General features: G+C 42.1%; 2 protein-coding genes and 1 long non-coding RNA gene across 13 annotated transcripts; 1 reads left to right on the forward strand and 2 right to left on the reverse strand.

Annotated features, from left to right (window-relative positions):
* Positions 1-39,446: 39,446 nt before the first annotated feature.
* On the reverse strand, positions 39,447-55,499 carry LOC125052356 (ubiquinone biosynthesis O-methyltransferase, mitochondrial-like). Of its 8 annotated transcripts, XM_047653150.1 has the most exons (6): positions 51,943-52,020; positions 51,844-51,894; positions 50,989-51,170; positions 50,753-50,867; positions 49,935-50,340; positions 49,686-49,863 (listed from the first exon to the last, which is right to left on the reverse strand). In XM_047653150.1, the coding sequence occupies exons 1-6, from the start codon at positions 51,991-51,993 to the stop codon at positions 49,736-49,738; spliced, it is 933 nt and encodes a 310-aa protein (XP_047509106.1). In that variant the 5' UTR covers positions 51,994-52,020; the 3' UTR covers positions 49,686-49,735. The 8 variants fall into 8 exon arrangements, with proteins under 8 accessions (XP_047509110.1, XP_047509111.1, XP_047509109.1 ...); XM_047653154.1 differs by lacking the exons at positions 49,686-49,863; positions 49,935-50,340; positions 50,753-50,867; ... (1 more) ...; positions 51,844-51,894; positions 51,943-52,020 and adding exons at positions 39,447-39,624; positions 39,691-40,096; positions 40,341-40,455; positions 40,597-40,758; positions 51,505-51,811; XM_047653155.1 differs by lacking the exons at positions 49,686-49,863; positions 49,935-50,340; positions 50,753-50,867; ... (1 more) ...; positions 51,844-51,894; positions 51,943-52,020 and adding exons at positions 39,447-39,624; positions 39,691-40,096; positions 40,341-40,455; positions 40,597-40,734; positions 41,081-41,523.
* Positions 44,098-45,189, reverse strand: LOC125052358. Its single transcript, XR_007117440.1, has 2 exons — positions 45,141-45,189; positions 44,098-44,839 (listed from the first exon to the last, which is right to left on the reverse strand). It is a non-coding gene; the product is annotated as an uncharacterized LOC125052358 (long non-coding RNA).
* LOC125052355 lies at positions 52,670-58,327 on the forward strand. Of its 4 annotated transcripts, XM_047653147.1 has the most exons (10): positions 52,670-53,171; positions 53,872-54,035; positions 54,169-54,362; positions 55,133-55,339; positions 56,055-56,226; positions 56,491-56,665; positions 56,810-57,440; positions 57,531-57,646; positions 57,958-58,108; positions 58,202-58,325. In XM_047653147.1, exons 1-10 carry the CDS (start codon positions 52,941-52,943, stop codon positions 58,261-58,263), a joined length of 2,103 nt encoding a protein of 700 aa, XP_047509103.1. In that variant the 5' UTR covers positions 52,670-52,940; the 3' UTR covers positions 58,264-58,325. The 4 variants fall into 4 exon arrangements, with proteins under 4 accessions (XP_047509103.1, XP_047509102.1, XP_047509105.1 ...); XM_047653146.1 differs by having other exon boundaries at positions 57,958-58,327; XM_047653149.1 differs by lacking the exon at positions 58,202-58,325 and having other exon boundaries at positions 57,388-57,440; positions 57,958-58,085.
* Positions 58,328-66,652: the final 8,325 nt, after the last annotated feature.

Consider the following 66,652-nt stretch of genomic DNA (forward strand, 5'->3'; position numbering starts at 1 on the left):
TTTGGCAGTTAATAACTCGAAAACGGTGCGTTTTTCGGCAATTTTGGCAGCGGACTTGTATACGTAGTATACGTATACTTAGCAAGTTTGGACGAATTAGGGGAATATAAATATATAAAAAACGCACCTAACCCACGGACACGTCCGCCTGACCACCCATCAAAATCACAACATACAGGTGCGACGGCTCAAACGACTCCACTCAAAGAGGGGAGTCATTTTATAGCTTCCGCACCTAACTACACACACACACAAGTGACTTACACACACACACACACACACAAAACACAATAAACACTAAGTGTGACGGCTCATTTGACTCCACTCAAAGAGGGGAGTCACCTGACAACCACCACACTTATACACACACACACACATCCTCTCGACTAGGGCGGACGGTCCAGCGCGCGTAGTTATTTATTTCTAAATTATACCAGCCCTTCCCGAGGACTTGAAACAATTAGCTTAAGTTTAGAAATTTGACATTTTGACGGCTGCCACCCTATTGGGGACAGACCTTAGGATAAGTTTTAAACAATTTTTGACAAATTGACGGCTGCCACCCTTTTGGGGACAGACCCTAATATTAAGTTAATATTTTAATATAATTGTAAATAATAATTTATTACTGTGAACTGACACGGCTACTGCCCTATTGGGAGTAGACCTTAGGATAAGTAATAATATTAAGAAATTAATAATTGTATATAGAAATTATTTGCTATTGACACGGCTACTGCCCTATTGGGAGTAGACCCTAGATTAAGTTATTCATTTTAAAAATTTGAAAATAGCGTAGTACTTTTATTGAACTACTTTCATTTTAATAACTGACAAAACCTAATAGGCAAAATGTTGGGACTACGAACTCCACCCAAAAGCCAAACATCGGCGCCTGGCATAAGGCGAAGTATAGATAAATGGGAAGAGGCCTCCAGCCAGGGCCCGAAGGTGGCAAAAGAGGCTCCCCTGGCGGGGGCGGGTGGAGGAGGAAAGTCTCCTGCTCCCGCTCAAACCAGGGAAAAAGAAGCCAAAAATTGCTACCTTAAGGCAATGGCACATCTGGCGGAGTCAAGAAATATTAAAACGGACATAAAAACCGGGGTACAGACAGCCGTAAAACGGCTGTACCAACTAGTAAAGGAGGCCGAAGAGGAGTCACCGAAAAACCAAGAAAAGCCAACACCAAAAGGGAAAAAAGAAATACTAAGCGAGAAACTAGACAAACAGATTGAAAAATTGGAAACGGAAAACAGAAAACTGGAGAAATGTAGGAAAGAAATAGAGGATCTGGCAATAAAGAAAAATGAAAGCATCCTGGCCGAGATTAGGAAAGAGTTTGACGAGAAGGAAAAGAGAGAAAAAGAAAGATATAACATCCTGGAAGCGAAAATGAAGTCGTACGCAGAAGCGACAAGGGAATATCTCGGCCAGGACCAAAATAGGAAAGCAGGCCCGGGACATAAACCTACGCTGCACTCTGTCGTGGTGGAGCCGAAGAGTTCGACCGACACGGCAGAGGATACAATACAAAACATCCGTCATCTACTAAACGCGAAGGAGGAAGGATGGCAAGTTCAAAAAATAAGGAGAGCCAGAGACGGAAAAGTTGTAGTGGGCTGCAGGACGGAGGAAGAGAGGAGTAAACTTAAGGAAAAATTAGGAAGAGAAATGGAAGTAAAAGATGCGTCAAATAAAAACCCTCTTATAAAAATTAAAAATCTATTGTCCTGCAACACCACGGAAGATATCACCCGGGCCATCAGGAACCAAAACAAAAATGCGACTGCACACCTGGAGGAACGGGACCTGACCATAGTGGAGAAGTATAGAAGGAAAGCAAGAAACCCTCTGGAGAGCCACGTGGTCCTACAGGTCGCGCCAAAACTTTGGCAATCATTAACATCGGCTGGTAGGATACACGTGGACCTGCAGCGGGTTTGGGTAGAGGACCAATCCCCTCTGGTCCAGTGCACTATGTGTCTGGGGTATGGACATACCCGCAGACATTGTAAAAAGGAGACCGAGGTGTGCAGTCATTGCGGAGGAGCCCATTTGAGGGCAGATTGCCAGATCCAAAAGGAAGGTAAACCTCCCAGCTGCGTTAACTGTATAGGAATAAAAGGAAGAGACGCGGAGCACGGAGCCTTCAGCCAGAGCTGTCCAACCCGGCAGGGGTGGGACAAGGCGGCGAGGCTAAGCTACGCGTATTGTTAAAAAAGCCGAGGGCACCAACAATATTACCGGCTTTCTCCTGGCACAAGCGAACCTTAGAAAAAAGAGAATCGCGATCCAGGAGTTTATAAAAGAAGCGGGCGGTAGAAACGTGAAAATAGCACTACTCCAGGAACCGTACATAGGGGCCAGTAAACAGATGGCAGAAAGCCCTATGTACAGAGTAGTGCAGTGCGTACCCACTGGGGAGAAACCGGTGAAGGCGGCGATACTTGTTTTCGACGAACATATAGAAGTCTTTCAAGACAAGTCACTTATCACGGAAAACATAGTGGCTGCCGTCCTGAGAACGGACCAGTGGGAAATAGGGGTAATTTCAGTGTACTTCGAAGGCGATGAACCCATCGGACCATACCTCGAACAACTAGGAAGCGTCACGAAAAAACTTAAAACCAAGATGGTACTGATTGGAGGGGACGTGAACGCATGGAGTGAATGGTGGGGGAGCCGAAACGAAGACACACGAGGAAGGGAATTACGAGGGTTCCTTGACGAAGAGGGGCTGAGCATCTTAAATTGTGGCAACACACCCACCTTCGACACCGTGAGAGGAGGCCGTAGATACACGAGTGCAGTGGACATCACAGTATGCACAACGGCCCTCCTCAGTAAGGTAACGAGATGGTGGGTTGATACTTCCATCACTAGCTCTGACCACAACACAATTTTTATGACTACAGCCCTTCAAAAACCCCAAACGCACAACCTACCGAAGACAACCCGCAAATTCAATACGAAAAACGCAGACTGGGAGGAATTTAGAGACAAGATAAACATGGAATTGACACATCTAGGACTGGACATAGAAACAATAAAAGGACAGGACACAAAGGCCGGGGTCAATAACATAGTAAAGGATTACACGAAATTAATAATAAAAGCCGCTGAAAAACATATCCCCAAAGTAAAACAAAGGAAGAAAAGCTTCGATCCACCCTGGTGGAACAAGGAAATAGAGGCCCTAAAAAAGGATATGACAAGAAAAAAGAAAAGGATCTCATACGCAGCTCCCAGGAGGAGAGAGTGCGTAGTAAACGCCTACCTGGAGGCAAAAAAGACCTATGAAGAAGAGATCGAAAGGGCTCAAAAGGAAGGGTGGAAAAAACTCTGTACGAAGCAAGAAGGGGAAAGCTTATGGGACAGGATATATAAAATAATAAGAAAGGCGGAAGGGATCAGGGAAGACACCACGCTAATAGAGAAGGGCATTTCGTTGAACTCCGAAGAATCGGTGCAGCTGCTGGCACGGAAATTCTTCCCGCCTGATAATTGCGAGATGGATGATGACATCCATCGAAAAATGAGGAAAACGGTAGAGGAAATGACCAGCAGCTTGCAGGGAAGTAGCGGTGATGAAGTGCCAATCACAATGGCGGAGCTCATCAGCACTGCTAGAAGCTTCAACCCGAGGAAGGCCCCGGGGGCCGACGGACTCACTGCGGATATCTGCTGCGCAGCTATCACGGCGAACCCGGAGGTTCCCTTGGCCATCTTCAATAAATGCCTCGAAGTGGGATGCTTCCCTGATCTATGGAAGGAATGCACGATAGTGGTACTGAGGAAGCCAGGAAAGGAGGATTACGCGGCCGCCAAATCCTACCGCCCAATAGGTCTCCTGCCAGTCATGGGGAAGATCCTAGAAAAGGTGATCATCAACAGGATCAGACACAGCCTACTCCCCAGGATGAGCAGGAGGCAGTATGGATTCATGCCAGGGAAAAGCACGGAGGATGCCCTCTACGATATCTTGACAAAAGCGAGGAGCCACATAAATAACAAGGAAATAGTGCTGATGGTGTCGCTAGATATCGAGGGGGCTTTCGACAACGCATGGTGGCCGGCGATCAAGTACCAACTAGCAAAGAAAGACTGTCCCAAGCAACTAAGGCTGGTAGTGGAAGACTACTTCAAAGGCAGGAAGGTGGTGGTCCGCTACGCAAACAGAGAGAATGTGAGGCAACCTGAAAAGGGATGCATTCAGGGCTCGATTAGCGGGCCCACCTTCTGGAACATCTTGCTCGACCCACTACTGGTCGAACTAGAAGAGGATGGGACATACGCACAAGCTTTCGCAGACGATGTTGTGCTGATGTTCAGCGGAACGGACACGCACTCCATCGAAAACCGAGCGAACGTTGCCCTCGAGTATGTGAGGAAGTGGGGTATCGAGAACAAGCTCAACTTCGCGCCACAAAAAACCAAAGCAATGGTCCTGACGCGAAGATTGAAGTTCGATACCCCAAGAATAAGAATGAATGGACAGGACATAGCATTAGAGAAGGAAATTAAATTACTGGGGCTGACTATAGACGAAGGGCTAACGTTTAACAAGCATGTGCAAAATGTCACAAGAAAAGCGGCGGATATTCATAAAAAAGTAGCTAGAATGGCGAAGCTGGAATGGGGAATGACGGGAGACATGGTACACCAGGTATACCAAGCCGTCATAGAGCCGATAATTACGTACGCGTCGGCAGCCTGGGCACCGACAGTTAAGAAACTGTGCACGAAGAAAAAACTGGAGACGGTGCAGAGGGCTTTTGCACAGAAAATAGCAAAGACCTACAGGACGGCATCGCTAAATTCCGCGACGCTATTGGCGGGGATACTGCCCCTCGACCTCAGAGTGGAAGAAGCCGCCGCGATGTTTGAGGCCAGAAGGGGGTCGTCTCCGTTCATACGCGAAGGAGACCGGATTGAGCTAGCCGTACCTGCTTTAGAACAACCCCATCCCGCGGAAAAACCGGAGATAAGCTTCGCCATCACAACTGACCCTGGCCTAATACAAAATGACGACACAACAGCTATCTACACAGACGGTAGTAAGACGGAGAAAGGAGTAGGGGCAGCATGGACGAAATGGGAAGGAGGAAGAGAGCGAAAATGGAAAAAGATAAAGATGGCCCCTTACTGCACCGTATATCAAGCAGAGCTGGCGGCTCTCGTCGGTGCAGTGAGGGAGGCGATGATAGCGGGTACTGACGTGAACATCTGCAGCGACTCGCGGTCTTCGCTCGAGGCGATTGCGGGCGGACGCTCTCGAAACCCCCGAGTAGTCGAGATCCGCAGACACCTGGTGGAGAGCCTTAAAAAGGGCCAGAATATTAAACTCCACTGGGTGAAAGCGCACGTCGGCACGGAGGGGAATGAGAGGGCGGACGAACTCGCGAGAGCCGCTGCGGAGACCTCGAAAGTCAAAGCAGCTCACGTAGAGTACCCGCTCTCATACATCAGGAAAGAAGTGAGAAGAAAAACTATAGAAGAATGGGATCGAAGATATAAGGAAGGGATAACAGGGGGAATAACCAAATTGTTCCTGCCAAATATTACAAGGGCACATAAACAAATCCGAGAGAAAAGATTCAGTCCCGGGATGGCACAGGTCCTCACAGGCCATGGGCCCTTTGCCGAGTACCTGTGCCGTTTCAGGCTGAAAGAAAAACCTGACTGCAAATGTGAGAGTGGGGTGGAACAATCCATCCCACACCTACTTCTGGAGTGCCCCATTTTTGCCTCCTCCAGATGCGACCTGGAACAGATGACGGGCATGTCGCTTAGTCTTCAGGGACTGCCCGACATGCTAGTCTGTAACAGATCGCACCTGGAGGATTTTTGCCAAAAAATTACCAAAAGAACAGCTAAGTTCAATGAGAGTAAGGCCGGGGCGGGGACCGCGAGGCGGCCGGCGCCCACTTGCCAATGAGTATTATAAGAATACTCACGGAAAAGTAAAAGACGCCCGCGTCGCGGGCCCCGTCTCTGGATAGGAATGTGTTGAAAATAATTAATGTAAGGATATAGATAAAAGTAGGAAAATAAGAGACTGACTGTGATAGAAATGTAAAGATAAATAGATAGAGTAAAGAAAAAGATAAAAATAGGATAATAAAAAATGTAATTGAAACTGTGATACTATGTGTAAAACCCTAATAAAAAATAAAGCTGTGTGTCAATTATTTTGAGGAAGGATGATAGAAATGATGGAAGTTTAGCTTAGACAACGACCCTGTGCGATAAAGTAGCCGGGGAAGGTAGGCCTATTAGGTGCTTTAAAAAAAAAAAAAAAAAAAAAAAAAAAAAAAAAACTAACCTAACCTAACCTAACCTAACCTAACCTAACCTAACCTAACCTAACCTAACCTAACCTAACCTAACCTAACCTAACCTAACCTAACCTAACCTAACCTAACCTAACCTAACCTAACCTAACCTTTTTTTTTTTTTTTTTTTTTTTTTTTTATGAAGGAGGTTAAAATGCACAATTGCAGGCCCGCGGGCGTATGCAGTCGCTACCGCGGGGACTGTGGGGATGGTTATCTCTTATCCCTCTGCTAACCAGAGGGGAGAAACCCGACCCACTAAAAATTCCTCCTAGGCCCTCCATATCACCTGCAGTGCCAGACACATCCATTCTGAATGAATGACATCTGGCACCGCATTGAATTCCCCGGGGGTCGCACAAGGCATTCAACCCAGGGAATTCAGGCGAATATGTCCGCATAAGGGCTCAACGACGGCGCAGCTGAACGCTGTTGGGCGTACGCTCTTCGCGTCCAGCCCCCGCGCCCACGCCACGCCTTCGCCGAGCACAACCCCTCCGGCCATCGCCACACACCTCCCGCTGACGCTCAGCAGCCTCCTTCTGCAGCAAAACGCGCTCACAGAAGAAAGCTACCGCTCGCCATGCCTCTTGGCTACCAAGCATTGCTGCAACAACGCTCGGTAGCGAGAGGTCCGTCCCGATGACCGACACTAGGTCGTGGCGTTGCCTCGACCAAGTGGCACATTCAGCCAGGGTGTGCTCCGCCGTGTCCTCCGGGGCGCCACAATGGTGGCAGATGGGATGGATTTCCCGTCCCGCCACCTTGTGCAGAAACCGTCCGAAGCACCCATGCCCGGACAGCATCTGCGCCATCCGAAAGGACACAGCCCCACCCGGACGATTCACCCATTCCCGTAAAAATGGGCGAATCGCCTCCACTGTTCTTAAACCCGCCCTTGGCATAGCCAGATCATGGGCCCACCTATTAAAGGTGTCCTCCCTGGCTTGCCTCCTCGCTGGTCCGACCAATTCGGCCCATCGGCCATCTGCTCTCGTCTCACACTTGAGACGATACAGGCCACTTAGGGCCACCGCCTCGAACTCCCAGGGCGGAGTCCCCGCCAACAGGCACGCCGCCTCGAATGAGACAGTCCGATAGCAGCGAGCTGCCCGAACCGCCATCACTCGCTGCGGCCTCCTGAGCAGGGCGCGGTTCTTCGCCCCCAGCCTATCATCCCATATTGGGGCCCCATACAAGGCCATACTGCGTATGACACCGCAGTACAGCCTCCGTACACTCTGCTGAGGGCCCCCAATATTAGGCAGAAGCCCTGCTAGCGCCCCCGCTGCCCCCACTAACTTCCCCCCGAGAGCCTTAAAGTGGGCCTCAAAGTTCCAGCGACCGTCCAAGACGAGACCAAGGTATTTCATCTTGGACGACACCGGAACCCTTACTCCTTCCACCATCAGGACCGCCCCAGGAGGTGGACCATTCCTAGGGCCATGGAACAATAGGGCGTCCGTCTTATCGAGAGACACCCTAAGTCCCAGGGCCCCTATCCGTCTAACAGTAAGGGAGGTGCCAACCGTTGCAAGTCGAGCCACCTCCCCATAGCTTGCCCCACTGGCCACTACGAGGGTATCGTCTGCATAGCAGAAGACGCGCAATCCTGGCAGAAGCGCGCCCCGCAATACCCAATCGTAGGCCATGTCCCACAGGAGTGGCCCTAGGACCGAGCCTTGAGGTACCCCACACCGCACAGGGTGGTAACAGACCGTGCCCTCTCTATTGGAGTACACGATCCGTCTCTCCGCAAAATAGTCCCCCACTATCCGGCGCAGATACAGAGGGACCTCAAAAAATTCAAGGGCCTCTCCAACCACGCCAAAAGGGAGACTATTGAAGGCATTGGCAATATCTAATGATACTGCCAATGCCCTTCCACCCTCGCTAACCACCCCACCGGTGTGAGACCTCAGGTCCCGAAGAGCATCTAGCGTCGACCGACCCGCCCGAAAGCCGTACTGTGCCTCGCTCAGATCCGGCCCCTCAACAGAGAGGTGCCGGCACAACCGAGACGCCACGACCCACTCCAGCGCCTTGCCCGCCTCGTCCAAAAGGACAATAGGGCGGTAAGCCGCCGAACTGTCCGCCGGGCGGTCCTCCTTCCGCACGAGACACAGTCGTCCCGTCTTCCAAGCCACCGGGAACCGTCCACCGCGCAAACACGCAGTGTACAACTCCCGGACGGAGACCTCCATATGAGGGAGGACTACTGCCAGGACACGCGCATGCACACCATCCGGGCCAGGTGCTTTCTTGCGGGCTTTGAGACGGGTAAGGATAGCCTCCATCTCTATATCAGAGACTTCCGGAGCTATCCCTTCCTCTCCGCCCGCCACATCCCCCACAGACGCCGCCATATTCAGAGGGATAGTGTCAGAAGGCAAAGGAAACAGATCCGCCACCACCCGCTTCAGGAAGGTCGGTTCCAGACTCTCCACGAGAGGCATCCCCGTACCTTTCAGCCTCTTACGAGCCGATCGGTAGGGGCGCCCCCATGGATCATCATTCAACCCCCGAAGCATCTCCTGATGAGTCCTTTCCTTTGCCTCACAGATAGCCCCCTGGAGAGCCTTCTTGCGATCATTATAGATCAACCGAAGGCCCTCCGTGACATTGGGGCTATCTCCCCTCCTCCGGCGGCTCCTGTAGTAGGCCCTTCTGGCCTCACCACATGCGCCTCGGAGATTGCCAATCTCCGATGTCCACCAGTAGACCGCTCTCCTCCCCTTCGGCGGCCTCCATTTGGGCATTGCCGCATCCGACACCCTTCGGAGACTTAGGCTCAGTCTGCCAGCTCCTTCATCTACATCCAGAAAACCAGTGGGCGCACACCACCCCTCGACAATTGCCACCTCCTGCGCAATCTGACGGTCCAGTCGGCCTATGGACCAGCGAGGAAATCTCATCCGAGTCTGCCCCCGCACATCCCACCTCATCGAAGTGGAGACCCACATCTGGATATAACGATGATCCGATAGGGTCTCCACTCCGTCCAGCACAGTCCATGCCGTCGTTACCCGGGCCGCCGCCGCAGAAGCAAGGGTCACATCCACCCTTGAACTGCCCTGTGGGCGGACACAGGTGGGCTCCGTTCCCTCGTTTAAGAATACGAGGCCCAACTCCGCCGCCCACTCCTCCAGAACCGGGCCCCTCCGACACGACACCCTGTCACCCCAGGTGGGAGACCTCGCATTAAGGTCTCCCATGAGGATAAGGGGCCGCGGAAGAGCCCCCCGTATGGCCAGGCCCATGGCATCAAGGAAACCCTCGAAATGGCTCAGACGCTCATTGGGGGAAAAATACGCTCCGACGAACGTCCATTCCCCCCAATCAGCCAGAACAAACCCAGAACCTCTCTCTCTTAGAGAGAGAGGAGGTCCATGCGGCCGAGCAATCACAGCCGCATCACCTCGAAGGTCCCCCACCCATGAGCTCTGTCGCGACACATAGTAGGGCTCAGTAACAACGGCCGCCATCACCCCCCACTCCGCCATCGACTGCAGGAACAAGTCCTGAGCCGCAGCGGAGCGCCTTAAATTCCCCTGAAGGAGGCTAGTAAGGCTGTCAGACATTTTATTTGTTTGACAGCTCTACACCAACCTCCATGGGAGCATTCCCCACCACCGTGCTGGACGCTACAGGGGCATACGGGGCCCCCCTCCGCCTTGGAGGGTTGCAGGCCCTACCCCCCATTTTGTGGTCTGCCGGCTTCCCAGCCGCTGAGCAGACCACACAATGCAGCTCTTTCGAGCTGCACTCATGGGCCTTGTGACCTACAACCCCACATCTAAAGCACGCCTCCGCCATGTCCACCGCCGAGGTACAGGTGACCCGCACGTGACCAAACTCCTGGCACTTAAAGCACCTCAAAGGGCGATCCTCTCGGATTTCAACCCGACAGGAGCTCCACCCAATGAGGAGCTTTCCTTGGCACACTTTCTCGGCGGCGGCGACCGGACACAGGAGGAACATCTCCCCCAAGCCCCGTATCCCACGCCTCCAAATCTTACCTGGCTTGATCGCTTCAGCCAGGCACCCACCCATGGCAGCCACCGCCTCCGTCACATCCCTCTCAGTGATGCTGTCGTCGAGGTCCCGAATAAGGAGGTCCGCACATTTGACGGGCCTCCCCACCAAGGCCTCCTCCGACAGCACCACACGAAGCCTAGCCGCCAGGGCATCAGCCTTCTCCTCCCTGTCAACCCCCGGCACCTCCAGCATCCGAGCTCCCGTTGCTGTTAGCCGGATGCTGATACTTGCGATACCAATCTCAGCCAGGCTAATACCATTTCTGGCCTTGGTTAACACGTCGGCATACGTCACCCCCCGCTCCACCGCCTCCCTCCGCAATGTGATGACCACTGCGGAAGTTTTCGGCGGAGTGAGCGAAGGCTGCACCCTGACAGACCGCCCAGCCGAGGGCCCTGCGCCGTGACCCACTCCATGGTCCTGTGCCTGGCCCACACGGCCACTTCCCCCACTCACAGGGGGAAGGACCGGCGCAGCGGGAGAACCACTCTTCTTCCCCTTTCCTTTTCCCTTCTTCTTTTTTTTGGTGACGGTCGCCCAGCTTCCGTCACCAGGACCCCCAGAGCCCTGGGGCCCCAAAAGACCTGGGGCCTCCGGGACTCTGCTCCCCTCAAAAACTTCGGGGCCCTGGGTCCCCACCACATTCGGAGCCACCGTGCCCCGACCCCCCAATGAACCCTCACGGGTCCTTGAGCCCTGGGGCCCCGTTAAATTCGGGGCCCCCGGGCCCCCCCTCTCTACAAAACGCTCGGGGTTCTGACTACGGGCCGATGCCGCCAGCGGAGGACGCAGCACAGGCTCAGGGAGGAGCCTGTCCCCAATCCCCGCAAGCTTGGCATCCAACATGCCCCCAACAGCCCGCATCACATCCCCCATAAGATTCTCCCTCACCCCGTCCAAAAGCCCCTCCATCATTTGACGGAGGGCATCTGGAGTGGAGGGACCCTCCACCGACACGGAGTGTCCCTTTGCCTGCGCAAAGTGCGCAGTGCGTTCATTAAAATCCCTCCTAAGGGCCGCAAGCTCCAGACCCAGGTCTTTTACCTGGGCCCTCAGGCGAACATTGTCTCTTTGGAGACGCCTATCCTCATCCCCCCTGAGGCATCTGTCGGCGAGATCCTCCACCATCTCGCCCATATCTTTCGCCGCAACCTTTAGGTCGCGCACAAACTTACCTTTAAGGTTGCCCGACTTCACCGCAATCTCTATGATTTGGTGAACCCGGGCAGCCGACTTCTCCTTGATCTCAGGAACCCCCAAGAGAACCACTGCGTCCTCGTAATCCTCCCATGATGAGAGGGGCCCGTCCGGAGCCTTCACTGAGCTTGCTGAGGCCCCATCCTGTAAATGGCCCCCAGCACCACGCTTTTCCTCTCCAGGGAGAGGCCAGGCCTCAAGATCCCGCAACTCACTCTGCGCCACCTCCAAACCCACCACATGAGAAGCCGCCTTTTTTGGTGGCTTACCCTTGGCAGGTGGAGAAGATGGAGAAGAACTTCCCTTCCCATCCCGCCCTGGGCTCTTAGCATGACCCCGCTTTCTAAAACAAGTGCCAATAGGCACATCGTCGTCACTATCGGACGACGACGGAAACCTCCCCATAATCCTCCTCATCAATGAAGATGCATGTATGAAATGGATGAATACAATGAAATAATATAAATAATATAATACACCACACAAAACTAAATTAAATAAAGATTAACTCTAACTTAAAATCAAAATCAAAATTAAAATTAAAATTAAAATTAAAATTAAAATTAAAATTAAAATTAAAATTAAAATTAGACTTAAAATTAAATATAATGTCTTAATCCACTTCGGTGTAAATCTTCCACGTTCACTCACTGCGGTGTGAGAGACGTCCGCCAACACCGACGCGTCACAGCGCCTCACTTGACACCAAATTTACGACAAGATGGCGTCGTATATTGTAACATAAATGATGAATGATGCTAACATCAATATCTCAGCCCTCCCTGCTCCAAACCAGACTATGTTGATACCAATCAAACCGCCTTATTGAGACGAAGGCGATGGTTATCTCTTCTAGGTCATCAGACCACCCTCCGAAATAATATGGTTTAAAAACCACCTCAAAACTAAAAGTAATTTTTTAGCCAACTCTGTGAGCCGATTTTAAAAATAAAAGTACTCACATAGTCACTGCAATCCAACACATAGAATAAGTTCTAAAAACTTATACGTCGTCACGACAAAAACAACACAAACACACCGGGTCAATTTCCCACTCACTTATGCCTTGTAGTTATTAATGTTTATAACTTACAAGGTTCACACACACATCAAAATGATCAGTATTAATTCCTGAATCTTATGAAACCATTCACAAAATTATCAGACACAAAAATCCCACATAGGATTTTTATAGCCGCGGAGCGAACGAAAACGCAGTTGCCGCTACGACAGCTCGACGCGTACTAAAAAAGGAATGTTGAATTACTTAACCACTTGTAATTGCCATCCTCACACAGGAGTATCGATATAGTTGGGTGCCCACTGCACACTATAGAATCTCAACTGTGCCCACTATGTACGGTTTAAACACTCGCCCGGCACCGTACAGCCCTACCAAAGGCCGAGAATAAATATAAATTTACACTCGGACCGGGAATCGAACCCGGAACCTCACACCCACCACGGTCACATACAAAGCCGTTTGGCTATGAGGCCCTTAAAAAGGAATGTCCAATTACTAACCACTTGTAATTGCCACCCTCGGCCTAGAGCGTATTGCTACGTTCTAAGCCTACACAGGAGTATCGATATAGTTGGGTGCCCACTGCACACTATAGAATCTCAACTGTGCCCACTATGTACGGTTTAAGCACTCGCCCGGCACCGTACAGCCCTACCAAAGGCCGAGAATAAATATAAATTTACACTCGGACCGGGAATCGAACCCGGAACCTCACACCCACCACGGTCACATACAAAAAAGGAATGTCCAATTACTTAACCACTTGTAATTGCCACCCTCGGCCTAGAGCGTATTGCTACGTTCTAAGCCTACACAGGAGTATCGATATAGTTGGGTGCCCACTGCACACTATAGAATCTCAACTGTGCCCACTATGTACGGTTTAAACACTCGCCCGGCACCGTACAGCCCTACCAAAGGCCGAGAATAAATATAAATTTACACTCGGACCGGGAATCGAACCCGGAACCTCACACCCACCACGGTCACATACAAAGCCGCTTGGCTATGAGGCCCTTAAAAAAGGAATGTCCAATTACTTAACCACTTGTAATTGCCACCCTCGGCCTAGAGCGTATTGCTACGTTCTAAGCCTACACAGGAGTATCGATATAGTTGGGTGCCCACTGCACACTATAGAATCTCAACTGTGCCCACTATGTACGGTTTAAACACTCGCCCGGCACCGTACAGCCCTACCAAAGGCCGAGAATAAATATAAATTTACACTCGGACCGGGAATCGAACCCGGAACCTCACACCCACCACGGTCACATACAAAGCCGCTTGGCTATGAGGCCCTTAAAAAGGAATGTCCAATTACTTAACCACTTGTAATTGCCACCCTCGGCCTAGAGCGTATTGCTACGTTCTAAGCCTACACAGGAGTATCGATATAGTTGGGTGCCCACTGCACACTATAGAATCTCAACTGTGCCCACTATGTACGGTTTAAACACTCGCCCGGCACCGTACAGCCCTACCAAAGGCCGAGAATAAATATAAATTTACACTCGGACCGGGAATCGAACCCGGAACCTCACACCCACCACGGTCACATACAAAGCCGCTTGGCTATGAGGCCCTTAACCTAACCTAACCTAACCTAACCTAACCTAACCTAACCTAACCTAACCTAACCTAACCTAACCTAACCTAACCTAACCTAACCTAACCTAACCTAACCTAACCTAACCTAACCTAACCTAACCTAACCTAACCTAACCTAACCTAACCTAACCTAACCTAACCTAACCTAACCTAACCTAACCTAACCTAACCTAACCCAATAGACGGGGCCATGATCTGGTCGACCTTATGAGTTCCGCGGACTTACACCTGTGCAATGTAGGTAATACACCTACCTTCGAAACTATCACACACGGCCGCCCTCGCTCTTCCATTATCGATTTAAGTTTTAGCACCACCCCTCTTGTTAACAAAATAACACACTGGGAAGTCAGGCCTAACCTATTCCCATCCACCCAACACAACATAATCACATTTAAAATCAATCTGCAAAATCCGCCAACCACGATACCCAACCAAAGCACCTTTTTATACCGCACTAAAAATGCAAACTGGCACAAATTCAAGGAAAATCTGCTTTCCAAAATTGCCAATAGTCAAATCCTTAACACAAACTTCCTCAACATTTCACCCACCGAACTCGACTCGATCGTGGAACGCACGACGCGTATTATTAATGACGCCTGTACAGAGTCATTTCCCATCAAATCCGGCAAACAAAAAAGTAAAGCCCCCTTCTGGAATGACCACTTAGAGCACCTCAAAACTAAATGTATAGAATTACATCGGATTTTGCATCGCACATCACGATCAAACAACACACCCTCACCCGATCTAATCGAACAGTATAGGGAAACAAAAGAGATTTATGCGTCCGAGATGCGCCGGGCCTCGACAGACAGCTTTCGGGCATTCTGCGAGGCTCAGGGCAAGGACGACGCATGGTCCATTACAAACAAACTTTTAAAAGAGAAAGCTCTCAACATACACCCGGGAACACTTAAGATCAACAACACATATACAAACACCGAACAGGAGACTGCCGAAGCGCTGCTTAACCACTTTTACCCCGGCGATGATCCCGACACGAGCGAACACCGCGACATAAGGGGTGCTTCTAATGATCTCCCTAACACGGAGAACGAACCCCCATTCACCACCACCGAGATAATCGACGCCATCAGCTCGATTGGCAATAACAAAGCACCGGGTCATGACCACCTGACCAGTGACATATGCGCCGTGTTCGCTCGTTTGTTTCCGGATTTCATCACCAACCTATTTAACTGCTGCTTGACGATTTCACACTTCCCTTCCACATGGAAAGAGGCGGTAGTGAAAATCATTCCCAAACCCGGTAAAACAAAACTCGAAGAACTGAGTTCCTATCGACCTATTGGCCTTATACCCGTCTTCGGTAAGACATTAGAAAAACTTTTCACTAAAAGACTTACATTCAATGCACATAGCTTAAAACTACTGAACCCAAATCAATTCGGCTTCACGGAGCAGACAAGCACCGTGCAAGCCATACAGCAAGCCATCAGCACGATCACTTCAGCCAAGTCCAAAGGTCAGCTAGCAATAGCGGTTTCCCTCGATATCAAAGCAGCATTTGACAATGCGTGGTGGCCCGCTGTCTATGATGGGCTCCGCCGCATAAGATGTCCCCTTAACATTTTTAAAATCATACAAAGTTACCTACATGATAGGAAAGTCTCTTTGCGTCTCGGCAACACCACCGTCTCAAAACACACCGAGAAAGGATGCGTCCAAGGTTCAGCCTGCGGGCCTATCCTCTGGAACATAATTCTCAACAGCCTTCTCAACACACCTATTCCAGAAGGCTGCTCCCTTCAGGCATACGCAGACGACGTCCTGCTTATAAGCACAGCTAAGGACGTCCAAACACTCGAACACATCACAAACTCGGCACTGGAAACTATTCGACTATGGGGACACAGCGTCAAGCTCCGCTTTGGCCCAGACAAAACACAGTGTATCGCGTTCACCAAACTTGCGACCCTCGGCCGAATAGTTTTCAATGGCGTTCCACTCAAATTTAACAACTCCATTAAATATTTGGGCTTAATCATAGACAGTAAGCTTAATTTTAATGAACATGTTAATTACATCTTAGGGAGGGCAATAAAAATATTCCATAAAATCTCACTCTTCACCAGACCAACTTGGGGCCCTCACCCTGATAACATTAGGCTCATATACCAAAGGGTTATCGAACCTATTATTACTTACGCTTCGGGAATATGGGGCCATATCGCCACTAAGAAATATATTCGAAAACGACTAAATAATACTCAAAGGCTTTTCGCCATAAAAATCATCAGGGGGTTTCGCACTATTTCAACCTGCGCGGCCACGGCTTTAGCCCAAATCACCCCGCTAGACCTCAGGGTCCTAGAGACCGCTGAGCTGGAACAAACCCGAATCAATAGAACTAGCGATAGGATTCCCTCTGACATCCCGATAGAAACACCTATATCGACCCAGGAGCTCCTTCACCCTGCGCATAGGATAGCAATCAGTACACGTGTTGCAGACACCAACACTAACAATAACATCACACACACACACATATACACGGACGGCAGCAAACAAAACGACGGCTCTGTCGGCGCGGCATTTGTTGTCTTCCCACCCTCCACCCGTACACCCAGACTAACAAAATTATTTAAATTACACAGCACTAGCTCAGTCTTTCAGGCTGAGCTGTTTGCAATTCTTAAAGCTGTAGAACACATCTATAAAAATAAAATATCGCACTCGCTCATTCATACCGACTCACAATCATCGCTAGCTGCACTTAAACAACCATCTAATACACACCCACTTGTTGCACAAATACATAAAACCATTCACCAGCTAAAAAACACACATATAAACTCCGAGATCCTATTTCAATGGGTGAAAGGACACTCCGGGATCCCTGGCAACGAAGCCGCGGACGCAGCTGCCTCTAAAGCTGCGAACATGCACTGCTCCCCATCCCACGTTGCATGCCCCCTGTCCCATATTAAATTATCAATTAAAAGCGCGACCAAAGTCATAAGCAATAGCAGATATGCAGGAGACTGCACAGGACGCTTTACGGTCAACATATTCCCGAAACTAGAAGACATACATTCATTTTTCTCCTCTACACCAGTTTCGTTTCAACTTACACAATTTCTCACAGGACACTCCTTCGCCAAAAGCTATCTGAACCGATTCAAAATCACTGACAACGACACTTGCCCATGCGACAACCAAACCACGCAGACACTGAAACACTTGCTAGAAGAGTGCCCTAGATTTATAAATCTAAGGCACAACCATACACAAAAATTCACAAAACACATGACCAAACTTAACCCCTTCTCCTTAAGAGAACTGATTTCGCACCCCTCAGAACTAGAGTCACTTGTTCAACTGATGACCCATATCATAAATTGCCTCAAACAATTCAACAGATAAATTCAACATTCGAAAATGACTGTTATTCTAACATACTAGAATATTGTATTTATCATCTTTTACTGTCTGACTGTCTTGCACTGTATAATGTTAATTTTAAGTAATATTATAATACTCCCTTTATAAATGTAAAAAGTCACAATTACATGTTTCGAAATTAATTTTTAACATTAGTTTAGCTCTATTACAGTAATAGAAGTAATAGAAAACTTGTTAACTAAATTACTAACATTTGTTAATTTGTACAATTTTTCATTAATTCTAGTTTAGCCCTATTACAGTAATAGAAGTAATAGAAACCTAGTAATTCTAGTCTAGTCCTAGTACTACTGTAACAGGACTAGACTAGAATTATTTTGATGTTATTATTTTATTATATTTATGTTACTACATTTCCTATTTTTTTTGTATTGTATAAATTCAGACTATAATACACTGAGACTCCACGTCACATTGGACGCCAATAACTTGTTTATACCTCACCTCAATTACTGTGTATAATTATTTAACAAATAGCAAACACTTGCCTTATATCAATTTTATATTAATTCGTCCATGTGACAAATTGTAAAGGTACAAGGAACAAGAAGGTATCAAATAGCCACTTCTTCCTTGCATATCCACCCTTTTGTGAATCATACCTTTGTTAAGCTCTTCAAGCTACATCTTCTCATTAAAAAAAACAAACTGCGAACAAACAAAAAAAAAAAAAAAAAAAAAAAAAAACCTAACCTAACCTAACCTAACCTAACCTAACCTAACCTAACCTAACCTAACCTAACCTAACCTAACCTAACCTAACCTAACCTAACCTAACCTAACCTAACCTAACCTAACCTAACCTAACCTAACCTAACCTAACCTAACCTAACCTAACCTAACCTAACCTAACCTAACCTAACCTAACCTAACCTAACCTAACCTAACCTAACCTAACCTAACCTAACCTAACCTACCTAACCTAACCTAACCTAACCTAACCTAACCTAACCTAACCTAACCTAACCTAACCTAACCTAACCTAACCTAACCTAACCTAACCTAACCTAACCTAACCTAACCTAACCTAACCTAACCTAACCTAACCTAACCTAACCTAACCAGTCCGCGTCCAAACGCCACCCGAAACGGTCGAATTCACGTCGCTCCGCGCCTTAAAAAAGTTTGAAAAAATCTAAACAGTGGTTTTTCTTCCGTTTTCAGTTAAGTGTTACATATCATTAGATGCGCGCTTCTGCGATCTAACTAACAGTGTTAAATTCAGTTTTAAAAGTTTTAGTTTAATATTTTATTTTCATAAAAAACAGTAAATTTTTTGGTTTTTTGTCTTTTAAAAATACTTTTAGTTCTTCAAAAATTGTTTTAGTGGTATAGTGTAGTAGAGTGAATTAAGGCGGTCATTTCGACCTAATTTTGGTTGATAAGGGTCCACAACCAAGGATTCCATGGACAAAACACCGGAAAAAGGTCGATAACTTTTTATTCAGATCTATAACAGTGTCATATCATAGCTTAAAACGATAGTCCTAATTGAGGGCTATCGTCCGATACCCATTTTATAATTTTGGGCCCAAGAACCAACTTTTTAGAGCCAAATAACTTCAAAAATAAGGGTTTTGCCCCTCCTGCCAGTGCCCCACAAGTTACAGTTCATTTAACGTGTCTATTAGAACCGCTAGACCAAAAGGAATCGTTTGATATATATAGCAAGAAAATCCGATCTGAAATATCCCCTCGAACAGAGGGAAAACCTGTTTTTGGGTGTTAATCAGCCCCAAACTCAAATGCACAACACTTCACTATATATACCACAGACAAACTAAAAATTAGAAAGCTACTGACACCAAGTTTATAAGAATCGGAACCATAGCCAGGAAGTAACGGTCAGAAACAGCTTGGAAACGAGGATATCCACAGGATCCAGAACACCTAAAATTCTAAATTTACATTCACCGGACAGCCCGTAAAAAACACCAACAGAAATCTTACATTCCATCCACAAGAATTTTCCAGTCACCGAGCTGGACACCAGATTGTCTGGTGACCAGCTGGAACAGCTCCAGCATCACAACCACTGGATTGTCCTCTCCAAGGGCAAGTAGAAAACTACAAGCACCTCTGCCCTACGAGCAACAGCTGCGGAGCAATCCTGCTCTAAAACTCAAGGTAGGGTGGATTACCAGCCCCATATTTTTAGATTTTCAATATTTTTAAATTTTTGTTCTAATACCATCGAGCTTGGGCTCATTCGAACCGGCTTAGCGAGCTCTATAAGATAGTGCACATTGTTCCTCTCATAAACCCCCCTCCACCCCACAATACAGGTTTTCCCCCCCCACCGCGCCAAAATCTTCCCCCCTACCCCCACCCCCTCGAGTTGGGTATCAATCAACCCAGCTTGAAGAGGCGAATACACCTGTCCACATTTTAGCCCCCCCTCACCCCCCTCCGCAGACATGTTACCCAGAACCCCTCCCAAAACATCCAAATCTGACATTCCGTCACCTTACATGACCACAGCAGCCGCCAGGCGGTCCCTAGTGGACACTCTGAGCCCGTCTTTCACCCGCTCAACTCCCCCTGCGGAGTCTACATACATAGAGATGGCGAGAGACTATAGAAAGAAAGGCCTGGACGCAGTATCAGCCTCCCGCAATCTAAAGGGTAATCTCAAAACCACGATCACAGAGGCAATAAACGGCCTCTTTGGAGTCATCGCCATGCTCGACCCCTCCACCCCCTCCCCTCCCAAACCCCTCACGACACAGGCCACCAATACAACAGTTACACCAACTAAAGACACCGCACAACAACAACTGTTAGACAAACTCGAGGCCCACTCTCGGTTACTCGATGAATCGAATAAGGCCTTGCAGGAACATACCAGGGTTATTAAGGCATACCCTAAACCCGCGCCGCCGGAGATACAAACAGTGTCGGCGGACCCGCATAAGACTCATCAATCCTACGCTAAGGCCGCCGCCACGCCCAAACCCCCTGCAGGGCCTTCCATCATCGTGTCCGGAGAGGGTCCCGACACAACAACAGAACAGATACTGACACAAATCAGTAGAACCGTTAATTTCAGAGAGGGCGGATTCGCCCCTTTAAAAGTCACCCCACTGTCAAAACAAAAGATTAAACTCGTTTTCGAGAAAGAAGAGCATAAACAACACACAATTACACGACTACAAAAAAACACAAAAATACACACTCAAGAGGAAAAACGGATTGATCCAATGATCATCCTCAAAGGCATAAAGAAAACAATTCCCGAGTTTGAACTCACTAAAACAATAAAAGACCAAAACATCACACTAGCTAATCACACATTCACTATAAAATTCATTGCTAACAACAGAAACACTACACTGTACAACGCGGTTCTAAACACAACACCCTCTGCCTGGAAGGCGTTCGCCGACCTAGGCAGAGTTAACATAGGGATGCAGCGGGTCCATAGTGACAACTTCTCACCATTTAGGCAGTGTCAAAACTGCCTAAATTTCGGACACACAAAGAGCCGCTGCCCCAACACCACACCCACATGCGCCAAGTGCTCCGCTCACCATCCTACAGCGGAGTGCAAGGCCGAAGTACACAACTGCACCAATTGCGCAGAACATAACAAACAATTCAACACCAACACCGGCACTCTACACCGCGCCGACTCAGACAAATGCCCCAAAGTTACAGCCATGCGTGCCCGCGTTGAGGCAAAAATTAACTACATTTAAAACATGCACAAAACACTAATTTCATATTAAACAACACAATTACACACTGAATTAAACACTCACATTAATTGCGACCTCAACGCGCAGCACTCGCACTGGAGCATTTGTCTACCTATACAAAACCTCCTTTAAAATCGAAAACGACAAAATTTTCAACGACCTTTACACGCTGCACCTCCTCTAGGTTACCTACACTAAAACACGAAAACAACCACAACCCTACCCCTTATTAAACAACACAACCCTTCCCAAACCTCGTGTGCTCTATCAAAGCTAACAAAGATATTTTATATCTTATACTCACACTTAATAATTAATCTGCAAGTAATCCACCCTCACCCGTACAAAATGTATAAAGTTACTTCTATTCATATATTACCTTTTACTCTTTTTACAATTATAATACCCAACATTTAATATTTAACTTAACTTCGATTCAATTACTTAATACTACTAACCTATGTTAGACCTTAATCTCAAATTTATTCTATCTATTTTTCATTAAATAGGAAATTTAAATCCCACTTTACTGTGTTAATATCATTTGTACTAAACATAATTTAATATATTGATTCCATTTTTATTTTACTATAAGTTTAATCCCATTTTATTGTACATTCTTATTTTACTACAATTTTATATTTTTTTTATATAATTCTACTTCACTGAATGATAATATTTTTAAACTCGTTTGTGTAACTAGTTACGCATTATTCTAATATTAGGATTCATTTTCACTATAGATTACCCCTGTTCAGGTTTAACCGTATATCAACTGTATGTGTAATTATAAAACTTTCCTATTTTTATCATTGTTACTATGTGTAATATTATATGTTGGTGTTAAGAAGAGGGCTTAAACCGGGCGGCTGAGGGTCGGTTTTTGTATCTAATAGCAGAGCCGACCCTCTACAACCTACCCGTGTCCGACTCTAAACACCCGCATAGTTATTTATAAGCACATTAATTAAGCCCACCTTTGTTTATATCTAGTTTTATATTAACTGTTTAATTCCATTTCACTGTGTATTTTTATCTTTATTTTACTACAATTCTAACTGATTTCTGTGTAATGTTAAGTGTTGGTGTTAAGAAGAGGGCTTAAACCGGGCGGCTGAGGGTCGGTTATTGTATCTAATAGCAAAACCGATCCTCAACAACCTACCCGTGTCCGACTCTGAACACCCGCATAGTTATTTATAAGCACATTAATTAAGCCCACCTTTGGTTACATCTAGTTTTATATAAACTGTTAATTCCATTTCACTGTGTATTTTTATCTTTATTTTACTACAATACTAACTGATCTCTGTGTAATATTAAGTGTTGGTGTTAAGAAGCGGGCTTAAACCGGGCGGCTGAGGGTCGGTTATTGTATCTAATAGCAGAACCGATCCTCAACAACCTACCCGTGTTCGACTCTAAACACCCGCATAGTTATTTATAAGCACATTAATTAAGCCCACCTTTGTTTACATCTAGTTTTATATCAACTATTTAATTCTAATTCCATTTCACTGTGCATTTTTATTTTTATTTTACTACAATTCTAACTGATCTCTGTGTAATATTAAGTGTTGGTGTTAAGAAGCGGGCTTAAACCGGGCGGCTGAGGGTCGGTTATTGTATCTAATAGCAGAACCGATCCTCAACAACCTACCCGTGTTCGACTCTAAACACCCGCATAGTTATCTATAAGCACATTAATTAAGCCCACCTTTGTTTACATCTAGTTTTATATTAACAGTTTAATTCCATTTCACTGTGCATTTATATTTTTATACTACTATAATCGTAACTTTTCTCTGTGCAATGTTAAGTGCTGGTATTAAGATGCGGACTTAAATCGGGCGGCTGAGGGAAGGTTATTGTATCTAATAGCAGAACCGACCCTCAACAACCTACCCGTGTTCAATTCTTATTACCTGCATAATTATAAACACAATTTGTTAACTAAATAATTATAAAACCACTCTTAGATATACTACTTAGTAGTAAAAATTTCTTCTGTGTCAACCTACTTATTTAAGCACAAATAACTTGTTAAAATTTTACTATCATTTTAAATAATCACTAGTTTTTAAGACGCGGACTCTGTTCAGGTGGTTGAGGGAAAAGAATTGTATCCCATAGCAAAACCAACCCTCAACCGCCTAATTTACGCCCAATGTATATATTTCTTGTTATTCAATAAAGACTTCAAGCTGTATTTTTAGCTTAGCTTCCTCGGCCCCGGGGCGTAAGTCGCCGGGGGTGGTAGGCCTACTATCAATTAAAAAAAAAAAAAAAAAAAAAAAAAAAAAACCTAACCTAACCTAACCTAACCTAACCTAACCTAACCTAACCTAACCTAACCTAACCTAACCTAACCTAACCTAACCTAACCTAACCATTCACCGAACTCCTACACCCCGCTTCCAGACCGCTTATCAAATACAGAACACACAAAAACAACCTCGACAAACACACGGCAAACAACACCATTAACATATACACAGACGGGAGCAAGCAAGAGGCGGGGCAAACAGGAGCCGCTTACGTTGCTTACTCCCCAAACAACACGCAAATCATACACAAATGGAAGCGGAAGCTACACCCAACGTGTACGGTGTTCCAAGCCGAACTGGTTGCTATAAAGGGAGCCAGCGACTGGGCCATCGCACATTCACTTAAACAACACAACAAAAACATACACTCGTACACAATCAATTCCGATTCTATGGCCGCGCTACAAGCGATCGGCCAAACAAACAACACACACAACATAATCACAAGCATACACAAAAATATTGCCAACAACTCACACATCAACATTAAGTTCAACTGGGTAAAAGGTCACGCCGGTATAGCTGGCAACGAGGCGGCCGATGAGGCGGCCAAATCAGCCGCAAACTCCCATTCGAAATACTTTTACACACAATGCCCGATGGCATATATCAAACAGCGGGCCAAACAAGATACCGCCAGACTGTGGGACAAACGGTTTACCGACGAACCCACAGCTAAACACACTAAACACCTTTTACAAAGCATCAACAATATCAACACATTTATTAAACTATATCCCACTACATTTCAAATCACACAGCTACTCACTGGGCATTCCTTCGCCAAAGATCACCTAAAACGCTTCCACATCACAGACAACGACACATGCCCTTGCGACACAAACACTACACAGACACTCCAACACTTAATAGAGGAATGCCCACGCTTCGAACGCCTCAGATACATTCACTTACAGAAAAATAGAAAATCCCACAATCCCTACTCCCTAATCGACAACAAACCCCAAACCATAGAATCCCTTCTAAGCATGGTCACTAAGATTATAGATGCCATCAAAGATTACAATAACCCACAAATAACAGGCTCGTAATCCACCCCAACTCAATCGTTATTTTGTTATTTTTACCATTGCCATATCATAAGCCTTTAATTTACATGTAAAATATTCTTAAAGTATTGTTATTACAGAGTATAATGCTCATAATATTATGCGAACTTAAACCTATACAACAATTGTTAATTTTAAAACAACCTTACATTACGTTAATCATAAGACCTTTATATTTAATTTTACTTTATATTTTACTTTAGCACTGTATTCATCCATCATAATATATTTAATACCAATCTAACAACAAAGAAATAGTTTGTAATTTTTTACCATTACCATATTATAAGCCTTTACTTGAAATGTACAATATTCTCCTCTTGCATACAGTAAAGCATTGCTGTTATTACAAAGTATAATGTTCATAATATATGGAATTAAACTTATATAATAATTGTCAATTTAAAAACAACCTTACATTAATACGTTAACCATAAGACCCTTATATTCAGATTTTAGTTTATATTTCATTTTATCACTGTATTCATCCATCATAATATAATGTAACATAAATGTAACAACAAAGAAATGTATTAGCTCATAATACCCTAATATCTAAGATTTTTGTAATTAGCTTAGTAACTTTAACGTAACTTAACCAAAATTGTAAACAAATTGACTTATAAAAGTTACTTTTATATTTTTTACCATAATTACCCTTCTAAAATATTAATAAAACTTTGTATAATTAGTTATAAGAAATTAGTTTATAAGACGCGGACTCTAATCGGGTGGTTGAGGGAAGGAAATTGTATCAAATAGCAAAAACAACCCTCAACCACCCTACCCATGTCCAAACCAAATAATTGTATTTTCTAAATAAAACACTTGTACTGAATAACTTACTTATAGCTTAGCTTCCTCGGCCCCGGGGCGTAAGTCGCCGGGGAGGTAGGCCCACTAGCAATAAAAAAAAAAAAAAAAAAAAAAAAAAAAAAAACCTAACCTAACCTAACCTAACCTTTTTTTTTTTTTTTTTTTTTTTTTTTTTTTTTTATGAAGGAGGTTAAAATGCACAATTGCAGGCCCGCGGGCGTATGCAGTCGCTACCGCGGGGACTGTGGGGATGGTTATCTCTTATCCCTCTGCTAACCAGAGGGGAGAAACCCGACCCACTAAAAATTCCTCCTAGGCCCTCCATATCACCTGCAGTGCCAGACACATCCATTCTGAATGAATGACAACTGGCACCGCATTGAATTCCCCGGGGGTCGCACAAGGCATTCAACCCAGGGAATTCAGGCGAATATGTCCGCATAAGGGCTCAACGACGGCGCAGCTGAACGCTGTTGGGCGTACGCTCTTCGCGTCCAGCCCCCGCGCCCACGCCACGCCTTCGCCGAGCACAACCCCTCCGGCCATCGCCACACACCTCCCGCTGACGCTCAGCAGCCTCCTTCTGCAGCAAAACGCGCTCACAGAAGAAAGCTACCGCTCGCCATGCCTCTTGGCTACCAAGCATTGCTGCAACAACGCTCGGTAGCGAGAGGTCCGTCCCGATGACCGACACTAGGTCGTGGCGTTGCCTCGACCAAGTGGCACATTCAGCCAGGGTGTGCTCCGCCGTGTCCTCCGGGGCGCCACAATGGTGGCAGATGGGATGGATTTCCCGTCCCGCCACCTTGTGCAGAAACCGTCCGAAGCACCCATGCCCGGACAGCATCTGCGCCATCCGAAAGGACACAGCCCCACCCGGACGATTCACCCATTCCCGTAAAAATGGGCGAATCGCCTCCACTGTTCTTAAACCCGCCCTTGGCATAGCCAGATCATGGGCCCACCTATTAAAGATGTCCTCCCTGGCTTGCCTCCTCGCTGGTCCGACCAATTCGGCCCATCGGCCATCTGCTCTCGTCTCACACTTGAGACGATACAGGCCACTTAGGGCCACCGCCTCGAACTCCCAGGGCGGAGTCCCCGCCAACAGGCACGCCGCCTCGAATGAGACAGTCCGATAGCAGCGAGCTGCCCGAACCGCCATCACTCGCTGCGGCCTCCTGAGCAGGGCGCGGTTCTTCGCCCCCAGCCTATCATCCCATATTGGGGCCCCATACAAGGCCATACTGCGTATGACACCGCAGTACAGCCTCCGTACACTCTGCTGAGGGCCCCCAATATTAGGCAGAAGCCTTGCTAGCGCCCCCGCTGCCCCCACTAACTTCCCCCCGAGAGCCTTAAAGTGGGCCTCAAAGTTCCAGCGACCGTCCAAGACGAGACCAAGGTATTTCATCTTGGACGACACCGGAACCCTTACTCCTTCCACCATCAGGACCGCCCCAGGAGGTGGACCATTCCTAGGGCCATGGAACAATAGGGCGTCCGTCTTATCGAGAGACACCCTAAGTCCCAGGGCCCCTATCCGTCTAACAGTAAGGGAGGTGCCAACCGTTGCAAGTCGAGCCACCTCCCCATAGCTTGCCCCACTGGCCACTACAAGGGTATCGTCTGCATAGCAGAAGACGCGCAATCCTGGCAGAAGCGCGCCGCGCAATACCCAATCGTAGGCCATGTCCCACAGGAGTGGCCCTAGGACCGAGCCTTGAGGTACCCCACACCGCACAGGGTGGTAACAGACCGTGCCCTCTCTATTGGAGTACACGATCCGTCTCTCCGCAAAATAGTCCCCCACTATCCGGCGCAGATACAGAGGGACCTCAAAAAATTCAAGGGCCTCTCCAACCACGCCAAAAGGGAGACTATTGAAGGCATTGGCAATATCTAATGATACTGCCAATGCCCTTCCACCCCCGCTAACCACCCCACCGGTGTGAGACCTCAGGTCCCGAAGAGCATCTAGCGTCGACCGACCCGCCCGAAAGCCGTACTGTGCCTCGCTCAGATCCGGCCCCTCAACAGAGAGGTGCCGGCACAACCGAGACGCCACGACCCACTCCAGCGCCTTGCCCGCCTCGTCCAAAAGGACAATAGGGCGGTAAGCCGCCGAACTGTCCGCCGGGCGGTCCTCCTTCCGCACGAGACACAGTCGTCCCGTCTTCCAAGCCACCGGGAACCGACCACCGCGCAAACACGCGGTGTACAACTCCCGGACGGAGACCTCCATATGAGGGAGGACTACTGCCAGGACACGCGCATGCACACCATCCGGGCCAGGTGCTTTCTTGCGGGCTTTGAGACGGGTAAGGATAGCCTCCATCTCTATATCAGAGACTTCCGGAGCTATCCCTTCCTCTCCGCCCGCCACATCCCCCACAGACGCCGCCATATTCAGAGGGATAGTGTCAGAAGGCAAAGGAAACAGATCCGCCACCACCCGCTTCAGGAAGGTCGGTTCCAGACTCTCCACGAGAGGCATCCCCGTACCTTTCAGCCTCTTACGAGCCGATCGGTAGGGGCGCCCCCATGGATCATCATTCAACCCCCGAAGCATCTCCTGATGAGTCCTTTCCTTTGCCTCACAGATAGCCCCCTGGAGAGCCTTCTTGCGATCATTATAGATCAACCGAAGGCCCTCCGTGACATTGGGGCTATCTCCCCTCCTCCGGCGGCTCCTGTAGTAGGCCCTTCTGGCCTCACCACATGCGCCTCGGAGATTGCCAATCTCCGATGTCCACCAGTAGACCGCTCTCCTCCCCTTCGGCGGCCTCCATTTGGGCATTGCCGCATCCGACACCCTTCGGAGACTTAGGCTCAGTCTGCCAGCTCCTTCATCTACATCCAGAACACCAGTGGGCGCACACCACCCCTCGACAATTGCCACCTCCTGCGCAATCTGACGGTCCAGTCGGCCTATGGACCAGCGAGGAAATCTCATCCGAGTCTGCCCCCGCACATCCCACCTCATCGAAGTGGAGACCCACATCTGGATATAACGATGATCCGATAGGGTCTCCACTCCGTCCAGCACAGTCCATGCCGTCGTTACCCGGGCCGCCGCCGCAGAAGCAAGGGTCACATCCACCCTTGAACTGCCCTGTGGGCGGACACAGGTGGGCTCCGTTCCCTCGTTTAAGAATACGAGGCCCAACTCCGCCGCCCACTCCTCCAGAACCGGGCCCCTCCGACACGACACCCTGTCACCCCAGGTGGGAGACCTCGCATTAAGGTCTCCCATGAGGATAAGGGGCCGCGGAAGAGCCCCCCGTATGGCCAGGCCCATGGCATCAAGGAAACCCTCGAAATGGCTCAGACGCTCATTGGGGGAAAAATACGCTCCGACGAACGTCCATTCCCCCCAATCAGCCAGAACAAACCCAGAACCTCTCTCTCTTAGAGAGAGAGGAGGTCCATGCGGCCGAGCAATCACAGCCGCATCACCTCGAAGGTCCCCCACCCATGAGCTCTGTCGCGACACATAATAGGGCTCAGTAACAACGGCCGCCATCACCCCCCACTCCGCCATCGACTGCAGGAACAAGTCCTGAGCCGCAGCGGAGCGCCTTAAATTCCCCTGAAGGAGGCTAGTAAGGCTGTCAGACATTTTATTTGTTTGACAGCTCTACACCAACCTCCATGGGAGCATTCCCCACCACCGTGCTGGACGCTACAGGGGCATACGGGGCCCCCCTCCGCCTTGGAGGGTTGCAGGCCCTACCCCCCATTTTGTGGTCTGCCGGCTTCCCAGCCGCTGAGCAGACCACACAATGCAGCTCTTTCGAGCTGCACTCATGGGCCTTGTGACCTACAACCCCACATCTAAAGCACGCCTCCGCCATGTCCACCGCCGAGGTACAGGTGACCCGCACGTGACCAAACTCCTGGCACTTAAAGCACCTCAAAGGGCGATCCTCTCGGATTTCAACCCGACAGGAGCTCCACCCAATGAGGAGCTTTCCTTGGCACACTTTCTCGGCGGCGGCGACCGGACACAGGAGGAACATCTCCCCCAAGCCCCGTATCCCACGCCTCCAAATCTTACCTGGCTTGATCGCTTCAGCCAGGCACCCACCCATGGCAGCCACCGCCTCCGTCACATCCCTCTCAGTGATGCTGTCGTCGAGGTCCCGAATAAGGAGGTCCGCACATTTGACGGGCCTCCCCACCAAGGCTTCCTCCGACAGCACCACACGAAGCCTAGCCGCCAGGGCATCAGCCTTCTCCTCCCTGTCAACCCCCGGCACCTCCAGCATCCGAGCTCCCGTTGCTGTTAGCCGGATGCTGATACTTGCGATACCAATCTCAGCCAGGCTAATACCATTTCTGGCCTTGGTTAACACGTCGGCATACGTCACCCCCCGCTCCACCGCCTCCCTCCGCAATGTGATGACCACTGCGGAAGTTTTCGGCGGAGTGAGCGAAGGCTGCACCCTGACAGACCGCCCAGCCGAGGGCCCTGCGCCGTGACCCACTCCATGGTCCTGTGCCTGGCCCACACGGCCACTTCCCCCACTCACAGGGGGAAGGACCGGCGCAGCGGGAGAACCACTCTTCTTCCCCTTTCCTTTTCCCTTCTTCTTTTTTTTGGTGACGGTCGCCCAGCTTCCGTCACCAGGACCCCCAGAGCCCTGGGGCCCCAAAAGACCTGGGGCCTCCGGGACTCTGCTCCCCTCAAAAACTTCGGGGCCCTGGGTCCCCACCACATTCGGAGCCACCGTGCCCCGACCCCCCAATGAACCCTCACGGGTCCTTGAGCCCTGGGGCCCCGTTAAATTCGGGGCCCCCGGGCCCCCCCTCTCTACAAAACGCTCGGGGTTCTGACTACGGGCCGATGCCGCCAGCGGAGGACGCAGCACAGGCTCAGGGAGGAGCCTGTCCCCAATCCCCGCAAGCTTGGCATCCAACATGCCCCCAACAGCCCGCATCACATCCCCCATAAGATTCTCCCTCACCCCGTCCAAAAGCCCCTCCATCATTTGACGGAGGGCATCTGGAGTGGAGGGACCCTCCACCGACACGGAGTGTCCCTTTGCCTGCGCAAAGTGCGCAGTGCGTTCATTAAAATCCCTCCTAAGGGCCGCAAGCTCCAGACCCAGGTCTTTTACCTGGGCCCTCAGGCGAACATTGTCTCTTTGGAGACGCCTATCCTCATCCCCCCTGAGGCATCTGTCGGCGAGATCCTCCACCATCTCGCCCATATCTTTCGCCGCAACCTTTAGGTCGCGCACAAACTTACCTTTAAGGTTGCCCGACTTCACCGCAATCTCTATGATTTGGTGAACCCGGGCAGCCGACTTCTCCTTGATCTCAGGAACCCCCAAGAGAACCACTGCGTCCTCGTAATCCTCCCATGATGAGAGGGGCCCGTCTGGAGCCTTCACTGAGCTTGCTGAGGCCCCATCCTGTAAATGGCCCCCAGCACCACGCTTTTCCTCTCCAGGGAGAGGCCAGGCCTCAAGATCCCGCAACTCACTCTGCGCCACCTCCAAACCCACCACATGAGAAGCCGCCTTTTTTGGTGGCTTACCCTTGGCAGGCGGAAAAGGAATGTTGAATTACTTAACCACTTGTAATTGCCATCCTCACACAGGAGTATCGATATAGTTGGGTGCCCACTGCACACTATAGAATCTCAACTGTGCCCACTATGTACGGTTTAAACACTCGCCCGGCACCGTACAGCCCTACCAAAGGCCGAGAATAAATATAAATTTACACTCGGACCGGGAATCGAACCCGGAACCTCACACCCACCACGGTCACATACAAAGCCGCTTGGCTATGAGGCCCTTAAAAAGGAATGTCCAATTACTTAACCACTTGTAATTGCCACCCTCGGCCTAGAGCGTATTGCTACGTTCTAAGCCTACACAGGAGTATCGATATAGTTGGGTGCCCACTGCACACTATAGAATCTCAACTGTGCCCACTATGTACGGTTTAAACACTCGCCCGGCACCGTACAGCCCTACCAAAGGCCGAGAATAAATATAAATTTACACTCGGACCGGGAATCGAACCCGGAACCTCACACCCACCACGGTCACATACAAAGCCGCTTGGCTATGAGGCCCTTAAAAAGAGATGTTGAATTACTGACCACTTGTAATTGCCATCCTCGGCCTAGAGCGTATTGCTACGTTCTAAACCTACACAGTCTCCTTTCTTAGGTAGCATACTCACTGCTTGCCTTAGAAATTCGACCATGCCCTCCATGTACGGTTTAAGCACTCGCCCGGTACCGCACAACCCTCCCAAAGGCCGAGAACAAATTTAAATTAAATTAAAACTTGCCCTCGAACCGGGAATCGAACCCGGTACCCCTCACCTAGCTGCCACTTAATAAGACCGCTAGGCTATGAGGCCCTTCTAAAAGGAATGTTGAATTACTTAACCACTTGTAATTGCCATCCTCACACAGGAGTATCGATATAGTTGGGTGCCCACTGCACACTATAGAATCTCAACTGTGCCCACTATGTACGGTTTAAACACTCGCCCGGCACCGTACAGCCCTACCAAAGGCCGAGAATAAATATAAATTTACACTCGGACCGGGAATCGAACCCGGAACCTCACACCCACCACGGTCACATACAAAGCCGTTTGGCTATGAGGCCCTTAACCTAACCTAACCTAACCTAACCTAACCTAACCTAACCTAACCTAACCTAACCTAACCTAACCTAACCTAACCTAACCTTTTTTTTTTTTTTTTTTTTTTTTTTATGAAGGAGGTTAAAATGCACAATTGCAGGCCCGCGGGCGTATGCAGTCGCTACCGCGGGGACTGTGGGGATGGTTATCTCTTATCCCTCTGCTAACCAGAGGGGAGAAACCCGACCCACTAAAAATTCCTCCTAGGCCCTCCATATCACCTGCAGTGCCAGACACATCCATTCTGAATGAATGACATCTGGCACCGCATTGAATTCCCCGGGGGTCGCAAGGCATTCAACCCAGGGAATTCAGGCGAATATGTCCGCATAAGGGCTCAACGACGGCGCAGCTGAACGCTGTTGGGCGTACGCTCTTCGCGTCCAGCCCCCGCGCCCACGCCACGCCTTCGCCGAGCACAACCCCTCCGGCCATCGCCACACACCTCTCGCTGACGCTCAGCAGCCTCCTTCTGCAGCAAAACGCGCTCACAGAAGAAAGCTACCGCTCGCCATGCCTCTTGGCTACCAAGCATTGCTGCAACAACGCTCGGTAGCGAGAGGTCCGTCCCGATGACCGACACTAGGTCGTGGCGTTGCCTCGACCAAGTGGCACATTCAGCCAGGGTGTGCTCCGCCGTGTCCTCCGGGGCGCCACAATGGTGGCAGATGGGATGGATTTCCCGTCCCGCTACCTTGTGCAGAAACCGTCCGAAGCACCCATGCCCGGACAGCATCTGCGCCATCCGAAAGGACACAGCCCCACCCGGACGATTCACCCATTCCCGTAAAAATGGGCGAATCGCCTCCACTGTTCTTAAACCCGCCCTTGGCATAGCCAGATCATGGGCCCACCTATTAAAGGTGTCCTCCCTGGCTTGCCTCCTCGCTGGTCCGACCAATTCGGCCCATCGGCCATCTGCTCTCGTCTCACACTTGAGACGATACAGGCCACTTAGGGCCACCGCCTCGAACTCCCAGGGCGGAGTCCCCGCCAACAGGCACGCCGCCTCGAATGAGACAGTCCGATAGCAGCGAGCTGCCCGAACCGCCATCACTCGCTGCGGCCTCCTGAGCAGGGCGCGGTTCTTCGCCCCCAGCCTATCATCCCATATTGGGGCCCCATACAAGGCCATACTGCGTATGACACCGCAGTACAGCCTCCGTACACTCTGTTGAGGGCCCCCAATATTAGGCAGAAGCCTTGCTAGCGCCCCCGCTGCCCCCACTAACTTCCCCCCGAGAGCCTTAAAGTGGGCCTCAAAGTTCCAGCGACCGTCCAAGACGAGACCAAGGTATTTCATCTTGGACGACACCGGAACCCTTACTCCTTCCACCATCAGGACCGCCCCAGGAGGTGGACCATTCCTAGGGCCATGGAACAATAGGGCGTCCGTCTTATCGAGAGACACCCTAAGTCCCAAGGCCCCTATCCGTCTAACAGTAAGGGAGGTGCCAACCGTTGCAAGTCGAGCCACCTCCCCATAGCTTGCCCCACTGGCTACTACGAGGGTATCGTCTGCATAGCAGAAGACGCGCAATCCTGGCAGAAGCGCGCCCCGCAATACCCAATCGTAGGCCATGTCCCACAGGAGTGGCCCTAGGACCGAGCCTTGAGGTACCCCACACCGCACAGGGTGGTAACAGACCGTGCCCTCTCTATTGGAGTACACGATCCGTCTCTCCGCAAAATAGTCCCCCACTATCCGGCGCAGATACAGAGGGACCTCAAAAAATTCAAGGGCCTCTCCAACCACGCCAAAAGGGACACTATTGAAGGCATTGGCAATATCTAATGATACTGCCAATGCCCTTCCACCCCCGCTAACCACCCCACCGGTGTGAGACCTCAGGTCCCGAAGAGCATCTAGCGTCGACCGACCCGCCCGAAAGCCGTACTGTGCCTCGCTCAGATCCGGCCCCTCAACAGAGAGGTGCCGGCACAACCGAGACGCCACGACCCACTCCAGCGCCTTGCCCGCCTCGTCCAAAAGGACAATAGGGCGGTAAGCCGCCGAACAACCTAACCTAACCTAACCTAACCTAACCTAACCTAACCTAACCTAACCTAACCTAACCTAACCTAACCTAACCTAACCTAACCTAACCTAACCTAACCTAACCTAACCTAACCTAACCTAACCTAACCTAACCTAACCTAACCTAACCTAACCTAACCTAACCTAACCTAACCTAACCTAACCTAACCTAACCTAACCTAACCTAACCTAACCTAACCTAACCTAACCTAACCTAACCTAACCTAACCTAACCTAACCTAACCTAACCTAACCTAACCTAACCTAACCTAACCTAACCTAACCTAACCTAACCTCGTCGAAGACGTAATAGGTAAACATTTTCTTCTTATGTCGTGATGGCCATGTAACAACATCGCGATTTGGCAAAATTCATTTTACATCTAGCGACATCTATTGGACTATTGACGTGAAATTTTAAATCACACGAATAAATTCAATTCTTTGTAAACAGTTGCCAGTTGTTCTTCCTTTTTTATTTAATTATATCAATTATTCACTTTCTGAACATGCAACGAAGTTTTAATGAATAATAAAAAAATAAAAAGCCTTTTATTTCTTGCTTTCTATAAGTATTACAATTTCATAACAATACTTAATTTAATGTTTTTTTAGCAAGAACCCTCTCCATGAAAGGTAAAGGCCTCCTCCAGAGAAGACCAGTATTCTATCGCTTAGCCTCGCTACGTGACCCGCCCATCGCCATTTGAGCTTTTGTGAGTAATTGAGGGCGTCAATGGCTTGAGTTTTCTGTCTTATATGAGTGTGGCGGATCTTTTGGATTTTCCTTATTTTCAGAATGCTCCTCTCCATACTCCTTTGGCAGGATATAATTTTATTTTTTACTTTTCTAGTAAATTTCCAAGTTTGGCAGGCGTATGTTAATGAGGGCAGTAGGCAGGTGTTCATAACTTTCGTTTTCATTCGTATAGTCATTTTACTTTTGAGTATTTCTTTGAAGCTCCAGAACTTTTTCCATGTGATGTTGATTCTTCTCTCTACTTCTTGTTCGTTATTTTTTTGGCTAAATGAAATTTGCTTTCCCAGGTAAATGTAGGCGTTTACATATGTTAGGGGTGAGTTTTCCAGGTATATTGGTCTTTCAGTATGGTTCGTCATGACGTTAGTTTTTGTTAGGTTGATTTCCAAGCCCACTTTACGACTTTCTTCGTGTAGAGCGTTAATCATTCCTTGTAGTTGGTTTGTATTTTCTGAGAGCAGGACTATATCGTCAGCAAATCTTAAATGACTCAAGTAACGTCCTTTTATATTTATGCCAACTTTTTCCCAAACTAGTTTACCAATGATGGCCTGTAGCACCGCTATGAAGATAGTTGGCGAGAGTGGGTCTCCCTGCCGTACACCTCTGCTTATTTGTATGGGTGGTCCTGTAGTCTCTAGCTTGACTCTGCTAGTACTGTTATCATAGATATTTTTTAATAAATAAAACATTATAAATAATATTTTTTTTTCTTAATACGTTTATTGTTAATTGTTTGTTACGTTACATGAAGAAGGCGTTTGTTGATAATTATTTCGATGCGCGTGAGGCCAGCACCATATAATAATAGTTTCATAGGCTAGGCAGTATGAAGACAAAGGTCACTTCTTCACGTCTTATATATTTATATTTTTACACAATTTACACAGAAGAATCAAAGTCAATTAACGATAAGAGTTGTAAGCACAATAAGAGAAAAGAAAGCGTTTAGACAAGAATAAAGTAATTATAAGTAATAAAGGGAGAATTCGTAATTCGCGCGCCCTGTTCGTTTCGCGTTTGATAGTTCTGATCGTACTGGGATTCACCATTGAGCCATTTCTGCGAAAACCCTCCATCTTTTAGTCGATACCAACTTCGATAAAATAAATACAGATAATACATCTTTTTCTACAGCTGTGATACATTTTGACATTCTACACATTTTGTCTTCAGTCACCGTGACCACGCACGCTGTAAAGCACGCGAAACGTCGGTTAAATTTAAAATTATGTAAAATAATTGTCAATTTATAATAATACATAACTTCAATCCGTATATCTATGTTGTCTTCAGAATTGCATAACAACACTTTATTGAAATGGGAAGAGGTTTGCAGTAGCTTAGATGGTGATGAACCTAATCTGGAAAAAAAAAAAAAAATTTTTTAATAGAACGTGCCGATATATTGGAATCTTTGAATCGAAATAACAAGTTAGATATCAATGTTTCTAAACCTCATGATCAAGTGCGTTGCCTTTAATAATAATTATAACACTAATAATCAATTTTAAAAAACAAGGACAGGGACAAGGAAATCAAATAAAAATATTTCTAAGTTATAAAAATAATAAAACTAAACAAATAAATACAAAATTTTCATGTATAATTTGTGATAAGAATCATAAAATATATGATTGTCCTACGTTCAAGGACAAAGGTGAACGAATACAAGACTTAGTGAAATATAATCTATGTCAGATTTGTCTAAGGCAAGGTCATTCCGTAAATGATTGCCGTATGGGATCTTGTCGCGTGGCTGGATGTGAGGAAAGCACAACAGTATGCTGCATTGCTCATCCAACCCATCTACATCGAGCTCTCGTTCTAGAGAGAGCGATCAAACAAATATTTTTGTGAATTATGCTAATGAAGACACATGTCAGGTAGTGTTGTCTACTGCTTTTATTGAGGTGTCGGATCCACTTGGTCAGCAAAAGATCAAGGTTCGCGCGCTTCTAGATTGTGGAAGACAAGCTTCTTTTATAACGACATTTTTGCAGAACAGATCGGCATTGGCAACTGTTCAAGTAGTGTTACTGAAACTTGTAATATTCAAATAAATTCATTAAACAACAATTTTAGTTCAATGTTGTCTTGCTATGTTTTAAAAGAATTAACAGGGCAGTATATAATTACCTAAAGGCCCAATTGAAATAACATTTAAGTTGCCTAGGAACATGCAGTTGGCTGATCCTAGGTTTTCAACGGCCGGGATTATGTTGCGACATTGCGCAAGTTTTATCGCAGGCGCATTTTCAAATTATAATTGTAAGGTAGGGCGACGTGCGCCATCACTTCTCTTTGTACTTGACTAGCGAAAGGTCATATAAAGAAAATAAACAAGTTTATACAAGAAGTCTAAAGAGTTTCATTTACCGGCCCAGTCGTTCCCTAAAGAATGAACAGTTAGGATATTTAGAACCATAGAAATTAAGAACACTGCCGATCTTTGGGGTATTTCTGTAAAAATAATAAGTAGCATAATTATTGATGTAATTGCTCCCCATCTAGCTATAATTTTCAACAATTGCATTGAAAGTGGCGAGTTTCCCGATCTAATGAAACATAGTAAAGTTATTCCATTATTTAAAGCTGGTAGTATATCCGACTCCAGTAACTTTAGACCAATTTCCGTACTACCTACTTGAATATAGTTTTGTTTGCTGATGATACGTCCTTGATTTTTAAAATCAAATTTACAAATTTTGACGATGTGATCTTCGATTGTCCATTGGTTTAGTATGAATAACCTTCTACTTAATGCAAAAAAAAAAAGACAAAATGCATTAAATGCAATGGCTACTAGACCAATTATAAATGATGAGGAATTGAATCGATGACACAACTGTATTTCTTGGAATCACCATGGATTCAAAACTTCAGTGTTCCCCCGCTCATATTATCGGATTGGCGAAGAAACTTACATCTGCAGCTTACGCGGTTAAAAAAATTCGCTCACTAACTGATATCGTTACAGCTGGACTTGTTTATTTTAGTTACTTTCACAGCTTATTATTATGGGGTCATGCTGCTGTTGTCGAAACTATTTTCATCCTGCAGAAGAGGGCTATTCGTGCAATCTATAATTTAAAATGTAGGGAATCTCTGAAAGATAAATTCAAGGAAATTAATATACTTACCTTTCCCTCGCAATATATTTATGAAAATATTATTTAAGTATACAAAAATAGTGATAAGTTTACCAGAATAGAACATACGCACAATGTTAATACTCGGAACAAACGCAGGCTGCAATTTCCCCGTAATAGACTATCTAAAGTTAGTAATTCTTTTTTGGGAAAAGGGATACTCTTCTTTAATAAAATGCCAGAGGCTCTTTTATCTCTGCCTTTTAATAAATTTAAGAAATGTATTAAAGAAAAGCTTACACAGCTTACTATAAAGTTAACGATTATCTAGTTGATAAAAGGGCCTGGGACTAATGCTAGACAGCCTACTTCTAATTAATTTGCGATATTTGTTTTGAAATAAGTGTTGTTTGATGATTTGCTATTTTAAAAGAGTACCGAGAGTTTTTTACTCCGGCTTTTTCTCTCGGCCTACACCCTCTGTCTTCTTTGCTTTGATGCCTACAGATTCAAATTTAATGACGTGGAATAAGTGATACCTGTAATCTGTATCTTATGTTCCATAATAAACATATTTTTTATTTTTTTATATATTTAATAGTCAATTTGTATTGTGTTGCGATTTGAATGTTTCTTATGCAGATTGACGAGTAGCTTATGACTTGCAAGGAAATCTGGTCTGAGATGCAAAGTCTTGGCTTCAGAGATAACTAATTTCCACTTAAAACTTCTTCATAGGCTGAGATATGCGCGGCTCCACGACCACCAACCCAAAAAGGATATGAATATGAATAAGGTGTCTTATTGGTCATATCACATTTTGCGCGGTTTCTATTCTTATTCTAAGCGATTACCCAAAATCAAATCAAAAGAAAAACCATAGTTGTCATTACGAGTAACTCATGTATGCGTTCGTTAAAACAATGTCTAAGAAATTTTATTATTTTCCAAAAACAAAGAATGCTTTGACCGCGTAATCTGAGAATTTATCTAAGACTGCATATCTTGCGACTCAAAACTCAACTTGTTTCTGTTGTGTATAAAGATAAATTATCAATCAAACAGACGTAGAAAGTGTCTGAACCATTGCGGAACACGTCCTTATAATCCTTCCACTCGTATACGTGCTCACTAGGGATCTGTGTTTAGTTACTGTTATTTAATCTACAGCCACACGATTTCTTGTTTTTTAAACGTATAGATAGTTAGCCAAAATAGAACACTGCCCGCACTATTCTCCTGTGCAGGCAGCGAAGTCCGGGCGTGTCCCTGGTCCGAAATACATTGTAACATCGCTCATGATAATGTCGATGTCGTTTCTTAAACAAATAAATAACAGCAACAACTTTATTATTGTAATAGGACAAAAACAGTTGTAGGACTTTATTTGTGTTCGGTTTCTAACTTGATCGCTTGCATGGCGAACATGAGCTTCGTAGAATCAACCCAAGACCACTTTTTCGAAAAGGGATTGTACATCATGCCGTGAATCAGCTCGACGTGACAGCTATCTGAAACATATTATAAAGATCACCTCGACTATTCAGAAAGGCTCGTACTTCAGGAGTAAACCGTACTTCTCTCGAGCAGAAAAGAGACCTCGTTGGGCGTGGTGAGCTTGTGGTACTGATGCGTGCCCTTGGGCACCGCGCCCATCACGTACTCGGCCACGTAGATGCCCAGCAGCCGGGTACGGGGGCTCCTATTGGGCGTGGTGACGAAGATGCGGCCTCCGGGCTTGAGACAGGTCACGCACGCCTGTACGAATAGCTCCTTGTCGGCCACGTGCTCGATGATCTCAGAGGCCACCACCGCGTCGTAGTGGTTCGAGTATTCCTCGGCGTGGTCCTCGATGGTGGAGCAGAAGTATGTGGGCTTATTGTGGGCAATCTTCTCGTCGAGGTCACTGTGTTGTTTGGCACACTCGATTAAATCTTTGCTGGCGTCCACTCCCGTAACGATGCCGCCTATTCTCGCCAAAGCCTGGAATAGATAAAATTCCTTAAATAGGCGTTTTAAGTATACACAACTGACATCATCATAAAGTCCTAGCTACTCTTTAGTCTTTAAAAAGATTTTTACCGAAATGATAAAGATCTATTTCTAGAACAATCTATTTTAATAATTAACCCCTTTGCTATTGCTATAACTATGCCAGATTAATAGTTCAATTGTATCCCCTTGTGTAGAAGTAGCTATGTAGAATACTTTAATATATAAATAATACCTCTGATAGTATTCCTCCACCACAGCCAACATCTAGAATAGTCTTATTGGCCAAAGGTGTAAGAGTTTTCTCTTTCTCTGGCTCACTAACAAGACCATCTCTTACTAATGGAACTCTAAGAAATAATACTCATGTTAATTATGCACATTTAAACACCTTTAAACACATCAAATCAAATTTTACAGTTAAGTACAGTTGCTGGTTTATTTCAATATAAACTAAAAAAATGAGTCTACACATAGTAAGGATTCTATACCTCAGCATATTAAAAGAGTGAAGAATGCCCAGCTTGCCTTTGGGATCCCACCAGGCATTCATGTGTTTGCCGTGTCTTTCCACATCTTCCTTATCAACTGTTGTATTTGCCTTACTTGCAGATAAGCTAGTAATATTTCTTCGTAAACATGATTGAATTTGTCTGAAAGTTATAAACATTTACTGTACATGTATTAACATTTTTATTAAAAAAAAATAGATACATGCAAATTAAGACAATTTAGTACCATTATTACAATGTATTATGGGTCATAAATATGTTGGATTTTCATATAAATATTTACTTAAACCTTAGTAAATTATCTTTATCTATTTGTAAGAGTATAAGAAAGAATATTATATTAGTTGGTTAAAGTAATAAAAAATGATACAGCAGAATACTAAAGACAAAGCAAAGATATTTTGTAAGAAACAAACAACTTATTTACAATTAAATTTACGTAAAATCTATCATTTATACTCACACATTTTGGGAAATATTTATAACAGCATATCGTATCGCCCTCGGACATAGTGCATTAATCGTCATTATTACCTAATAGTCCAGAGATTTTAGCAACGGTTGAACTTCTTAATATAAATTATTATCTAAGCGCACCTTTACGCGTGTACTGTACTTAAGATAATATTATATTACAGTTATTGTTTGCTCTTTTTGTTATGAATTTATTGTTAAGAAAAGAGTAAACGTGACTAACATCACCGTAAAATCAACATCACAGTAAATCTTTAGTTAGATGCGACTAGAAAATAGCAAATTAGACTAGTTAACTAATACGGATATATACGTCAAAATTCAAATATCCGTGGCTGTGAGGCGAAGATTTATTAATTATTTATGATTCTTCGATGTCTTAACTCACAAATCACAATAGATAACTACTTGTATTGACATTTGACATACGCTCGAACTTCTAAGTCAAGCTTATGGTATATAAGCGTATAATCACAAAAATCTACCACAACAAACGAACTTGATAACATCGACGAATGACCACATTGCCGACCTGTCAAATTTAGTTCCAAAAATCACCGCGGGACTTCTTTCATGAAAAGGACTATACACTGAGTTTATTGCCACAGGTGGTATATATCTGGATGTCAAATATGACTCTCGTTGAATGTAGATTTTGGCATATTTGGACTGTGCGTATAAATTTCAATTAAATACAATCTAAAATATTTATATGTATTTAATGTAATTTAAAAATAATAAAAATAAAATAAAAAAATCATTTAATCACATAGGTAACATAATGTACACTTATGACTTGTCAGTAAAGAAATACATATTAATGCTTCTAATTTTACATTTACTGCCAGTTCTCAAAACAAGGACGTAGAACGGGGAGAGAAGAACTGGCAATAAACTCTCCGCCACTCTTTTTAATAGTCAACACAAGCGGAAGCAGAAATACAATCTTCAAATACTTAATTTAAGCAAAGTGCGTAGAAATGATTTTGGTAAACTGAGAAAGTCCCAAAACCTAAACCTTGTATTCTTCGGCAAGGAAAATGAGGATAACTCAAAAACTGTGTCGGTTTCCTCCTTTCTGACTCCGCAAAGAAAGGTCTTTTGCAATGGAAACTCGTCTTAGACTGAATCTTTTGGTTTTCAACAGCTTTTGAACCTATTGAAGCCCGGAAAGCTCCATTGTACTGTGTTACGCTCTTACAAACGCCTCACTCAAACGCTGAGTGCGAACGCAAGTTTAGTGAAATTAATAATATAAAAACCAAGCAGAGGAACTGTCTGATCACAAATACTATTAAAGGAAATATGTTAGCTCAGCAAGCCATTCGTCGAAATTCTCAAAACTGCGTCAAATTTAATCCCACTAATGAAATAATTTTGAAGATGAATGCAAAAATTTATCAAAATCATGAGGAAATTATTTTAGAATAACTTACAATTATATGTATTTACAAATAAATTAATACAGCATCTTATTTCTCTTTTAATATTTAAACAAACTTTTACTGTAATTTTACTGTAATCGAATTTGGAATCTGCTGTTTTAAGAAACTACTATATTTTTTAGCTGACAACACTGTAATTTTACTTTTGGGATCTGGAAGCACTGAGTCCACAGTCCACTGTCCAGGGGGTCTAGCCATATTGGTGTCGAAAAGTATTCTACATACACTACCGCTTTTGCGTAATCGTACTGTCGAAAACGCTTCGTTCGTAGCCAAGAGGCATGTCGATACATTACCGCAAAGTCGACAGCGTAGATGCGAGCTGCTGTTCGTAGCACCTTATTCCGTCATATTGTCTCTGGATTAAATGTATTCCTAATGTCACTTTTATAAACAAATAAAAGTTAAAACTACAATATTATTGTAAATTTGCAATAATTGCAAATTCCAATTATTGGAAGCTGCAAAAGGGACATTAGAATGTCAGCAAGGTTGAACAATTTTCGATTTAAGTGGAATTTACGGAAGGTGCAAAGTGAATATATGAATTTAATTGCATGTTTAAATTAATTATGGTTTGTTTCATGTTTTCTCAGAAATTTAAGGCTACAAATAAATACAATATTTTGAAATTGCATAATCGCGCTATATAATAATAACTAAAATATCAAAGTATGAGTACTACACTCATACTTTGATATTTTATGGATTTGACCTCACAACTAATCTGCAAAATGAAGAAGCAACATATTTTGTTACCGCTTAGAAGAAACAATAGAAATTGTACTGTGGATTGATAAATAAAGAGTGAAAATAAGGTTGACTAGAAGTTGATAAGGAATAGAAGGATAGTCCAAGGAATTAAAAAACAATAGAATAAAAACATAGTGTGAACACTGAAATTAGAGTTTGATTTAAGCTTTAATTAGGTTTGGTGTTTGTGCTTGAACATTTTTAATGTCAATTTGTAAGCAGATTTATATATAAGTGTAGATTTTATTAGTGATTTGCTACTAGTTGGAATTATCTCTGTTTATGTCCAACAAACAATTTCAGTTTATGTTAGAGTCATAAAGGTTGATTGTTTATAATAAATTTATACTTTTAGGAAGTGAGCATTGAAAAGCAGCAAGTAATCAATGAAATGAAAAGAGGGATTAATAAAAATTATAAAATAGAAACTTAGTCTGGTATGAAATTATAACCCTTACTCAACCTTTGATTCCATATTGATGCTCCAACATCTTAGATATAAATTTAAGTTTGATGCTGATTTTAAGTTAATATTTATGTCTGTTAACTTTTGGTTATATCAGTGATTTGCTACTAGTTAATGTAAATGCAAAATCTGTTTAAGTAAGAAATGAATAAACATTGTATGTTATGTATTTGTCAGTTTTATTTTTGGTAATTTACCTATGTCTTCTTTAGTAGGAAAAGCCATTAAAGTGGTTAACAATATTAGTTTATTTTACAAGAATATACAGATAATGCATATGACCCGTACCTACTAACAGTTAGGAATATTAAACAAATAGGTAGCAAAATAAAAATGTTTCAGTTATGGTTATTTTTTATTAAAATAAGGCACCAAATATCTTCCTTAACATAATGCAGTCTACATAGAAAAATAAGCATATGTAACAACTTATTAAACAATACAGACATTACTACTGAACACACACAGGTGCACCAAATTCAATGCATTACTACCTAATGTAGATGTATTCAATTACTCATATTTATATATGTAGATAATTAACTAATAAATGTAAGTGTTAGTTTGCAGCAATGTCAATATCTTGTTTATGTGCTGTTATATACCAAAAAATTTTCAATTCATAAAACCTAACGTTAGATGTTGTGATGATTTCATAAAATTACTATGATACCTACAGTTACTATGAATACAGCCTGGGCGATTAAAAAAACAGTGATTGTTTCCTTAACATAACAATTGTAAATAATAATAGTTTTTTTAAAGATATAATTCTTCCCAAAATCTACAAATCTAGTTTGTTTATAATAATATCTCATTAACATTCAAACTGCTGAACTTATTAAGATTAAATGTGGAAGAACATAGTTTCAGTTACTGTGTCCTGTTCAGGAGGTAATGTTACTTAACCAACCATTATTTCATACTCCACTTGTCTTATTTTTTACATTATTCATAAAATGCTTCATTCCCCATTTTCAGGTACATAATATAACACTTAAATTAATAAAAGATAAGACTAATAAAACTTGTCCATTTGTGGTTTTTTTAAATATTTTTAGTTGTCTTATTAGCTTCTCTTTTTCTGAAAAGAAAATATTTTAGTTAGTACTTTGATCAAATAGAAAACTGACAAACTAAACTGAGATCGGTCCAAGGTTTGTTCAATAGGTAACTTTAATATTAAAACTCTTTACTTAATTCTAAACTTAAAAATATACTTAATTTGTCACTTTGCTGCTTATTCTCAATTAAAGTTTTTAATAACCAAACAATGTCAGTAACTCTCAAGGGACTTGAATTCAAACTTCTAATTCATTAACAATATTATAATAACTTCTCTAGTATATTGACTTAGTAAATAATTAAAGAAAATATCTGCTTACCATTACTTAGTATTGCTCACTAGATTTTATATTTCTTAAGTTCATAAAGTATAAATCCACTTTTTTGATTAATTTAAATCAATATTATATCATTATCAGCTTCTATTATAATTACAATAAAATATATTTAGAACTTCTAATTATGTTCATTAGTGACTGCTTTCTCATCTGAAATATACAAATAAAATGTACAATCATTTTACTTTGTGATTACATAATATATGCAATATTAAATGGTATATGTATTTTTCAAATTAAAGAACAATTTCATGAACTTACATGCAATATAAATATCAATAAAAGATATCCAATATAACTAGGATTTACCTCTACTAATTTGCTGATTTTCTTGATATTTTTATATTTATCTGTGTCTATTATGTTATCCTCGCATTGATTCATAGAAAAACTAAAACTCTTAACTTAAAAATATTAACTCTAGTTTAAATTATTACAATTACACGAGAACGTTAAAAAAAGACAGATAACAAATTAAAACCATTTCGTTAAAACGTCCAAAATATGACATGTTTTTAAAACTGACTACCGTTTTAGATGGCAATAGTTGTACTGAATTATTGCAAACAGCAGCTTTTGAGATCACGCTAAAACATGGCGGAGAAACGCCGTTTTTTCTACACTGCCGAAACATTAATTGGTCGTTGGCTACCGAATAGCGTAAGCGTTAATGTGTGTCTTTTCGTAGCACTGTCATGGCGTCGCTTATTGTATCCCGACTCACGCCTTTAGGGCCTAGGCTACCGACTGTCGACACGAGCTGTCATTTTCATACAAATTTAGTTTTCGACTTTCTACATACACTACCGTTAAGCCATCTTGGCTAGACCCCCAGGTCATAAAATCCAAAAAAAAAAACAATCAATGTTTTACAAATAATGGTATTCAAATTTAATCGAATACAATGTTTAAACATTACATGTATTTTCCGTTTGGCCACATTTATTTTGCATTACTTTTCAATTTGTAGAAATAATTCATTTTGTACAATCATGCATTGCAAATGTGGAAATAATTAAAATGAAGTCTGCAAGAGTAAGTTCTTTTGAATTTTCCAGTAGGTAGCATAAACCTCTGCTTTCATTGGTTGTATTCCAATTTGATACTTCTTATTACATGTATAATAAATAAATATAATATTGACATACTTTAAGTTTATTGCGCCTTGCCTGCTCCAAGACTTTATTCTCCGAAATGTCACTGGCAGTAAAGACTGAAACTAGGTACCTATCAAACCTGGGACTGTACATGGTTATTATGTATAAAAATTGTAATTCATTAATGTAGGTAACTTAATGTACTCTTACTCATACATAATGTCAATATTACTTGTACACAATATTTGTAAGCACCTGAAACCATTGTATCATACTCCTCATCACTTGTTAAACAGTTAATTATTGTAATTTAATTTAAAATAGTGAATAAATATGAAAACCATACATTTCACCTCTATTAATGACACACGGTGGAATAAGAGCATGCACTTACATAACTGTTCCAACAATATGTCAACACATAGTATCAATATGAATCAAGGTATAAAATACATTGCCATATATATTACTGATCCAAGCCTGAGTAGTTGACACAAGTATAACTCACAATGTTATCATAATTGGAAATGCTGGAGCGATCCCATACAAACTCTTATGATCTTAATCACTGTTTGTAACCTAATATTGCTAATTATGTTATATTATAATGACAATGCAGATGAGACCATCTTTGAACTTACCACTATTTTCTCACTATTAATTACATGTTTATTTATATTTATAAGCCTTCAATCAATGCTAGTATCAATGATAGGAAGTTCAAAAATTATCAATAAATCTGTGGAAAACAAAGAGGGGCCTTTTTTTGGGTTACACCATGTAAAATGTACTCTTTGTTATATTGATCTTAAAAATATAATAATTTTTGTAAATAAATAAAATAATGCATAGCAAATAAGAATCATGTTAGGTATTATGGCCAACCTTGTATTGTCTTGTCTTTTTTGATGTTTGAATAATGAGATTGGATTTCTATGAAGATCTGGCACATAGTTGGAGATATAGCTTTGAGAAGATCATTAGGTGATGTCAGTGGACCATCTATATTGATTGGGTGAGGTATTATCCTGTTTATAATTTAGAGATTATTTGATGATAATAGTTTCAGACAGTATCTTTTTGCAAGCATAAGTCATCTCAATATCAATTGCACAATATTTGTTTGACTTTCATGACCCTTATGGGAGTCAAACACATTACTCCTGATACAATCCTCAAAGCAATGTTCTGTAATAGACTACAAGCCCATGAAAAAAAATACCTGTGAAATGAACCAACGTGAATAACGCTTAGAAGGCTGTTACTATATCAGAAAATAACTCTGAGCACTATGCCGTCATTTCTGAGCGGTACATGTGAGTACGTGAGTGAAATGTTAATGGAATTTCTCAGGTACATATGAGGAATTTCGACTAATTATATAATGTACGGCATTGTTATAGTGTATATAAGATTAAAAATAAATGTCGAAAAACCTCCTTTATATGATTTTTCAAATATTCCTAGAGTAAGTAATATTTTCAAAGATTATTGTTATTTTATATGTAACAAATATAAATAAACAAAAATTTTTTTTTTAACAAAAATAAAAAGAGGTAGGTATACAAGGCGTCCCAAAGTTATGGGACAAGAAGGGAAAGTACCTTAAATATCGTAGATAGGGTATTTTACTAAAAGAAGACTATGTTTTTCTAAATATTACTTGCCTCGTCTGGGAATCGAACCGACTTAAATGTAAAAAACACCCCTACTTTTATGATGCCAATCGAAAGAATGGCCAAAAACTAATAAGTCTTAAGTAACATAGTATTTTAAAAGAAAGGAACAGCGTGAAATTAATCATTTTAATCCCCGCCCTGTATAGGTAGGTTATATATTTTTAGGGATGTTCTTTAGGTATGTTTGCTTTAGAGTTGATTGGTTCAGAATTATTTGGTCGTGTTAAAATAAAACTCCCTAATTGTTTGTAGAAGAGGTGAAGATGGAATGATTTTTATTTACAAAACTATGTAAATTTTTACCCAAAAATTATCCTACACTTACAACTAGTATTAACATGTGGTGCCAAAATGCGGAGGGTTGGTTGGTTGCGCAGATACCAGGGCAGGCGATAAAAACGCGGCGCGGCAAAAAGTTGGCCCTTTTCTGCGCGCAGCCGTCGAAGCGTACGAACGTGTTCTTCTCAGAACACTTCGATATCGTAGCCTTACGATAACGCTAATAAACTGTTCTTTTCAGAACAATATTATCGTATCTTACGAAAACGTTTAACAACTGTCCTTTTCAGGACATATTACCGTGTCTTACGACAACGATGAAACTGTTCTTTTCAGAACAATATTATCGTATCTTACGAAAACGTTTAACAACTGTCCTTTTCAGGACATATTACCGTGTCTTACGACAACGATGAAACTGTTGTTTTCAGAACACACGACCGTATCTATTCTGATCTGTTAAGTATCATTAATTACGACACGTTAACTAGTCACCTACATATTATTATTATTAGGATAGGTAGGATAGTATCTGGTCAATGATACAAGCATTTGAGTTAGGCGGCCCCTAGACGATCAATTATATTGCGGAATATTGAAAATTGTGCAATATTGCCACACTGAAATCTGAATCTGCCACAACGCCGCCCCACTAGCGTTATCCAAGAGGCCTATAGATTCAGATAGATGTTTTAATAATAAATATGGAAAATCATTTCTCCTAGATAGTATACGTATTAAAAATTCAGACCATGAAAAAAATCCAATTAATATCTTGATTGAGGATTTTTATTAAGTATTATTAAAATAATTGTGTAATGAATCCGCGTCAAGTAAATTGTTACTATCTAATAACTTATCTAAAAGTGGCTGTACAAATTCATCCCTATATGTCCTATTACCAGTTCTGATACCCTTAAACTTTTTAATGAGATTAAAAATTTGAGTGATGGACGAAGTTCTATTGAAACTGTTAAAAAACTATTCCAACTGATACTTTTTTGCTCCTCTGTAGTGCGCTTAATGCAATCTAATGTTTTATTATATTGTTGGATAGTTTCTGTACAATTTCAGGGCTTGGGGGGCTTTCGGATAAGAAGTTGTGGTAAATCTTTTATAAATATAGAATATTTCCTACACCACTACAAGGATTTTTTTTGTAGAAATTACTTATAACCAGAAATATTAAAAGATTTATTGTCTTTTAACCATGTTTCAAGTAAGATGTTTTTTAGGATTTGCACCTTGAACATTGATTTGTAAAAATCATAGAGAGCATAAGTAGTCTATATGATTGTGTAATGTGTATCCATTGTGTTGACAGAATTTTAATGAGTATATTCTTAGCGTTTGAGTGCCATGGGTTTATACTTAATGTTCTATATTGGCCCTGTGTGGGCAGCGAAGTTCGGGCGTGTCGCTAATCCTCGTGATAATGTCGAAGTCATGTAACCGTTCTTAAAACGAATAAATAACAGCAACAACTTTATTATCATATTAGTACAACAACACTTGTAGGAGCTTATTTTCGTTCGGGTTCTAACTTGATCGCCTGCATGGCGAACATGAGCTTAGTAGAATTAACCCAAGTCCACTTGTTAAAGAAAGGGTAGAACATGATGCCGCGAAGCAGCTCCACTTGACAGCAATCTGAAAAATATCATTAAGGTCAACCTCAACTATTCTGAAAGGGTTGTGAGTACTTCAGGAGTAAACCGTACTTCTCTCGAGCAGAAAGGTGACCTCGTTAGGCGTGGTGAGCTTGTGGTACTGATGTGTGCCCTTGGGCAAGGTGCCCAGCACGTACTCGGACACGTAGATGCCCAGCAGCCGGGTCCAGAGGCTCCTATTGGGCGTGGTGATGAAGATGCGGCCTCTTGGCTTGAGGCAGGCCACGCAGGCGCGCACGAAGAGCTCTTTGTCGGCCACGTGCTCGATGATCTCAGAGGCCACCACCGCGTCGTAGTGGTTCGGGTATTCCTCGGCGTGGTCCTCGATGGTGGAGCAGAAGTATGTGGGCTTATTGTGGGAAATCTTCTCGTCGAGGTAACTGTGTTGTTTGGCGCACTCGATTAATTGTTCGCTGGCGTCCACTCCCGTAATGATGCCGCCTATTCTGGCCAAAGCCTGAAACAGGGTACGCAGATCCTTAAATAGGTTCTCTTTTTGCTCAAATTTAAACCAAAAATATATTTCACTAGTTCTTTGACTAAACAAATATGAGAAATCTACTTCTAAAATGTTTTTATATTTTAATTTTTAATCTAATTAAATTCATAAAAAAATAATAAGTATAATTGCACAGATTTAATGTAGAGACCTACCCACTGTGTAGAAAAGTAGCGCATGAGTAGGTAGAACAATTTTAATGTGAGATAAGGCAGTAAGAATAAAACTATATATACTATAAATAATGCCTTGATTGATACTTACATCAAATTAAAATTAACAAATGTGGTACCTACTGCTGATATAATAACTATGCCAGATTAATTGTACTATTTAAATTGTTGTAATTGTCAATTATTAAAAATAATACCTCTGATAATATTCCTCCACCACAGCCAACATCTAAAATAGTCTTATTGGCCAAAGGTGTAAGAGTTTTATCCTTCTCTGGCTCACTAACAAGACCATCTCTTACTAATGGAACTCTAAGAAATAAATCTTATATTAATTATCAATACACATTTCAAATTTAACAGTTAAGAGAAGCGGCTGGCTATTAATTATATAAACTAAAATGAGTCTACGTCTTATAGTAAGGTTCTGTACCTTAGCATATTAAAAGAATGAAGTGCTCCCATCTTGCCTTTGGGATCCCACCAGACCTTCATGTGTTTGCTGTGTCTTTTCACATCTTCTTTATCAACTGTTGTATTTACAGATAAGCTGAAGTTGTTCATGCTGATATTCCTTCGTAAACAATATTGAATTTGCCTGAAAATTACCAAAACCTGAAAAAACATGATTTTTGAGCAGAAAACACATGTAATTAATACTAATAAATTTTTTAATAAAAAATAAAGACAATTTCCTATGTTTATTATGGGCCATACATTTGTTTCTCTTTCCTGCAAATATGTACCAAACCTTAGTAAATTATTTTTAACTATATACTTAAGAGTATAAGAAAGAATATTATTTTTGTTGGTAAAAGAAATAAAAAAATAATTCAGTAGAAATTAGTAGAATTAGACAAAGCAATTTTAAATAAGTAAATAAATTTATTGAACCTACTCAAATAATAAGGCGTTAAGTTCGTTCGTTAAGTCTATTATTTATACTCACACATTTTGTGAAATATTTATAACAGCATATCGTATCGCCATCGGACATAGTGTATTAATCGTCATTGTTATTTGTTACTAAATAATCGAGATTTTAGAAACGGTTGAACTTGTTAATATCACTTATTCTCAAACGTGTTTTTTCCGGATTACACCACATAAAACTCAGTCTTTGTTATATTCGACTCAAAAATATAATAATTTTTGTGAACAAATAAAATGATGCATATCGCATAGCAAATAAGAATTAAAAATTATGTTGGTTCGCACTACTGCCATGCCTGCTACGCAACGGACTACGAACTACGAACTACGAAGTTAATAATAATTAATGACACACCGCAAAATTCAATATTGCCACCCTTGAATTGTCTTGGGTTTTCACGACAATTGCAAACAGACTACGCCAATATATTGTGTCGAATTAGCTAATGCTAATAAGTCGGTCAGTTTCGGCATTTCCGCTATGGGTAGAACCGCGGTTGGTCATCGCAGTATACGTGCAGTCAGAGGTTTCCGGAGTCTCACTCACCGCACGAAACGCGAATACAATAAGATGAACCTATAGCATCTCTTCACGCCGGTTTTCAGTCAGACAGCGGTACTGCCCCGTTCGTGCCTGCTCATTTGGCTGAAGCACAAAAGCAACAGCATGGCACTCCCATGGAAGGGGGTTGACTGATTGCACTGGTGAAAATACCTCCGTCACAGGTTATTTCACCAGTGGGCGATGGGGTCTTCACGTCCCGACGCCGTCCACAGTACACACTATGTCATAGTACAGTTTGTCAGGTATTACACCATAAGTACTGGAAATTCCTACTTATTAATTTATTACAAAACATTACATAAATACATGAGAGAATCACTAATTATTAATTGAAAATAAATGATGGGTAGGTAATTAAAGAGAATTATGTCGGCAACATTTTGCTAGCGCTGACAGCTCCGCGTCTACGGGATTTCTATGGTGGCGCAAACTTTATACTGCAATGTGCAAGAACAGCATAGGTATTGAAAAAAAATATTGTCTAATACAAATGACAAGAAGATGTGGTGGCAACTGTCAGTAGGCAGCATGGGCTGGAAGATTTTGTCATCTGTTAGATGCTTTTTGTGCGATAATAATAAATTGTTTGAAAATGATTAAATAATGTAATTAGTATTTACCTAAGAGAATTAAGTTCACACACTGAATTTAATGTCACAGAATTTAGTAAAATAAATAAATACTGTATGTGTATAGAAAAATCAGAAAACTTATACTTAAAAAGACCATAATAGCTTACCGGAATATTATTTGTGAGTTTAGTCTATAGTTATATATTATTATAATCGTCTATAGACAAATATTGACACAACGTTGAAATTATTAATGATCATTGCGCACTAATCACTAGTATACTTCTGTACCTACATTTTCGCATTTCTACCAAAATGAATAAAGGAACTCCGAATAAGAGTATTGTAGCCAACTTGGATGGATTTTGCAAAAGCACATTTACCCTTACTTTTGTAATCGAAATTATTGGACTTGAAGTATGGCACGATTGTAATGAAGGTTGGTTGGATTTGGGAACGTGCTATCAGGCTGTGAAAGTTCAGTACCAGCTGTATCCTGGTCAATCGTTCGACGTCGATGTATTGGTGTGGCCTCACGTAGTAAAGGTACGGCACGGGCATGGATAATTATTTCGACTATGTGTTTGCGTGTTGTTCCCACGAGAATGTAAGTGCGTGCTCCTATTTCACCATGCCTCCTGCTGATAGGGGACAAGTCTTTGTTTTTAATTTATGTTATTATTATTAATTACTTAAAATGTCATGTGGAACATGGTGTAATGGTTGCAGCTCCTTACAAACGTTGTGTAAAAAAAAAAACATGGCGATTAAAAAGAGTGGCGGAGAGTTTATTGCCAGTTCTTCTCTTCCGTTCTACGCCCTTGATTTGAGAACTGGCAGTAAATGTAAAATTAGAAGCATTAATATATATTTCTTTAATGACGAATCACAAGTGTACATTGTGTTACCTACGTGAATAAATGATTTTTGAATTTGAATTTGAATTTGATAATTTAACTTTTTGCTTCCATGAGTACATAAGAGTGTCTTACAAAGTGCGGTGGCGCTGCAGCAGCTGCCGAGTGCTGACTAAAACTTCGTCCGTTTGTTGTTATGTATAAAGGCCGATTTACATTATCATTAGTGTTTAGGAGAGTGCTTTAGGATAGTACTTTAGTTGAAACATGTAAACGCTACTTGCTTTAGTAAACGCTATGCTAAAGAACTTGCCTTTCAAGTTGTACTAAAGCACTCTTCTAAACACTAAGATAATGTAAATCGGCCTTAAGTATAAGTCAATGTTCAGGTATGGTGTGGAATGCAATACGGATGGGCGCGAACTTGGCAGTTTTTGGAAAGACGATGGTTCGCTTTTTCGATACGACATGCCTTTCCAGTCCGAGCGGCGGATTTGCGTAGTCACACAGCTACGGTCACATCTGTTATGGGATTTGGTTCACTCGGTGCTAAGTACCTATAGTTGTTTTTTATGTTACGTATTAATTTCCATTCAATCATTATTGAAAAATTCTCATTTAATCATCAAAATAATGTGTAACGAATATTCAAACAAGTAGATTATCATCATTAATTGTTTATTTAGTGCAAAAAATGACAAGAATTTAGAGGTATATTTACCAGAGTTGAAATTTGGAGAGAAAAGATATTTCGCCGGAGTAATTGAATCAGAACAAAGCGTAGTGGTTTTCTTACAAGATCTCATTTGGCAGAGTGTGGAAGCATTTATACCATCTTCATATTTGGACGGCCTTTTTGATACGCCTCGAGCTGTTTCAGGTTTGTAGCTGAGGATTTTATTCCTATATTTATATTATATATTATGATAGGTTCTCACGTATGCTAAGTGAACCATACCCTGAGTTTTCAGAGTTTTAAAAAGACTTGACCCTTCGAAAGGTGCTGGTTCCGATGGGATACCTTCTATTTTTGCGATAAAATGTGCTAGTGTACTAGCACTACCACTCAGCATTATTATTAATAGCTCTCTTAACTCTGGAATATTCCCAACGGTTTGGAAAAGTGTACAAGTATTACGTGTTACAAAATTGTAGACCAATCTGAACAGTTTTAAAAATATAATCATTAATAAATGTATTATATTTAGAATAATCATAATATTAAACGGAATGTATAAAGAAATACTTACGTTTTAAAACTCTTTGAATACATACGTTTAGTTTTTCTATATTGTCACTGCTACCACAAAATTCCATGATGATGAAATTTACAATATACATTATACACACAATACTTTACAATACCTAAGAGAGAGAGTATACTCACTTTTAAAACATCTTCATTTGTACCGGTATTCATTCTCTGGCTTTAAATACAAGCTTAATCAATAGAAATAAGAAACATGGTTAACTTATACTTTTTTGTGCATTTATTGTCGGTTATATTTTGTAAGATACATAATTGGTTTTGAAAATAACACGATAACAGAGACTAGCTCTCATACTCTAACATTTAGTCTACACAAGACTACACAATATTACTTTTTCTGTGGTTTTGAAATATATAGGTATAAGGGCCAACAATTTCAGATGTAAGACACCAAGATGCTGTCATCGACAAGGTACATGAGACAATTTTATGTAGATCACTATTTGAGGAAGAATTTATACAACCTGAAGAAGTAGACCAGGCGAGAGAAAGACGTGAATCGAAATTTCTTAGAGAGAAGAAGAAAACTGCAGAAGTGCAGAAATTTAAATATGAAATCAAACTCTCCGGCGATACTCTTTTGTCAGGTAATAATAACTTATGATTTTATTTGACTTACTTATTTTCGCTGGATTGTCCTTCCTCCTTTCAGAACTGCGAATTCGGATAAGACTATTAAGAATATTGAAGAAGATCCTTTTGCCACTGTTTCTTTCTTGTAACAGCACCGAGAGTTGAACTGATACTGATCTTAATAAATGCCGCGATGTTATCCTTTTAAAAGTTATAGTGAACAAGGTCACGAGTATCATAGTACGAGATCAGGCTGTAGGATTAGTATTTAAACCTGTTTACACCTGGCTCAGAAGAAGTGCGGCCAGTTGGGCAACGGCACCCTTAATTTTCTGAAATATTTATGTAAATTGCTAATAGACGATATTTTATTTAAATAACAAGTTAACGAAATGTTTTCCCAAAAATCAATTCATTAAACATACTAGCTATTATAAATATACATAAAAATTTGGTTTTTAGCAAATAACCGTTGAGCGCACTAATCCTGCAGCCGGATCTTAGACCTTCATTTCGAATCATTATTCGCCGTGTGTTGTAATATCTTACGTCACTCGTTGATGTTAAAATATTATGTGCATTTTTTGTATCAGAGAGAGATTTATCGTTTTGGTTTCTACGTCTTATACGTATTACTAATTGTCGAATAAGTTAATAGTTATTTTTTTTAATTCTAGGCTATTTTCTGTTATTATTATCTAGGCAATATAAGATTTAAATTAATGACAGCGGTAGGAAAAGTAATACAATTCGAAACGGTGGGAGATCGTCCAGTTGACCAAGGAGAGATGATAGTTTTGATCAGCACCAACAATCTGCCGGCGCAAGACGACCAGCCGATGATTTTCGTGAATATTGAGAAAATCACAAATGTGCCTACGACGGAGTTTAAAAAATCAAGGTGCATACTTTAAACAAATTGGAGATTGGTTAACATTTTAAAATACACTACTAAGATTTAAGAACTTACCTAATTGTTGTAACTTCTATGACGACCATTTATAGACAGTTAGTTTTTGCTTTCTTACTAAATTGCTTTGCCTTAGACTAGTTAGTAGTTGCGCAACTATACTACTTCTGGTATCACAATTGCTACATTCTACGGCTCCCCAATAGAAGCTTAACCGAGCATCAAACGACATCAAAGGACTATTTTATTTTCAAGGGTAACACACCTATACACACGATGGAATATTGGAAATGATATACGTGAATCGGAAAAACAACAGATAAACATAAAGCGGACTATGAACTTTAGCGATCATCACGCAGTTTTATTGCATAGTTCCACAGCTGCCCATGTGACGGCAGAGTTTTTAGATAATTCGTTTATTATAGAGGTAAGTGGTAGTTATTTAAACTTTAATGCACACATTTATAATGAAGTGAAATAAATAACAAAAATATAATTGTGCCGTTTTATAAATTTAAAAAATCCGAAATAAAATATTATTAGTTGAATAATAACATTTTTAATTACTCAGATACGTGGAACTCGTTTACCTTCAAACCGAGACAAGTCATTGTTTTACGGAAAGAATAGGGAAAATTACAAAAATGAAATACTCGACATTCCCATAGCTATAGCAAAATTGGACACTTCGACACTGTCGAAAGGGATCAGTGCTATAATTCGAGAAGAATGTTCACTTCTTCCCCCACAATTGGGTCTTAAGACTTTAGATCGCGAAGACATTTGCACAAACGACACCAACGGAATTGGGAATTGTTCAAGCCCAGAGATTATTATTATTCAACCCTCAGTCATTTTAGACGCCCAGATGACATTAGAAGTTTCGATAGGCTTTGTCGGCTGCAAGCCGAGAGGCTTCGGCTTGAGTTTTTCTAGGTTATTCTGTATCATCAACGAATCGAACACAGTCCTCACTATTGTGAGAAAAATAACTGAAATCAACGAGCAAGTATTGGCGGACTCGGCGAGGGATAATTTATTAACGGGCTTTGTGGTGGACGCCGGCGATAGAGCCGTTTTGTGTGTCGAAGGTCCACGCCACGGCTCCATCCTACAAGTCTGGCACTCGACTCAGAACTTTTATTCCAGAATAAAGATGCTGTTTTCTACTTCTTCGAATTATGGTTCGAGGCTGTATCCCGGTGAGAACATTTAAAGAAATTCATTTTGGGAAATTTAAGTTTAGCTTGAAATTGGTAGAACTATAAGAAAGCTCCATTTTCCTTCTCTAGATCTGGTGGCAGCGCCTGTTCCGTTCATTGTGTTAAAAATGTATGCGCCTTTATCTGTATTATTGGCGTGTCCCCAAACGTACGTCGGCCCCACTTTACCTTTACCCACGAGATCGGTAAGTTAGATGTCTTGCTATATATCGTAAATAATATCGTGTATATGATTATTATAGGAGCCATTGGGTGTAGAACAGAAGTATATTTTTTATTATATGTAAAATAAGTTTCGGTTCTCCGAGTGTTGTACAATGTTCCGTCGCGTAATTTTTGACTTTCAATGAGTTTACTCTCTGAATTTTAAAAATACGTAAAAATATACGCCCATTGTGTTCTATTTGGATTATTCCTCTTACTCGAATAGAACTGTGGTTTACGCAGAATTTGGGAACAATATTTAAAAAAAAAGTAAAATATGGTTAATTTACAGGCTCTGCTTAAATTTGGAGGATTTTTAGCCAACAAATTGAGGACTACGCCGTGTCGAAGCGATTTGCCGACGAGCGAGGAGTTGAAAAGTTTCCGACTGGAGCTGTGTTCGCCTCCCCGACCCGGGTCTTGTCTATTCGATTTTAACTTAGGTCGGTTTTGTACCACACGAAAGGCAGGTACGGTCAAACATTTAAAGATCGAGGATTTCATAGTATTGATTAATCTTATCGTTTCTTTTATAGTTCCAAATACCTACATCACAGACACCACGCGGCTTGCTACAAATCATCGAAACAAAAACTAAATTATAGTGGAAAGCCTTTAAAGATCAATCAATTTATAATAATAATTTATTTATATGAAATACAAAAAATAATAATCGCAAAACGTGTTTTAATTATGAACGAAGGAAGCCTTTTTTATGTGTAAGAAAAATAAAGTATCATTGAGAGTAACCGGTATAAAGAGTTATTAATTTATCAAAAAATCTTGATTTACATGAGTCAGTCACGTGACGCAAAAGGTTCACACATTAGTCGATTCGGCGATGACGTAACATGTAAATAATGCCTACAGGCGAATGTCTGACTAGTTTTAATACTATCTAGGAGTTTAATTTTGTCCGATTTGTTTGATCAAAATATTATTGTGGGTGTAATTGAAGAATGATAATTAACACGTAAAAAACGTTTTGTCTTGGGCAAATGACTTCTTTGATTAGTTAATGACACGTGACACGTAGGTGTACACTGTACAGTGTAGGGCTGTGTGAGATGTAGAGATTTGTATAATTATTTATATCCCTGAATGCTAAACAATTTCCACAAAATCTTAAAGTTGCAATTAAAATCACTCCAAAGCGTGATTTTAAACTGAAAGTTTATTTAGTTTTAACACAAACGTACAAACACAAAACAATAGCTTAATATATTATGTCTATTGTCTATACCGCTTTCGTATGTGTAAGTGAACCTATTAACATTTTATGCCAATAATTGTCGTAGTAATATTGTATTTTCGCAGTCTTAACACCTCCTCTGGACCTCTGGTGATAGATCGTAAAGTTCTGTGGTCCTTTAACTTGTTAGTCCTAATCTAACTTGTACTACTAACTAGTCATAGTCTGTTAGTTCGTCACTGCATTGTCAGATGTCGCTGTTGGCCATTAAATAAACTAAATATTTTTGAACTGGACACGTGGGATATTTTCACTTATTTTAATAATTCCATTTCCAAATCCAAGTTTATATCTGTTAAGAGATTGGCCCTTCTCGGTAGCACTGAGGATAGCTAGCGTTGTTTACTAACTAAATACAACTGAGCTGTTTCAACTATCCCCGAAGGCGCTGCGGTTTCCTTTTCACGGCCTCCTTTGCGGCTAATTACTAAATAATACGACGTTAATTAAAGTATATATTTAGTTTGATTATTTTACTATTAATAAAGCGTAATTTTATAGTAAACTTTTAATAAAAATACTATGGAAAAAATATATTTATTCAGAATTCAGAGGGAAGGTCATCGCTGGGTTTCGCTATTTTTAAAAATGATAAGATATTTAAATTATAGAGCAGTGTTGGCCTTGTGACTTCAGCGTGCGACTCACATACCTGAGGTCGTAGGTTCGGTTTCCGGCTTTGCACCAATGGACTTTCTTTCTATGTGCGCATTTAACATTTGCATGTCTTAGACCCAAAAAGTCGACGGCGTGTGTCAGGCACTGGAGGCTTATCACCTACTTGCCTATTAAGAGGGCCATAGATGGACCGCATGTTGCAGTCAAGACCGACTGCAACATGCGGTTTGCTCAGGAACTGCTCGAGCGGTCCGTGTATTGCGAATATGAATTTAGTATGGAAACTGCAGATTAGATTAGATTTTAAAATGATCATGAAACAGATTCAGAAATCTGAGGCCAAGACCTAAAGAGGTTGTAGCGCCACTGATTTTTTTAAAGATATTTAAATTAATATAAGGAATGTACCTCGTCACGTACGCTATAGTAAGACTTAGTGTTTTCGAGTATGTATGAGAAGGAAATTAGCAAGTAAATGGGTAAAAGGAAATTGCGCACTTGTTTAAAAGCACCAAAGATAGAATTAGACCGCACCTACGATCTTGTCTAGTGATTAATGTTTGCACAGAACTGGGTGTGCACACACGACCATTGTCATTTATAGTTCAGTTAGACGCTTGTCTCAGTTCAAACCACCTACAGTTCAAAGGACGAGATACTATGTTATCGAACGCTAAGCTTCAGTGTAATTAACTAAATGATTACATGTCTACTACCCACCTGCCATGTGCTGAATTCCTAGGAGTAAGCGTAGACAACCTTACGATCTTACTTAAGATTACGTATCATATAACTAATTTACTCCAAAATGTGTAATTTATGTTGAAATTCCAATAATCAATCAATAAACGAAAAAGAAACAAACGGGTACAAAGGCCTACAACTAGTACTCGAATTCAGTGCATTTTTTAAAACTCTTAATTTTTTAGTAAAAAAGTTTGAGCTAAGCTCAGGAGAATTAATGCTCCGTTTGATTTAGGTCAATCTATAGAAATTAAAATAACACACCCCACTAAGCATACACTTATTTCGATAAAAATTTTACCGAGAAAACATATTGGAAAAATAAACTATTAATAAAATAACAAAATTAAATATGTATTGTTGGCAGTGCAATCAGTCAACCCTAGTGGGAGTTGTTGTCGTGCTGTTGCTTTCGTTCTTCAGCCAATTAGGCAGGCACGACCGGGGCAGTACCACTGTCTCACTGAAGTGATTCAATAGGTTCATGTTATTGTACTCGTTCCGTGAGAGTGAGTGCAAAACTGCGCTGAAAAACTTAAAATCCTGTGACAGGTTTCAATCTCGGGGCAAACGGAAGAATTTACCGAAGGCAACCCCTTCCACGCTCTCAGTTAACTTTACTAATGGGGCTGTAACCTCAACCGGGGTGACTGAAAGCCTTCAATCGAGTGTAGCATGTATCGCTTCTCTCGCAGCTTCCAGCCTACGGGCTTCCCGAGAAATTATGCGACCGGATCTCCAGCTTTCTGGCCGACGGAGCATGTTCCGACCTTAAACCCGTGAACGTTGGGGTCACACAAGTCTGTGTCCTATCCCCGACCCTGTTTCTTCTGCATATGAATGATATGTTGCAATTGAGCAACATTCATTGCAGACGACAGCACTGGGGATACTCTTTACACTGACCGGACAGGTATTTCTCGGGCAGTTGTCGATGAGTAACGTGGAGTCTCGGACTGGGGTTGACTAAATCTAGTCAAATTAAGCATTTCTCATGGAGAGTGTTGAGAGGAGTTGTTCGGATTGATACCGGTAGCTGAGTTTCATCATCGGAGGTCGAGGCAGAATACGAAATTCCACCCGTATCACATCGACGTCCGTCGTTCCCAAACTGAGCGTTTCTTAAGGAAGTTTTCGCCGCGCAACACCAATATGTGGTACCAGCTGCTCCATGAAGTATTTTCGAACCAATTCGACTTAGGGTCCTTAAAAATGAGCGTACCTGGCATTGAGAGTGTCCATGGGCGGCGGTATCACTTCGCAACAGATGAGCCGCCTGCCCGGGGGCAAACGGTTTCTGTAAAAAAATAATATAAGCAGTTTTGTTTTTTTATTTAGCTAATTAATATCTTAGACTTGAAATTTTGCATGTGTACCCAAATGTTAGTTTATATTGCTATTATAAAACACTACTTGGGGCAGACATAATGTTCAAGGGGTAGTCGCATCATATAGATGATGGGGAAAAAGCGGGAAAATTTAAGTCAATGTAAAAAGTAAGAGATACCCATCTCAACTAGAATTGAATAGAAGCGATGCATTTAACACATATCGATTAAAATATTTGAAGGTGTGATGGATTTTTAAAAGGTAACAATGTGGTGTGCAATGTGATTTATCCAGTCATTGCAAATGAATTAATGAACGATGTTTTCATGGTATGTTGTCGCTTTAATTGGGCCTCTGTGAGGTTGGCGTGGTCCTTTATTTAATCCACTTTGCCTAAAACGTGCTAAAACAGAGCGTGACACTTTTTGTTGTTAACGAGGGACTCAATTTCAGTCAGTCGTGCATCGTTTTCTGTTAACGACAAGAGAGTGTTGACTTGACTTTAAGCCCACCACAATTTTACCCCAATTCAAATAATGTCGTTAAAGCTCTGTGTTTGATGAAGTACCTATTTACGTAGCCATATCATATTTAGTGTTTTGTTATAGTTCTATCGATTCGTTTATCCAGTGACTTGAGAGACGGGCGAGACGAATAAACTCACAAGCAAAAATCTTTAACAAAGAGCACTGGATTCCAGAACAATTTGTCTTGTCGTTCTTGCTCAATAAATCAGCACAAATTCTCCGCTCTACCACGCAGGGAGCTAACCGACCTAATGCAATGTTTATGCGTGGGATTTTTGTAAATGATTTCACTGCAGCAAATAGAAATAACTTCAAGCAACTGCTGGCCCTGTGAGGTTTTTTTACGAGTAGCAAATTTCATCACAATTCAAACTTTTATAAAAGAGAACTGATATATATTAGATAAATAAATTATTAAATAATACACTTTACACGCAATTAAAATAATAAATCAATAGTACAAATAAAACGAAGTCACTCTTGTTGGAGGCTCAGTAAGAGTTAAAGTTATTCTATTGACTTCTCAGAATGCCTACAATTTAATAACAATCAAAAACTGCTTGTACTTCCCCACTTTCCATTGTGAGATTAAAATATGACGTTTTGATTAACAGTAACAGACTAGGTACGGACAATAATGTCAGTGAACATTGTTACCACTTTTTATTACCCTGTGCGAATATAAAGCAACTAACACAGTGTACATCTTTATTACAGACGCCGTTAGACGTAAGCAGCTCCAGACATTGTAGCAGCTGTATTTCATTTTACATTGAAGCTCAAATTAACTTGGATTGTCTTCGCGTTAGCTATGAAGGCTGATCGATTTTAACGGTGTTTTTTTCCATATTTAGATCCATTTTCTATACTTAAATTATAGCGAATGCATGATATTAATTATTATCATTATTATTCTGTTATGATTTGGCATTCTGATAAACAATAAACTACAAGCTCCCACCTTTTCAGAATTCCAAATCATAAAATGACTGCTTCACGACTGATTTGAGAGCGACCGCCGATGCGAAAACCGCTGAGTGAGTTCGAAAAGTGAGTTACAGAATCGCAGGGCAGTATTTAGAAATTAAACTGAATTGTCTTACAAAGTTCTAACGAACTTAGTCGCGGCGGCGAGAATCTCGCTTCAAATCCTTGATTAGGATAAGTTCAAAGCAAAAGTGAGCATATTGCCCAATAGCTTGAAAAGAGCTTAAAGAGCCCTACGAATGCTCCACATTCCTAAAGTCATATATTGTGCCAAATTGTATCGTTTACAGAAGCTAAAAGATTTTTTTGAATAGAACTATACAGATTATACCTTTACCCTTTCCTCTTTAATAAATTAAAATATATAAGAGAAAGTATAACGAGCTTTAGATAGTAACGCGATTTAAAATAATTGGGATTTTAATGTTACGATCCTTGCAATTCAGCTCAAAGTAACATGACAGGCGACCGGCGTCGTCGAGGCGAAAAAATTAAGTGTAATTGGTGAGACTTTGCGATGGCATTTCAGAAAACGGACGTTGATCTAAATTTAATATATTTTATGGTTACGAATTATTTGTATTTTAATTCGTTAAATCGTCTTATAGAAAATAAATAATGCCTAAAATTATTATACTTTGTTCTTGTTGCCTTTAGAAATTTACTTTATCCGCTGGTGGCATAGGTCTTGTTTTATGAAATACGAAATGTATTATTCCAAATTTGAATTGAATTGGAAAGGTCGCGCGTGGTAGGTACCATCGCCTTATAATCGGTAGTTTTAAGCAGTCAGGACACTACTGGTAGTGCTGTGGGAGCTCTATAGGGGGAATGGTGGCAATTTAACCATATCTCACGCCCTGCAGATCGACAACACGTCAGTGTTGTTATATTAAAAACGGAGCGTATTATCCGTAAGTGTGTAGTATGGATCGCCTCCACAATGCACTCCAATAGTTCACAATTTTCAAACCCATAGCTTAGGAGGAATTACTAAATAAAACTGTATTTATGTGGTATATATTTTCATACCAGCAAGCAACGGCAAATTTTTCATAATATGATTGGTAAAACACAATAAAACGTAACGTTCATTTTTCGATTCCCTTATTTGGTAAATTAAAAGTCTGTATCTACTTCATTAAGATACATTACTTAAAATTTCTAAAGGTTGACTTTCCATATATATTAGTGGCACTTCTTATCCGTAGATATCATTAAATATGACATAATCTATAGATAATCTTAGCACTCGACTGGAGCGCGGTAAAATGCGATACCTTCTAAAAATAGTTTTGAACAAATCCGTGCAGATAAGAATAATGTGAGTTTTTCTATAGTCCTCGAGTTAAGTTATTTGGCGTTAAGATATTGCTATTCCCGACACGTCAAGCCCGTATCAGTGAAGAGGCACTCAAGTACTGGGGCTTCTCACCCACTATATCTGCTATTTTTCTTACGATGATATCATTTAGGCGACCTTTATCTCATCAACAAACAATATAATGTAATATTATATATTATTAGATAGACATAGACATTTATGTTTTGTAAATTATAAGCATTCCTCATTTGTAGTCAATCAAGGCTTGGAATTTACGCAGATTGTTACATTGTCTAAGTGCTCTTTTAGTTGGCGTTACAATTGCCTGTAGCGTTGTAATGCAATACGAGTAAATTAAATACAATAATAATTTTTATTTATAAGCGGTACTCATTTATGAAATTTCTAAACGTAGCCTACGTTGTTAAATGCAATCAAATAAATTAGAATGTGCTAAAGCTGGGTATCCACTATGCTAGCGAGCCTCTTGCGCTCCACGCTCCTGCAACTGCTGCACATAGTATATCCTTTGCGCTCCGTGCGCTGCCGGTTTTTGAGCGAACATAAAGTTGAGCTCAGCCTGTTCGTGGACGCGACCAAGATATCACGTAAGTGCCTACGTGTCGTATATCACGCTCCACGCTCGGTTAAATGGATTGGTCGCAAGAAAAATGTTTTCTCTAATCGGATTGTACCGAAACTATACTGTGCTGTGATCCCCAGGACGAGAATTAAAAAATAGAAATTTAAAACAAGACGCCTGCGTGGAAATCGGAAGAGGTATGGACATATCGGGGCAAATATGCAAAGATAAAATGAAAATTCTGAAGATAATGAAATAAAACATATGCTGCACTAGCCACTGGTAACGACATGTTCCCTCCATGTTCGCAAGAGAACTGTGGAGCATGCGTGTTTCTATTGGAGATGCCGTTGGATGTACCGTCTCCATCAGAGCGGTTGCAGGAGCGCGGAGCGCAAGAGGTTTGCGAACATAGTGGATACCCAGCTTAAAAGATGAACTCGATAGCATAATTCGGCCTCAAAGACCGTGGTGGTGGTTCCTCAAAATAATGATTTTAAATTAAAAAATATTCCCAAGTAATCGCTGTTCAATATTATTTGGATTGATCTTGAATGTAAAACCTAAAACTCGCCTTAGAGACACGAGACTCCGTTTTCTCTTAACTGTTAGCATCCAAGCTCCGTATTTTCTAACTTATTTGATTAAAATTGACTTACATTATTTATGGCATCTAATCGCTGAAATTTCCCAAGGGTCAGGGTATTTTAAAAGCAATTTTCCGCAATTAATTTACTTAAAAATGTCAACTATTTAAGGGGTTTGTTGATTTAATTAATATTGTAAGATCTTTTTTGTTTAAAATGTATTTAAAGGTCGCATCAAGGTTTTGTATATCTCCGTTTTATGGATTATAAATTAAGCAAAGGTGAAGAAAATAATATTTATTTATATTTATATAAGAAGTCTGAAAATAATATATGTATGTGTCATGTCATTCTAGACAGCAAAACTCAAAAAAATGAAAATTAATTTGTTAGTTGAATAGTTTAGCTGTGTTACAGCGAACTGAATTATATGTATAATAACAAGTGAATTATTTGTCAAAACTGTACGAATAGGGCGAAGAAAATGAACGTTCCTTGATGATGTGTAAAAAAAAAGAATTATAATTTAAATTGAAATGTTCAACCTTCATAGTACAATTTTCTAATCAAGAAAGGAAATCACAAGGTGACTCGACAAGAGATGTCGGGCACAGAAGTTCTCCAAGGTTCATCAAGATATAAAATTAAACTCAAGTTATGACTTAGTCACGATATCATTGATAGTGAGCCTTCTGCCAGTTTGCCTCATATAAAAATCCGTTTGTTTTCATATAAAAATAGCCAAAGAAATTGTTCGTATTAATTCGGTAGTTACAGACAAACTATTTACGGTTCCGAGTCTATTACGTTACGATAACAAACGTTATAAACCAATTATTCCACTTTCGTAATACGAAAGCACATTCCATATTACACTAAACAAGGTCTGAATAAGTTTTTATGGGATTTATAGGGCTAATAAATATCTACTAAATTACGATTTCTCCTCACACTTGGCTCTGCGCCAGGGCTCTTCGTGTCCAGAGGCATTCGCGTTTTATATCTCACTTTATACAAATCTGAGAATTTAATTTGA

Source organism: Pieris napi, chromosome 9, assembly GCF_905475465.1.
Source record: "Pieris napi chromosome 9, ilPieNapi1.2, whole genome shotgun sequence".
In the NCBI taxonomy this organism is placed as follows: domain Eukaryota; kingdom Metazoa; phylum Arthropoda; class Insecta; order Lepidoptera; family Pieridae; genus Pieris; species Pieris napi.

Excerpts from the sequence above, each read along its gene's own strand:
- LOC125052356 (XM_047653150.1), bottom strand. The coding sequence starts at position 51,993 with ATGACCAACCGCGGTTCTACCCATAGCGGAAATGCCGAAACTGACCGA. Across the intron at positions 50,341-50,752 it reads GTGGAGGAATATTATCAGAG|GCTTTGGCCAGAATAGGCGG; the intron begins GTATTATTTTTA and ends ACCCTGTTTCAG. Across the intron at positions 49,864-49,934 it reads CACCTTTCTGCTCGAGAGAA|ATTGCTGTCAAGTGGAGCTG; the intron begins GTACGGTTTACT and ends GATATTTTTCAG.
- LOC125052355 (XM_047653146.1), top strand. The coding sequence starts at position 52,941 with ATGAATAAAGGAACTCCGAATAAGAGTATTGTAGCCAACTTGGATGGA. Across the intron at positions 54,363-55,132 it reads TACGCCTCGAGCTGTTTCAG|ATGTAAGACACCAAGATGCT; the intron begins GTTTGTAGCTGA and ends CAACAATTTCAG. Across the intron at positions 57,441-57,530 it reads TGGTTCGAGGCTGTATCCCG|ATCTGGTGGCAGCGCCTGTT; the intron begins GTGAGAACATTT and ends TTCCTTCTCTAG.